At 38.9% G+C, this 59907-nt stretch overlaps 2 pseudogenes; one reads left to right on the top strand and one right to left on the bottom strand.

Moving 5' to 3' along the window:
• The first annotated feature begins 14745 nt into the window (after positions 1-14745).
• Positions 14746-25184, top strand: LOC122128355 (annotated as a pseudogene).
• Positions 25185-54039: 28855 nt separating this feature from the next.
• Positions 54040-54139, bottom strand: LOC122095199 (annotated as a pseudogene).
• Positions 54140-59907: the final 5768 nt, after the last annotated feature.

Here is a 59907-nt window from a genome sequence, read left to right as displayed (position 1 = left end):
CAATCAATCAATAAGAATATATAATGAATCACTCCAACAAACACGATACAGACTGAATATATAGATGTAAGTATAAATCACATATTTAAAATGTCTATAATGTTACATTTTTCGGGCTGGTGTTTGCATTCAGGCCTAGGGAATAGATGAGAAGTTCATGCATGATTCACATAGGAAATGATAGGCAAGACCTTTGGCACAACAATTATTTTTAATTAAGACTTCACGAAATGTGACAATAATAATTACATTCAGGAAATTGAGGCATTGGGAAAGATCCAAGAATTGGTAGTCACATGGTAGATAGGATTCCAACACAGCTTGACACATCTTCTCTATACAAATAAGTATTTATTAGCATACTAGTTTCAGCTTATGAATGGATGAATATGGTGCACAAATCCCACCCCGGAGCTCAATCTCAGGTCCTGATTAGGGCCTAGATCCTTAGTAGCTCAAAAGCTGTTGTGCTTATATGGACCCATTAGAAAGTTGGGCCTGTTAGGCCCAGAGTTCAACTCCCAGCAATACCAAAAGTTTCATCCTGATGTGAGAAACCAATCTTTATAGCTGTTTTCCTGTCTTGTGAAAGTCCTGGGCCTCATCAAGGATGGAGAATACTAGATAGGCAACTCTATAGCCATGGGAATAGGTTGTCATCCATGGCAGCACAGATATACCTGCCACCATACAAAATAAAATACACAATACATCCATGAATAAGAATCAAAATAAAAAAATAACTACATTGAAAGCAAGACGCATACTACACCTGTATAATAGAAATCCTATGTTTAAAAAAGGTAAGCTTGTTATTTTGTCCACTGCTAGGACTTCAAATCAGGCCCTGGAGCAGGCCTGACATTCTACACTTCAGGGATGATGAGCTTTCCCTTCCCCCACAGTGCAACAGGGTTACCCAGATCTGAGTTCAAATCCCAGGCCTGACAAAAGATTCATCCTGATGTTAGAACCCAGTCTTTTCACCTGTTTTCTTCTCCTATGGAAGTCCTGGGTCTCAGCTAGGATGGAGAATGAATGCAAAGGCAACCTTATAACAATGGGAACAAGTCATCATCCATGTCAGCAGAGTTATGCCTGTCACCATACTCAGTAAAATAGACAAAACCTCCATGTATTAGACACAAAATAAGGAGGACTGCATTGAATGCAAGATGCTATCCACACATATATGTCAATACATATCCTACGTTTCAATTATGAATTTATGCCTATCCTGGCCCTCACTGGGGCACAACCTCAGGTCCTGAGAATGACTTAGCTCCTTAGTTGCTCACAGGCCGGTGTCCTCACCTTGACTCTTTTGGGCGTGCTAGGCTCTCAGTTCAAATCCCAACACTGCCAAAACATGAATCCTGATGTGAGAAGCCCATTGATCCACCTGTTTTCCTGTCCCGAGAATGTCATGAGTCTCAGCTAGGATGGAGAAGGAGTAGGAAACTCTATAGAAATGGGCATAGGTTGCCATCCAAGTCAGCACAGTTATATCTATCATCATATGCAATAAAATACAAAATGCATCCTTGACTAAGACACACAATAAAAAGAACAACTACACTGAAAATATGATGCATTCCACACATGTATGTAAATAGAGATCCTATGTGTAACATAGTTGGGCATATGATTTTTCCCTGAGCTGGGGCTTCAATTCAGGCCCTGGGACCAGGCCTGACCTTGTAGTCTTCAACGATAGTGAGCTTCCCCTTCCCCCACAGTGCAAAAGAGTTACCTAGACCTGATTTCACATCCCAGCTCTGGCAGTAAAATGGCGCAAATTCTGAGCTACAGTGCTTCATTCATAATTTTTCAATTTTTAATATTTTTTGCCAGACCTGGGGTTTGAACTCAAGTTGTGGCAACTCTGCCTCAGGACCGATCATCCTAGGCTGCAGCCTCCGGACCCACAGCCCATTCTCAGATCCTAGGACTCCAGGGATTGTAGGAAAAAGTAAAAAGCCGGAGGAGAAAAAAGTGCGGGAAGTTCCCACTGGTGCTTTTAGGTTTATTTTCATTTGAATGTTGTCCATGGTAAGACCGAACCCGGTGGACTGCAGATTGAAGGTGACCTGGTGTGGCTGAAGGCCTGCTGGCTGTCGGGGGAGCCACAGGATGACCGGGCAACGGAGGCCCCGAGGTCGAATCCTGGTCAGCCATCCTACATTGAGGAAATGGCAGGAGTTCCTGAGATACTCAATTCCAGACCTAAGAAGAGCCATGAAATATGATCAATCTCTTCCTTGAATGAGTAGTTCCTGAGGATTCGAGTAGGAAATGATATTCAAGACTCATGGGGTATTGATTATTTTTAGTGAAGAGTTGATGAAGCGTGACCATAATCATCAGAGTCATTAAATGGTGGCATTGGGGAAGATCCAAGAATCAATAGTCACAGGGTAGATTGGATTCAATCACAGGTCTCCATCTCTCCTACACTATACAGATATGTACTTATTTGCTTAATACCTTCAGCTTATGAATAGATGACTATTGTGCTCCCCCTGCCTTACCCCTGGGACTCGATCTCAGGTCATGGGAATGGCCCAGCTCCTTAGTGGCTCACAGGCTGGTGTGCTTATGCGGACCCATTGGCCTAGCAGTGCCAAAATATTCATCCTTTCAGAAGCCAGACGTTTCACCTGTTTTCCTGTGTGAGTCCTGGGTTTCAGCTAGGATGGAGAATGCATGGGCCACCCTGTGGCCATGGGAAAAGGTTGTCATCCATGTTAGCCCAGTTACACCTGTCATATATACTCAAGAACATACATAATACATCCATGAATAGCATACAAAATAGAGAGGATAACTACGCTCAATGCATGAGGCAGTCCACACACGGATGTGAATATACATCCCATGTTTCAATGATGCATTGAGGACTCTTGTGGCCTCCCTCGGGCTTGATCTCAGCTCCTGGGAACAGCCCTGCTCCTTAGTGGCTCACAGGCTGGTTTGCTCATGTGGACCCATTGGGCAGTTGAGCCTCCTAGGCCCCGAGTTCGAATCACAGCACTTCCAAAAATTCACCCTGATGTGAGAAATCATTCGTTGCACCTGTTCTTCTGTGCTGTGCAAGTTCTGGGTCGCAGCTAGGATGGAAAATTCATAGGCAACTTTATACTTATGGGAATAGCTTGTCATCCAGGTCACCACAGTTATATCTGCCATCCTATACTCAAGAAAATACACAATACATCAATGAGTAAGACACCAGATAAAGACAATAACTACACTGAACCCAAGATGCTGCCCATCCATGTATGGAAATATAGATCCTCTGTTTAAATTCTGAATTTATGACTACTATAGCGCCCACCGGGGTTTGATCTCAGGTTCCAAGAAAGACCTAGATGCTTAGTGGCTCACGTGCTGGTGTGCTCACCATGACTCATCCACCACTTGAGCCCACTAGGCCTTGATTTCAAATCCCACTACCAAAAGATTCATCCTGATATGAGAAGCCAATAGTTGCACCAGTTTTCCTATGCTGTGAAAGTCCTGGGTCTCAGCTAGAATGGAGTATGCTATATAGGCAACTCTATACTTATGGGAATTGGTTGGCAGCAACGTCAGCATAGTTATAACTATTATCACACTCAGTAAAATACATATTGCATCCATGAATAAGACACGAAATCAAGAGAATAAGTAGAGTGAACGCAAGATGCCGCCCACCCATGTATGGAAATATAGCTCCTGTCTTTAAATTATGATTTCATGAGTATATTGACCCTCATGGGGCACAAGCTCAGGTCCTGTGAACGGCCTAACACCTTAGTGGCTAACAGGCTGGTGTGCTCACCTTGACTCATTCCCCAATTCTGCCTGCTAAGCTCTGAGTTTAAACCCCAGCACAGCCAAAAAATTCATCCTGATGTGAGAAACCAATGGATCCACATGATTTCCTGTCCTGTGAAGGTCCTGGGCCTCATCGAGGATGGAGAATGCTATATAGGCAACTGTATAGCCATGGGAATAGGTTGTCATCCACGGCAGCACAGCTATACCTGTCACTATACTCAATAAAATACACAATACATCCATGAATAAGACTCAAAATTTAAAAAATAACTAAATTGAAAGCAAGATGCATACCACACCTGTATGTAAATAGAGATCCTATGTTTAACAATGTAAGCTTGTTATTTTGTCCACTGCTGGCACTTCAAATCAGGTCCTGGACCAGGCCTGACATTCTAGTCTTCAGGGATGATGAGCTTCCCCTTCTCCCACAATGCAACGGGGTTACCCAGACCTGAGTTCAAATCCCAGGCCTGACAAAAGATTCAGCCTGATGTCAGAAGCCAGTCATTGTGTCTGATTTCCTCTAATGTGGAAGTCCTGGGTCTCAGCTAGGATGGAGAATGAATGCATAGGCAACCTTATAACCATGGGAACAGGTCGTCATCCATGTCAGTATAGTTACATATGTCACCATACTCAGTGAAGTTCACAATATCATCATAAATTAGACATAAATTAAGGAGAAGAAATGCACTGAACATAAGATATTGCACACACATATATGTCAATACAGATTCTATGTATCAAGTATGAATTTATGCTAATCCTGGCCCTCCCTAGGGCTCATTGTCAGGTCCTGGGAATGGCCTAGCTCCTCAGTTCACATGCTGGTGTCCTCACCTTGACTCTTTCACCAATTGGGCCTGCTAGGCTTTCAGTTCAAATCCCAACATTGCCAAAGTCTCAAGGACTTTCCTGCCTGGCTGGTTTTGAACTATGATCCTCATATTTCAGCCCCCTGAGTAGCTAAGATTATAAGCATAAGATCCCAGCACCTGGTTCTATGCCTCATTTTAGATGTCCAAGAAATGGAGTACATGATTAAGACCTGCCAGGAAAGTCCACATGACTATCTATGGGAAGTACCTGTCACAAATTATTAAGAACTTTTCATATGAGTTCAAATCCTAACCCAGAGCTGATTGGGAATAATAGAAACTCATTAGGGATGAAAATTATGGAGTTCATTGAGTGCCAGAACATGCTTCTCTATATTGAACCTGATGAGATGCATGGTGCATATTGGCCTGCTCTGTCTCCCGTAGTTGAACAATCCCTGAGATATTTGGAGCATTTTGATCAAAATGATGAGTCGCAATATTTTGAATGTGGTGTAAAAAAGGAGATTTTTTTTCAGTCACAGACAATATTCTTTAGACATAGTTGGGCTTATGTGGGACAGCTTTCCTATAACCATGATGAATATAGGAAAGACTATGGTAAGTGTCCTCTCTTTGCCCAAGAAATACTTCAGGGACAGAGGAAAACATCAGAATGCCCTGAATAAGGAAAAACATTCTACATAAGAAGTACAGTCACTACTCATCAGAAAATATTCAAAAGAGAGAATCCTTTTCAGGTAATTAATGTGAAAAACCTATCAGTAGGGAAATTCACATTGTAAAATTCCAGAGCAAATATGCAGAGGAGAACTCCAATGAGTATATAAGATGAAAAAAAATTATATATCTCGGAAGTCAGACCTCACTTTCCCACCTCAAATGCCCACAGAAGACAAGCCTTATGAATATGAGGATTGGACAGTTTCCACCCAGAAGTCAACTTTCAACATGTATCAGAGAACTCATACAGAAGAGAGAACTTATGAATGCAACAAATATGGCATGTCTTTCTGGCTAAAGTCATACCTCACTTTGCATCAGATAATACATACAGGAGAAAAACCTTATGAATGTAACAAATGTGGATAATCATTCACCAGAAGGCACTACTTACTGTCCATCAGAGAAGACATACAGGGGAAAAATCCTATGATTTTAATAGGTTTGGAGAGTCTTTTACCAAGAAGGCAGTCCTTACTGATCATCAGAGAAGACACCCAGGAGAAAGACCTTATGATTATATCATGTACGTAAAGTCTTTCATCCATAAAGAAGACCTTCACATCCATCAGAGAATCCACACTGTAGAGACACCTTATGAATGTATCGAGTATGTTACATCCTTTACCTGGAAGGAAGCTGTTACTAATCATCAGAGAAAAAACACAGGAGAGACATCTTACATATGTATCGAGAGTGCAATGTTTTTCACCTGTAAGGCAGCTTTTACTGATCATCAGAAAGACACACTTAAGAAAAACCTTATGAATGTTTCTCACCCAGAAGGCACACATTACACTCCATCAGAGAACGCACAGGAGAAAAACTTTATGAATATGAAAAATATGTAAAGTCTGTCATCCAGATGGCACCACTTACTGTCCATCAGAGATGACACACTGGACAGAAACCTTATGATTGTAACGTGTGGAAATTCTTTCACTTGGAAGTTACACCTTAACAAACATCAGAGAACACATACAGGATAGAAACCATATGAATGTATCCAGTGTGGAAAATCTTTCACCCATAAGGCAAACCTTACTTAACAAAAACAGAAGACACACAGGAGAGAAACCTTATGAATGTGTCCTGTGTGGAAAATCTTTTACTGAGAAGGCAAACCTTAACATCCATCAAAAACACACACAGGTAAGAAAATTTCTGAATGTATTAAGTGTGGAAAGTCTTTACACGGAAGCAGAACTTACTGATCATCAGAGAAGACACACAAGAGAGAAATTTTGTGAATGTAACAGGTGTGAAATATCCTTCAACCAGAGTCCAGACCTCAGTAAGCATAATGGAATTCACAGAGGTGAGAAATTTCAGGAGCGTAATAAATGTGGAAAGTCTTTCACCTGGAAGAAAACTCAGTTTGCATCAGAGCACCAACAAGCGAGAGAAGTCTCACGAATGCAGCAACTTTACAGCCTTTTACCCAGAAGGCTCAGCTGAGCATTCTTCACTGAACACTGAAATGAGAGAAATTCTATGAATGCAACAAGTGTGTTTTTTTAAAAAGAATTCATCCCTCTGTTTGCACCAGAAACACACGTTCATGTTAATTTATAGAACACACACAGGAGAGAAACCTGATGAATATTACCAGTGTGTAGAGATTTTCATCTGGGAGGCATACCTCATTGTTGATCAGAGAACTGACATATAGGAGAAACGAAACCTAATGAATGGAACAAATGTTCAATGACATTTAATCTGAAGTCAGTCCTCAGTGAAATTGAGAAAATCCACAAGACAGAAACTAAATACAACAAATAAAGAAACACATTCAGCAAAAAGTTATATCTCAACAGGTACCAAAGACTTGGAAACACGACAGCATCTCCGTAAAAGTAAGCATTAGAGGAAGTCTATCAACTGGATGTCAACTTTCAGCAAGCATTGGAACATTAACACAGAAAAGAAACCCAATGGGGGAAAATTGTTGTCACAGATCTCCGTAAATTATGAAGAGAAATCCTTCATTGAAGAGGTAACTAGGTGTAATGGGAAATCTTTTTTTATTCTTAAGCATTCACTGAACCAAGAATTCTTATCCTTTCATTGTTTTGAGTAGGATATATATACTTGAATATTATTCAAAGATTTGGACAGAAGTGATGAGCATTATTACTTTCAGGCATGCAGAGTGATTAAAAGCATAAAGTTGTTTACTGTGTCTGTATAATAAGCAATGACTTATCAAGATAATTTTATATACTCTTCTCAGAAATAAGAGTTCCAGCCCTTTGAGACTGGAGTCAGATGATCACCCACTTCTTTGGGGAACAATAGATGTGAAAAGACTGTCCTCAGTTAAGCCCAGGACATGAGAGCAAAGATTTCTCCACTGCTCCCTTAAAGTCTCCACAGTATGTGTGGTCCATTCCTCATAACACAGATGACACTATTTCCAGTTCAGTTTTTGAATGGAAGATATTGTTTATTACAAAATGTGCACGAGCCTAAAATCTGTCTGGACACCTTTTATCCCTAGATCATTCATATAACATTCAAAGAACATGGGAGGACATATATTTGGGAACACATTTTCTTTGTGTGCGGACATAAATCTTACAATTTAAACTCAGAGTCTAGGAACTGCCCTTAAACATTTTTGCTCAAAGCTATTGCTCTACCACCTGAGCCATAGATCCACTTTGGGTTTCTTTGGATGGTGAATAAAAAGAAGAGAATTCTGTATTTGGTTATGGATGAGTAACACCAAAATGATTTCAGTGCTTAATTAATCACTGGAGATGAGCCACTTGTAATTGACTCACTCTTAACTTATTCTGCTGTTTTGTTGAGTGAGTTATAATAAAATACCATTATGGATGATGGTAAGAGCCTGATTTTTCTCTCTCTTCTGGAGGATGAAATTGGAGTTGTTAGGAAGATGAGTATCTCTCTATCACCACTGCTGTCCCTTTCTCTCGCTCTCTTCAGATAACTTATCAAAACACTATTAAAATAGTTTTGGTAAAAAATCTGATAGCAATGTAAAAAATTAGAAACGTGGCAAAAGAGAAGCTTGTTAGAAGATGGTTGCAAAAATCCAAGGGAGGAGAGAAACATAGATAGAGGCAGGACTCTGCTAGATGTTTAGTAGGGTAAAATTCAAGTAAAAAGTGATCCTCATCACTCTATTACGTAGTTAAGTACATACAGCAATTTGATACAATATTATATTCCATGTTTTCTTGATGCATTGATTTTCTATCTAACACCTGGAAAACATATATTTGTTGACTTATTTGCAGTCATTTGCAATCTCATGAAAGACCATGGAAAGTAGTCCATTTAGTGAAGTAACCACGCAGAGAAAGACATTGAACAATCACAACAAAAACGGAAACTGTCAAAAATAGAACCAATTTCTTACTGGAGTTGAGAGAAGAATAAATGCTACTAGAATCATGGAGAGATTGGTCCACTTGATTCTCTGTTCAAGATTTTTGTATTCTTCATCTTTTGGTCAAATTGACCCAAGTAAGATTGTGCTTTTGAAGGGTTTCCAGTGTGGTATGCACTTATATATCACAGAGGGGTTATGTGGTCAAATGCCTTCACTTAGAGAGTTCACATAGAAAGAACAGACCAGACAGAGAGAACGGTGACAGAAATCACAAGGTTGCAACCTGATGTCTTTGATTTGAATTGAACATGGAATCTGCAATGTACTCTGTGCCAAAGATCCACGATAGACTGTGGAAATGTTACCCCTGTCTATGTTATTCACATTGGATAAACCTGGGAAAAGACAGGTGAAACTTAACTGTTCTTCCTTTATGTAGTTATGTAATTTGGAACTCATATATAATGTCTATGTTTTCCTATGCAACTTCTTTACAACTGTCAATAGAATTAATAATGCTGCAGTTATACTCAATGTGCCAATATCTATTTAGGATCTATTTACATTTCTTGTTTCCTTACTTTTTTCCATTCCTCCTTCTTTCCTGTCTCTATGTATATTAGGAATTAGATTGCTAGATAATAAGCTAGTAATGCTTTTAATTTTTAGAGTGCTTTTCATACTATTTCCCAAGGCAACTGCACTATTTTATATTTCTACCAGCAGCGAGCACAGGTTCCATTATTTTATTGGTCGTGGAGCTTGAACTCTGGGCCTGGGTGCTGTCCCTCAGTTCTTTAGCTGAAAGCTAGTGCTCTACCACTTTAGCCATAGCGGCACTTCTGGTGTTTTGGTTTTACAGACTTTCCTGCCCAGGCTGGCTTTGCTCCATGATCAGACCTCAGCCTCCTCAGCTAGGATTACAGGCGAGAGCCACCAGTGCCCAGCATCCAGTATCCTTTTATTTACTTTTATGGTAAGCATCCTAAAGAGTCATTGACATTTTACTTACATTTCCCTACTGCTTAGTAATATTGAGCATATTTTCATACATTTGTTAGCCACATACAAAGATTTATGTATCTTCTTTGTAAAAATCGGTGAATTCCAGTGTTTTTATCATTGTGTGTTCAACTAATTCTGCCATAACCAAATAGTATACAGTGAGTTAATTAAATAAAAATTTATTTCTCATAGTTCTGAAAGCTTGAAAACTCAAACCAGTACGCTAGTGTGACTGGGTTCTGATGAAGGATCTATTTTAGGTTTGTAGATGGCCTATATCTCATTGTGTATCTACATGAAATCTTGATATGTTCATGACTGGGAATGGAAGAACAGTTGAGATGGAAAGGATCTTTCTTTTCTTTTTCTGTGAAAGTTAAATCCATCTCAGGCCTCACCTCCATGATGTCATCTTACCCTAATTACCTACCAAAGGCTCCATCTCCAAATAATATTTTGAGGATTGGGAATTCAACTTATAATTTTGGAAGAATGAAATGCAATCCATAGTGCCAATTTTTAACTTTATTATTATTATCATCACCATCATCATCATCATCATCATCATCATCATCATCATCATCATCATCATCGTCAGTCCTGACAGTTGCCTTGAGTGTTGTCTCTGACTTCTTCAACTCAAGGTGAGCACTCTACCAATTGAACCACAGCACCACTTCCTATTTTCTGGTGCTTAATTGGAAATAAGAGTCTCACAAACTTACCTGGCCAGGTTGGCTTTCAGTTCTATTTGAGGTTTTATACTTTTCATTATAGAAGTCTTTTACTTCATTAGTTAAGCACAATCTTAAGCTAATTTTTTGAGACTATTGTGATTTTTCTGATTTCTTTCCCAGACTGTTCATTGTTGGCAGACAAGCTGATGATTTTTACATGTTGATCATATATTCTGGCACATTTCCAATAGCATTTATCAGATCTAGAATTTTTCTCTGGAAATTTTTAGGATCTTTAAATATAGGATCATGTTATCTGTGAACAAGCATAATTTAAATGGTTTCTTCTCTTTTGACCTATTTATTTCTTTCTCTTTGCTTATTTCTGTGGCTTGATTGCATTCAATACGGGAAAAGAGTGAAAAAATAAACATTTGTGTCATTCCTGCTATTAGCAGAAATGATTTAATTTTTCACATATACCCCTAATCCTATCGAGATATATACCCAGTATCACTAGTTTCTTCAAGGGTTTTATGATAAAAGAATGCTGACTTTAACTGGGCATTACACCTGTAATCTTGACTTCTCAGTAAGCTGAGCTCTGAGGATCACAGTTCAAAGCCAGGCCGGGCAGGAAAGTCCGTGAAGCTCTTATCTCCAATAAACGACCAGAAAACTGGAAGTAGTGCTGTGCCTCAATGATTGAATGCTTGCCTTGAGCTTAAGAGCTGAGGGATAGCAAACAGGCCCCGAGGTCAAGCCCCACCACTGACCAAAAAAAAAAAAAGAAGAATGTTTACTTTTGTCAAAGGCTTTTTCTGCATCCAGAGAAATGAGTGTGTGATTTTTGTCCTTGATCTGCTTACATGTTGCATTGCACATTAAGATTTATGTGTGTTAAACAATCCTTCATCACTGAAATAAAACTAAGTTGACCATGATGTATGCTATTTAACTAAATAATCTTTCCCTCTTGTTCCTAATTTGCTTAGTGTTTCTTGTCATCAAAAGCCAATTAAATTATAACAGATAGCTTATGAACACAGAGTGAAGCAAAGATGGGTTTTGTCTAGGTTTGAAGAAATTTAAGAAAAAGATATAGGGACAAGCCTTAATGATAATTCAGAAAACATTTTCCTAAAATAGAGTCTTTTCTCTCTGGCTGAGATTTGCTGTCAAAAATGAGAATCCACAGTTTGGAGATATTTTGTAACCAAAATCCAGATTTCTCATTACTTTTAGTCAAACTTTCTTGGATGACCTTCAGAACTGAACAGGGTAAGCGTCAGAAGATAAATGTCTCCCAAATTGTATTGATGAGTAAACTTTCTTCATGGTTCCAAGTAAGAGATGAAGCCCTAGGAACATCTGCTTCCTTTTCCTGATCTCTTCTGTTCTTATCATATTCATTCTAAGATTCAATTCATATCCACAATAATCACTACCACTTATTTTATTTTCACAATATTTTAGATTTTATTTTAAATGTCCCATGAACAAATAGACTTGAATATTACAACAACATAATGAGGCAAATAGTAAACTATAATCACTTACGTGATGAGAAAACTGAAATCTAAAAATGTATTGTGTCTGAGATCACACCTAGTGGTGGTGAAGTCTACCAATACATTTTCTCTAAAGGCACTTACAAGTTCATAAATACTTACACAGCATTATAAAGTCTTATCTATCTTAGCCATTCACACCTTCACACCATTCACTGAATGATTGTTCCAATCTTTGTTCCAATCACTCTTCATTTTGTTATAACAAATTGATAGATGCACCAATAAATCCACACTATTTGTAAGTTTTAAGGAAAGTTTAGAGACAACTAAAAAAAGTGACATAATATTTCACATAGATACATATCCTTCTGAGGCTAATTTCAAATGTCAATTCTTTGAGGAAGAGGAGGATTGGTCCCTTCTTCTGAGCTTTAGTTAGCTGATTCTGGAACTTTCCATAGTTGTTTGTTTAGCTGTAGCCTCTACATGTGAGTCTGAGTGGTTGGACAATAACTGATCTTTCTTCAGAGGTCTGAAGTCTCAACTGAACCCCCCTCAATATTTTCAGGATAAACAATAAGTTATAATCAATATATGTAATAATTAATCAGTTTTGAAATTTAAGTAAAAGTAACAGGCTCGAGAAATACTGAAGTTAACGTCTTCAAATCAATTTCAACTAATTTATTTCAACTAGAGATGTCACAGAAAGTAAATTTATATCAGGGCTCAAAAACAAATAATTAGGGGCTTGGAATGTAGCTTAATGGTTGAGTGCTTGCCTAGCATGCATGAAGGCCTCAGTTTGATTCCTTAGTACCACATAAACAGGAAAAGCAAGCTGAAAATGGTGCTGTGGCTCAAGTGGTAAAGTGCTAGTCTCAAGCCAAAGATGCTCAGGGAAAAGGCCCAGGCCGTGGACCGGAAAAAAAAAAAAAGCAGAAAGAAATGCTTAGTCCCATTGATGATGTATTTAAATAATTCACAAGATTCTTTGGTGAAATTTTTTTGGTGCTGGGCCTGAGACTTACAATCAGGACCTAATCACTGTTCCAGATCCTTCTTTTTGTGCTAGCAAGGCTAGCACTCAACAACTTGAACCACAATACCACTCCTGGCTTTTATGGTGGTTAAGTGGATATAAGTCTAACTACTGCTTGGGTTGGCTGCCATGCTTAATGCTCAGATCTCAGCCTACTGAATAACTAGGATTACAATCACGAGTCACTAGAGTCTGCCTGATGAACATTTTCTTTTTTTACCGTATCACACTTTTTTTTACCTTATCACCTCAAAAACAGACATGTATACCAATTTATACAACTATTAGATGGTACATACTTTTTCAGGCAAAATTACATAGAAAAAAGTCAAACTAATTTCAAAGTCATCTGTTATAACTAGTTGCAATTTGAATGTACTTAATTGTCCATATAGATTTCTGCCAATAATTTCTTCCTATTCTCACTGCTCTGTTATATCTTTTTCCAGCCAAGTTTTGTAATTCTCCACTTTCCCCGTGTTCTCTTTCATTAAATGTCTCCACTAGACATGTCTTCTTCCAAGCTTCATTTCCTTCATTCACAGACCTTGTTTGCTCTTCGGTTTGTATTCTCAAGTGCTCTCCCTCCCTCAGTCTAACTTATATGGATTTGAGACAAAACTGATAGGAGTTGAAAGGCTTAGGAAATAGATTCTAATTCTATATGTGACTTTCATTGAAGGGAATGCCCAAGACAACCTTAGGTAAGGAACCTAGTTTGAAGAAGTTCTCAGGAATTACAAATTTCTCAAAGTCAAGTGGATTAGAAGAGGCCTAGAAACCAGTGTTCCCTCCTGGAGAAGCAAATACACAAGGACAACACTGCAAACAAAAATTGGGTAAGAGAAAATAATTTGGGAAATTTACTAATTTTGGAAATTCTAACAAGGTTGATGAGGGTAATCTGATTATGTGAGGTGGAGTTTGGAAAGTTCAAACATTGGCTGAACTAAGCTGTGGAACTAATAATTAGGTTTCCAATGAGCAGCACATAAGAATTTGACAATGAAGTTACACACTTGGGTTATTATCCACCTGGAGGCACTTAGGCCATGACACATTTTACAATCTCCCTGAACTTCTGAATGTTAATCTGAAGAACATGGATAAAGATGCACAGACTGCTCTGGGAATGTGGCTTAGTTGTAGAGTATGTGTCTTGTATTAATGAAGCCCTTGGTTCTATTCCTTAGAACCACATGAACAGAAAAGGCCAGAGGTGGCAATGTGGCTCAAGTTATTGAGTGCTAGCCTTGAGCAAAAGAAGCACAGGGACAGTGGCCAGGCCATGAGTTCAAGCCCCAGGACTGGCAAGAAAAATGTGTACAACCTGCATGTTGTCTGAAAACGATAAGTAAAAGGTAAAATAACAGATAAACGCAAAGTATCTGATATATCTGTGACCACACATTTTCAATCCTGTATGTCCACATCTTTGCTCAATACTTAACATACACTCAACACATATTCTGAATGAATAAATTCATCAATGACCACTTTATAAGAAATTTAATGAAGTAGAAATTAAACCTGAAAATGGGAATGGCCAAAACTTAAAATTGAATTAGAAACTTGTAGTTAGTGTTATAATGAAGTCTTTGTATCTCTGAGTCAAAGGTTAATGGGGGACCGGAGTATGTGAGAAGAATAGATGATAATTTGATAATAAGAGATTTTACTTTTCTGAAGAAATAGGGACAAACATTGTTGATCCCCAACTTAACTAACCATTGTTTTTCAACTTGGACGTAGGAAAAAGGAGGTAAAAATGAGCATGTACAGCCTACAGGAAAGAAAGAGTTATGCTTATGAAGATATCCGTAAACCCCACGATGATGATTACCTGTGTAAGTAACCCTCTGTGCTTGGTCAAACAGAAGGCAAATGTGCTTTTATAATAGTTCATCAGGTCATTTTGCCCCCAATTACTGGTTTACTCTAGTAACTTCACATGAAGAACTAAGTGACAATGATATGCATTCTGTGCTCTTTCTCATGATTGTTAAATCTGGGAATGTACATATTTCTTGACTAATTTTTGCTGCTCTTGCTTCAGATTGTGAGCAATGTCAGCACTTCTTCATCACCAGCTACACTGTTCATGGACCACCTATATTTGTAAGAGACAATGTGGTGGACAAGGGGCATTATGACCATTCAGTCCTCAGTCTGCCCACTGGGCTGAGAATTCGTCAGTACAGTTTTCCTCAGGCTAGGCTTAGAGTATGGAATGAGGAATCTGATCTGCCATTGGGTTTGCACTTTAGCCCCTATGGGGGCTTGATCATAGAAGATGAAGATGCAGACAATAGGTACTCCTGGATGGTAAGAAATGCCTTCCCTTTCCCCCCTTTCTCTAACTCCATGTGAACCCCTGTGCCTCCAATGAAACATTGCTAGGACATGGACAAAATAGTTGTATGTGTTTGTGGAATCTGCATAAACATGGACATGCTGATTTAGGATCAAAGTATAGTGCATATAAACAGAGTGTGTCAGAGGCAAAGTGCATCCACGCTTAAGGAGACTCTGTTAGGACTATGACAAATCCCCTCAGATGTGTAGACGACATCTTATATGTTCACAACTGCTGAATCCATGCAGGCTCAAAGAGCATCACTGGAATCAAGTAATGTGATTTTGCCAATTATTACTCAAAAGCCTTTAGCTTGTCTTTCTGAAACTCAGATCACAAAAAGGAGAAACTTCTATGTGTAGATGCAAAAAATAAATCCCAGGCCAACTGGAGTGAGTCCAGCAGTCATTTTCATGGTTCCTAAGAGGATATTCTCCTCAGAAGACTTGCACCCTGATTATCACACCTTTCTCAATGGATTCCCATATCTCCATTTTTCTTTTGCTGTACTTGGTGCTTTCAAAATTATGAATATTTGAGGGAAAAGTAATAAAAATATAAATAGTATAGCTGGGTTCCATAGCTCAACCTTTAATTTGGACTTTTGAGATAGATATGATGTGATCTCAGTCTGATGCCAGTCCTAGCATAAAATTTTATAAGATCCCCATTACTACCAATGGCTGAGCACGTTGGTGCACATTTGGAAGTACAATGGCTGTATAAAGTGAAGTATCTCCAGCAATCCATGCAAGCACAAGCAGAATGGCAACCCAGGACAGCAGGGGAAAAAACACCTCAAAAATAAACTATGCACTGGTGGCTCAAACCTGTAAGTAGCTACTCAGAAAGCTCAGATATGAGTATCATGGTTCAAATCCAGCCCATGGAAGAAAGGCTGTGAAACTCTTATCTCCAATAAACCACCAGAAAATCAAAAGTGGCGCTGTGGCTCAAGTGGTAGAGGGCTTGCCTTGAGTTGAACAGCTGAAGGACAACATTCAGGCACAGAGTTTAAGCCCCTTGACAGACAAAAAATACCTCAACAATAAACAACACAAAAAGGGCTCATGCTTCAAGTGGTAGAGTGCTTGTATTGCAAGAGGTAAGTTTAGTTACTGCGTTCAATCATAGCTCTGCTATGTATGTAAGTATGTATGCATATATATGTGTACTGTATCAAAATAAAAATTTCCATGAGAGACAAAATTAACACATCAGAATAAAAACCAAAGGACCTAACTTCATTCATAGATCCTGCATCTATAAAGCACATACTGTATCTGAGTCAAAGAATTACCCTCAGTAGTTGAATAAATCATATTCCCTGAGAATTTGTGAAACACATGTGGAGACAGAAATAACAATTTCATTGTAGGAGTATTTAACTATAATTTTTCTTCCTAGTTTTTGCAAAGTACATAGTGCCCTAACAATCTACAAGAAAGAATTTTAGTCTATTAAGGTACACACAAACACGTTGAAGCAGAGTTGGAGCAGTGGTGAGTTTCAGAAAACAGTGGTTCTATGATATGTGCTGCAGCCCTGTGCCATGGGGAACCATTGTCTTATCATGAACCGACATCATGAATAAACAAATTTCCCTTTATTCTCTTTATAAGACAATGGGTTCTCTGAATTTCTATGGGAACATAGTGGAGACAGGTGCATGAGTGAATCCAATCTAAGGAAAATTACTTGGGCCAAATGTCAAATGATGTGTGCTAATCTAGAAACCGAGTACATGGCCCCACCCAAGTCTATGACATAAACTTGAACTCAATTTAGAGAATCTGGATATCAATCTATTTGTGACAAATCAGAATTGAGAGAAGTCTGGAACTGGGCTTTGAAAACAGTGCACTTAGAGTTCTAGAGTGGATGAGTATTAGGAGTAGATCCAAAGGGAGCAGAAACTTACCCTCTTATGTTTCCTTCCTGTGCCTGCTTCAACTTTAGGTATATGAACTGTGGCAGGTATGCTGAGAAACAGAATCTGAGGGCCTTTCAGTACCACAGGTAGATCTTCTACCAAACCTGTCATGTCATCAAGGCAGGATGTGAGCTGCTTGTCTCCTATGGGGATGAGTATTGACAGCAACTGGGCAGTAAGTGGAAGAAACAGCTCACAGCAGAAACAGGTGGACTTCACTATGGTTCCTTAAAAAGGAAGAAAAAAAATAATTCTCTTTGGTAATTTTCGAATATCAACTCTTCGGTAGAACAAAAGGCAATTTAACTTGAGAAAAATTTCATGTTAAGTACCTCTGAATTTAAAGATGCAGTTTGTGATACTTTATTAGGAAAATTAACTTATTTTTAACTATTTGTCCTGATTTTACTTTTTAAGAACTTCATATGTTTGAATGCAATACAAAATACTGTGCTAAAAGGCTTAGAGGCCAAAAAGAGTACCTACCAGCTCTCTTTCAAAGAACCAGTTACTTCTGGCCATTGCAGTTTTTCTTACTTCCCTCCATATTCACAAATGTTATGCATATGTCATTTTTCATTATTACATAGTCTACATATTCTGTGAATATATTACTAGGAAGAAAATCAGTTAGAATGAGAGTTCCCATAGAGCCTTGTGTCTTTGACAAAAATGAATCCATCTTTTCTCAGGGTGTTTTGCTCCAGCCATGGCCCTCAATTCTTGGTTCGATGGCTGCAACTAGGCCTTGCTTTTCTTCCTCACTATAAAGAACTAAAAAGTTTTTAGTAAGGATGTTCTTTCAGTAGAAAGGCCTGAAATGGAGAGAGGAAACATAGCCCTGTGAATATCTCCGAGATGGCCTGTCATTGGCATGGAGAAGTTGACTCCTGTAGTTGGAAGTGTCAGTGAGAGGACAAATAAGTTGGCAGTGATTTCAGAAACTCTAAGGAAAACATCTGTTATCTGCTACTGGAAAAAGAGTGTCAGTTCATGTTCTAAGAAAATGTAACAGTAAAAATAACTAAGAAATCAGACAGCCCTGATCTGTCCAGGAATCTCAGACTGCCCTGACCGATTATCTCCGAACTCTATCAGGAAGCAATTTAGGCCAGGAAATAATCCAGGAATAGCGCCCTCAGCATTCCTGTGATTGGTCCCACCTACCCCAACTTATAATATGCTTGCTATGTATCATTCAACCTATCCTGTAACTGCTAAGCTAGAAAGTCCCTGCCCTTACTGGAAATGATCATACCCCAACCAATAAACTTAAGACTAGATTCACTCCGAACCACTGACCTATCACAAAATCAGTGTTGTAATGATCCTTCCACCTGCTTCATACACAATACAAAACCCTGCTGAACAAGAGATTGGGACTCACAATTTCTGACCTGCTGTGTCAGGGAAGGTTTGTGAGTCCAGCTCGAGCTGTAATAAACGACCCTTCTGCATTTACATTGGCAACAGCTCCCTCCTGGCCTTTGGGCGGTCTATTGCCTGGTACTTCAGCAGGAAGCAGGAGAACAGCGAGAGTCCAGAAGACAGGAGAGGCACAGGAGTGAATGCACCTTTCCGTGGAGATGCCTGGGCCATGCTTATGAAGTTCCCAACATGCACGTGGTGGCCACCACGCAAGTCGCTGGAAGCCCCACTGGTCTGGGGCACAGTGCCTGTTCCAGATCTACAGTCCAAACATCCACGGTGGCCCTGGGCCTGTCTGGGCTGGAGCTGCACCCACTAGCCATGCTTCCTCCACCCTGCTGGGCATAGCCTCCCAGCCACTGCCTGGTCTTCAGCATTTATGCCAGTCTGGCTCTATGGGGCAGGCTGAGGCTGAAGTGACCATTCCGGGTGCCCGTTCAAGTCGAGTGAGGTCACACCTGTGGTGAAGCCAGCCCTCACACACTTCCAGGTATGTCCAGAAAGGATTGAACGCCACTGTCCCAGTGCTGCCGTCCTCCCCATCCTCAGAGTTTACCTCCATGTCCCCACCTTTGTTGTTGAAATTGTTCAGCCACTGTGATCTTAATTTTCATTGTCTGCCTTTGCAGTACTTGAGATTCCTTTCTCTTCTCACCAGGCCACCAGGCCCCATGGAATCCGCCCCAACAACCCCACCTCACAGACACTTTCCAGAACCAGGCAGCCTTTGGGCATGCTGCTTCCTGAGCCTCTGATTCTCTGCCTCTTTCCTCACTTCACCAGCTTTTGCCAGGGCCTCCTCTCCCCTCCCCACCTCCCCAAGCCCCAACTCCAGTGTGGCCTCCCATGTGGCCTACACTCATCTCCCTATCACGCCCAATCCAACCCCAGTGTGGCCACTGCACTGGAGAAGACAACTAAGGTCCAGCAGCAGCAAAGATGCCACAGTGTACAGCTGGCTGAGAACTGGAGGCAGCATAGGTCTCTCTGATCAGTGTCTCTCATCTTTCTCTTCACTTACTCAGGTATCAATTGAATTTAGTATTTAATTTTTGGGTCTCATAAGTATCTTCTTATTAAGTCTTTGCAGAATAGCTGGTAGAAATGCAGTCCCAAAATTCGGATTGTTTGTTGTTTAATTTTTTTGAGATTCAGAGATGTTTTAAGTAGTTATAATCATCATGAACTCTCACTTTCATAGCAGAGTGCTATTCAGAAAATATTACTTATGCATCTATTATCAATTATGTACAAGACTTGAAACTTAAAGTTTCAAATATTACAGGAAGATCTTTGATTCATGTTGAGTGGATGTGAGTAGGTTGAGCTGTTGCATACATTCATTTTGTGTGTGTGTGTGTGTGTGTGTGTGTGTGTGTGTATGCGCGCGCGTGTGTGTGTGTGTAGGGGGTGTATATGTATTATTGAAATCAGGGATAAGGATGAGCACGGTCTGAACTTGTTTCCTTTTTCTGAGATATATGTTGTTGCTCTATTGGTGGTAGGCTCTGACTGCTTGCCTTTGCCTGATGTGCACTTTGCAGTTTTTTTTCAAATAAGCTTCTTATTTCTTATTGAGCAGATAGGGCTTTGATATTGCTTTGCCTTTAATCTGCCATCTAGGATCTTATTTTCCTCTTTAAAAATTAACATACAATATAAATTTTATCTCCTGTCTGATTTTCCCTTTAATTTGCATTTTGAAATAAGTAGTATAAGAAATTTGAGCTCTGTATTTATGAACTTTGAATTCTCTGTTTAATGTAATAACTGGACACATTTGTTAGCACCAAGATCTTAAATTTCTTTTGCAGTTTTAGTTTACAATACCCTCCTCCATGTTTTTAGCATAGGAAAACAAACAATTCCTAGTAAAAATGATAACAATTTATCCGTTAACTATCAGATAATTCATAAATAATGTCTAGTGGCAAATGAACACATTTGCTGAATAGGATTCCCTCATAGACCCATGCACTAAAATACCCCTCATAGGGGCTGAGAAGGAAGATCAGTGGTAGACAGATTACGTTGCATGTATGAGGCCCTGGGTTTTATTCCTCAGCACCACGTAAGCAGAAAAAGCCAGAAGTGGTACTGTGGCTCGAGTGGTAGAGCACTAGCCTTGAGCTGAAGAGCTGAGGGCAGCGACCAGGCCCAGAATTCACCACCATCGACATAAATAAATAAATAAACAAATATTTAAATGAATAAAGAAATAAAACAAACTCATACGCAAGTAAATTAGTTTCAAAGGTTGATTACCATTTTAGTTAGGGGCAGGGTGCTAAGATATAGCAGACCTCTGTCCCAAAGCTTCAAGAAGGATTTCAACTGTTGACTAATATTGAAAACAAAAAGTAAAAATATAGCTCTGCCAATAACATACAGAATCTCCATTCAAACAGAAAGAAGTACTACGAATGAAATACTTTTTATAACATTTGTTAAAAGATTCTGGCTGTATAATAATTATCATATCAATTGACCTTCGAAAACTCTATAGGTAGGCCTCAGTCTCAAGGGCCTCTAAAACTGGAGGAGAGAATCATCAACCTGGACTTTTAAAAATTGTTATTGTTAATGCAGTGGACATATGGGTCACCATTTTGTAATTCAGATAATGAGTTCATTTTGTGTTCGAAAATCTCATCACTTCTTTTCTCTATGTTTTTCCCTCCTTTCCCTGCCCTCAAGTGGTATAGTTGATTGTCAACATAATATCTACAGAGTACCACTGCTGCATTTGTTTCCTTGTTCTCTTTGAATTTCTGTGGCTCCCTCACTGCCCAGAAATGGATAAACAAAAAAAGAAAAATCCCTCATTTCCAATTCCTTTAATTCATTTCAATATAAACATCAGTAGTTTTATGAGATTGTCAGGCTCTGTCTGCACATCCGGAACACTTATACTTCCTGTACCCAGTCATAAGTCCCACCAGATTCTAAGATCCACAAAATAATTCTGTCCACTTTCCACACAAGAAGAAGCTGAGATTCAGAAAGATTAAGTAACTTATGGAAATACTGAATACTGGGCTGAGCATAGTGGCTCACTCTTATAGCCTTACCTACTCCAGAGAGTGAGATCTGAAGATCATAATTTGAAACCAATCAAGGTTGACAAATCCCTTACATGTTTATCTCGTTAACCAACAGAAGTCAAGAATTGTGTGATTCAAGTGATACAGCTAGAATGCCACCAGACTTGAAAGGGAAACCTAAAGATAGTGCCAATAAGATGATTTTTAAGAACCAATGCTGCCCCATACAAAATCTCAGACACCAGACACACATCTTTAAAAAGATGTTAGTACTGAAATCCAAGTAGTTTTTTTTTTAATTTTTATGTTTAGTTATTACCTTTAGTGAGGTATGATGATAGTCTTTACTGATGAGCCACAATTTAGAACTTTGTTGTAATTATATCCATGTCTGTGCCAAAGAAACATTCTCCTAGTTGTCTTCCCCCGTTTCCAGCAACTATAAGTTGTCTCGTCTTGGCCCAGTTTCAAGTTCATTGTTCCAGTAGATCACAGCCATCCTAATAACAAGGATTATAGGTGGTAACTACCATACTGGACAATACCTGCCTTGGGAAAATTGTTCAAATTTCTCCATTCAGTGGAGGTTGTTAGGATACACCCATGATCACTTTGTGCTCAGAGTTGGGAACTTATAGGTCCAGGAATTCAGGGCAAGCACTGTGTGCTACTTCATACTTGTACACTTTAATGGCAGCTTCCTATTGTCTACTTTAAGCATTGTGTGAAGAGAAAAACTGCCCCTAGTAGACAGAAACACTGTACTAACTGTTGTTCTCAAAGCACAGGAGGAGGGAAAGAAGTTCTGAAAGAGGCATATAGCCTAGACACTGAGTTCTTAGAAACTTGGGCCGCCTGTTAATCTGAACTTCAACATAGAAAGTCAGAGCCTGCAGTGGTTTGTAAGCTCCATTTATATTCCTGAGCATGGGGCTCCCTTCCCCTCAGCCCTTCTGATGCTTTACATCAGCGTTTCTTAGTGTGTCTTAATGTTTTCCTGTTAGTTCAGTGCACAGGCTAAAAAATTAAGCATGTCCAACCATGGGTTTCCATTGCCCTAGTAGATGTTTTGCATTTTAGGACATTCCTTCCAGGGAACTCTCTTCTTGGGCCCTCATGTGCACATGATCACAGAAGCGAATGTCTCACAAACCATGGAACGCAGTTGCTAAATGATGATTAAGTCACACAGAGGCTCAGACAGTTTGGGCTAGTAGCCTTTGTGAGAGGCCTTGGACTAGGCACTGTGGAAACATTGACAGTAATTCCTCAGAGCAATACCACTGATTAGCGGGATATGGAGTGGTAAAAGAAGAGTGAATTTAACCAAGTTCTTATCTCAGAGAGGGAAATGGATTGGACAGAATGATAGGAGAGAGATTTAAAAGAAAAGAAGAAAAATGGAAATAAAAATTTAAATTTAAACAATGAAACACTTAAAAATTATGTAAGTTTAAAGAAATTATATTGAGAGAAGGATAGAATGAGAGGAGGGGAGGGATAGGAGACATGAAAAACTAACAAATAAAAGTGCTTAAAATTACTTATTAAAAAATTAGGGCTGGGAAAGTGGCTCAGTAGTAGAGTGCTTGCCTTGCATGCATGAGACCCTGGGTTCTATTCCTCAGCACCACATAAGCAGAAAAAACTGGAAGTGGAGCTGTGGCTCAAAGTGGTAGGGCACTAGCCTGGAACTGAAGAACTGAGGGACAGTGCCCAGGCCCAGAGTTCAGGCCGCATGACCAGCAAAACAAACAAACAAACAAACAAACAAGAAATTATATAGGTACAAAGATATAATATTGCTACTAAAGAATTTAAGCCTAAGAGCTTATGAATTGAGTAATAAATTTCTGGATTAAGTGTGTATACCATGGGGTATAAGGTCTAATAATTGACAACGGTTATATATATGGGGATGAGCAGAATAGCAATTAAGTCACTCAAAAAAGAAAGAAAGAGAAAAAAAAAAGAAAAGAAAAAAGTACCAAAAAATTAGAAGAGATAAAAAAGCACACATACACATATACACCTAAAATAAAAATTATGAGAGGAAAAAAAGATTAATAGAAAACAATTAAAAAATAAAATTAAAAAAGTTACAGAGTTCTTTTTTGGAGGGGGGATGTGAAGATCATTTATCTCCACTGTGTCCATAACCAGTCTCTTGGTGGAGTCTCTGGTCTGCTTGTGGTGATTGGTTTTCCTGTGGCTTGATTGGATTCTTTTTTTTTTTTTTTTTTTTTTTTTTGTTTTTGTTTTTTTTTTTTTTTTAATTTAATTTTATTTGTGAACATACTGTACAGAGGAGTTACAGTTACATGGGCAGGATAATGTGTACATTTCTTACCAAGCATTGCAGCCTCCTCCTTTGTTTATCCTTCACATCCCTTCCCAGCCTCCCCCCTCCCCCCCTAATCCCAATCCTTCTCCTTCCTCCCTCCCCCCAGCCCCCCCCCCCCCACCAACATTGTAAAGTTCGTTTTGGACATGACAACTTGTACTTCTCATTGTTGCAACAGGTCCACCTGTATCCTTAAACAACTGGTTTTTCCCCATCTCCTCCACAAGTTATACTGACATCAAATATAGTGAAAGCAAGGGTTATACTGTGGGGGAGGGACATACAATTCTTAAGTCAGTTTGTTTGAGCAGGCAGAAAAATTCTCTGCTTTACCCAGGATTTTGTGATCCTCTTCCCAGGCTAGTTCAATGGGAGGGAGATCTGCTTTGAATATCACAAAAGAGGGAGATGGCTGTTTCCTCTAGTTTGGAGATGCTGTGGTGAGGCTAGGTTCTGGGTAGGGTTGAGGCCTTTCAGCAAACTAGCTTTTCCCTGAGGGGCTTGCTCCAGAGACACTAACAGGGCCCAGCCTGGATCAATTCTCAGGGTTTGTGTTTACTGAATTTTAATTGATTTTCTAGGCTGCTGTAGGGAGGGGCAGCCTCTGGTTCTGTTTACACAGTGAAGAAAGTCCTGAGGTGGGAGGCGGATCTTCCTCTATCTGGGCTGGGTGATTTTCCCCTGGATGGAGCTGAGCATGGAAGGTTAGGTCAGGTTCTTGTGACCTGCTAAATGACTCTTTTCTTTTCTTCCATGGCCTGACTTGGAGCTAGTTGCTCAGGGGGGCCTTTATCAGTATGGAAGATGGAGATCTCTGGTGGTTGGGGAGGGATGGCTTTCCCTCTTCTTCTCCCTGAGAAGGAGTGAGGATGTAAGTGTTCTACACATGCTAGAGTGTCTACACATCCTGAGTCGTCTCTGGTGTGTGATCTGCAAGATGAAGATATCTGCTCCTTGTCAGTTCTTGCTGGTGATGAGTAGAATCTGCTCACCCGCTTTGTCTGGTGCTGTTTTCCCGATCTCTCTCTGTTATAGCTATGGCCGCTATGTCCAGTGTCACTGCCGCCGCATCCGTTGCAGCCTTGGCTACTAGCAAGTGTTCAGTTCTGCCTCCTTGCCTGGATTTTCCCTCTCTGGCCAAACTCTCTGTACTGTGATGGCACACTTGGGGTGATTCTCTAGCCTACGACTGTTCACTAAACAGTGTTTAGGAACACTAAAACTGCTTTCTATGCTGGAGCTTGTTTAGCCTCCAGCTTCTCCTCTGCCATCTGCCTCTGAACCTCTCTAATGAGATTCTTATCTCCAGTTAGCAATCAGAAAACCATAAGTGGACTCTGGTGGAGTGCTTCACTTCAGCTGAAGAGCTCAGGGACAGCACCCAGAATTCAAGTCCCATGACTGATAAAAAATAGAAAGAAAGAAAACAAGTGAGTGCTCAGAGCCAGTGGTTCATACCTGTAAGTCTAGCTTAGTCAGAAGGCTGAGTTCTAAGGATCAAGGTTCAACACCAGCTTGGTCAGGAAAATCTATGAGATTCTTATTTTCATTTAACCACTGAAACCCACAAGTGACCATGTAATTCAATGTGGTAGAGCACTAGATTTGAGCACAAAAGCTCAGGGGCAGGATCCAGGACCTGAGTTCAAGCCCCACAACAGACCGAAAAAAAAGAAAAAGGAATGAGAAGCCACCTTAATGAAATAACTAGGCAAGTACAATATACAGAATAATTCTTTCCTTCCTTCTTTTCTTCCTTCCATATATCCACATCCTTCCCTCGTTTTTATCCTATAACTTAAACTCAGGGCCTCATGCACTTTACGTAGGTGCTCTACCAGTTGAGCCATACACCTGCTTTTTTGCATTAGTCATTTTTGTTTTTGTTGGTCATGTGGCTTAAACTCTGTGCCTGGGCGCTATCCCTGAGCTCTTCAGCTCAAGGTGAATGCTTTACTGCTTGAGCCACAGCACCACTTCTGGTTTTCTAATGGTTTATTGGACATGAGTCTCATGGACTTTCCTGCCTGAGATAGCTTTGAACTATGATCTACAGATCTCAGCCTCCTGAGTAGCTAAGACTACAGGCATGAATCACCTGCACCCAGCTCTGCTTGAGATATTTTTGTGGTAGGGTTTTGTGTTTATGACCAGGCCATCATGGACCACAATCCTTCTTTTTATCCTTTCTGAGTAGATGAAATAAAAAGCACAATGCATTGGTTTCAGATATTGACTGAGATCCAATATTGTGAATGTTTTGCCTGGGCTAACATCAAATCATAGTCCTCTCTGCATTAGTCAAGTCCCAGCAGATAGCATTACAAGTGTGAGTTCCCATGCTTGGCTCAAATTTCTGACGACTGAAACATATGAATGAAGTTTTAATAATTTTAAATGATGAATTTAGGGACAATGGGTGCTCTTACTTGCCTAGTTTCAAATTTCAGCAAAAGTCCCAAATATTAACTTTTGATTTCCTCGAGTAAATTAAATAAGCAGATAATCTTTTAAAAGCAATTAACTGAAGAAAAAAGTTAAACAGAAAACATCCTTACCACTGCAACTTTGGATTCAACACATTGTCAAACATTGCTTATATCATAGTTGTTTTTTTCTGGGCAGTATATTCCATACACGGATCATGCCATTATCAAGTCAAGAGCTAAACAGCCTATAGGCTGTAGGCAAACATACCAAGGGAAGGCATGGTCCAGCAGCATTGTAGGTGGCAATGTCCCAACATAGGACGTGAAGGGTTAGGGAAGCTTAAGTAGAGCCTTTTCCTTAGGAATAATACTCTATTAAGCCATACCTCTTTTTCTGGGTTTATCACTGATTAATTGGAGACATGTCTCATGGACTTTCCTGCTTGGACTGGCCTGAAATCAGGCTCCTCAGATCTCAGCCTCCTAAGCTGTGAGGATTAAAGGCATGAGCCACCAATGTCTAAATAAATTATTCCTTTAATAAAAATCATAATGGCTACAGTATGGTTTAACAGAGAGATTGAATCCTTATCAGTTTTGTTCCTGACCTGCTATTCTGATAGGACCCACAAAACTTACATTCAATTCTCCACTGAAGTAGAGGGTATCCATTGCATGCTCTGTAGCATCATAAATCACTTGCTGGTGAGGAAAAATACCTCTTTTCCATAGGAAATGCTCAGTAAATTCTGATTATTGAATAATCATAAACCTAGAAGATGGAAAATACTGCTAATCAATCATATTTTTTTTGTTCATTGTGGTACTTGAACTCAGGGTCTGGGTGCACTCCCTGATCCATTTTCTAGCACTCTACCACTTGAGCTACAGCCCCACTTCTGTGTTGGTTTGTTGTTGTTGTTGTTGTTGTTGTTCATGGGGCCTGATATCTGGGTCTTGGCTCTGTCTCTCAGCTCTTCAGCTTATGGCTAGCACTCCACTTGAGCCTTAGCACCACTTCCAGCTTTTTCTGCTTATGTGGTGCTGAGCAATCAAACCCATGTCCTCATGCTTGCAAGGCAAGCACTCTACCACTAAGCCAACTTCCTAGCCGCCCACTTCGAGTTTTTGAGTGATTCACTGGACCTAAGTATCTCATAGGGACTTTTCTGCCCGGGCTGGCTTTGAAACATAATCTTTCCATCTCAACCTTCTGAGTAGGATTATAGGTATGAGCCATCTGTCCATGGATACATCCACATTTTTATACAAGTGAATAAAGCTCAGTGATATAGTGTCTTCCTCTTTAACCAAAAGCAGGCAAATAACCAAAATTGAATTTGAAATTCAGTTGAATCTGAGTCTATATTCTTAACAACTGGGTTGTAAGTTATTTGATCTTTGCACAAGTTTGTTAGTAGATACAGCACACATGTCAGGAATTTTCTATTTCAAATGGCCCATGACACATAGTTGGGTGTGGTATGGTAAGCCTGTAATTCCATCACTTGGGAGGCTTAAGCAGAAGCCTGGTAAGTTCAAGGCCATTTTAGCTATGTAGTAAATGCCATCTCAGAAGGGCAGAAAGTAAATGGCTTCTGTGTCTACAATGAGAAGCCTAAGACTCTCCAAGGCCAAACAGAAAGCATGACCCAAAAGACTAACCCAAAACACCTGGATACCAGCTGTGTCGACTCATTCTTGGGCCAATATAGTGTCACCCAAAGGCGCTATTGAATAGTTGGGTCCATGTCTCCTCTTCTTCTCTTCAGAAGGGCCATTTCAAATAATCATTCCTAAAAATGAAAAGACAGCAGTGATAGTAGGATTTCCATTCCAGCATATTTACAAGTCAGTGAGCACTTAGACATTGGCAACTATAATATTAATTGACTAGCAAGTGGCTGGCAGTACCTGAAGAAACTCATAGATCATAGTATATGTTCTGTGAATTAGAATTAATTAAGTTGCTACCATAGCTGCAGCAGGTGCAGTACCAGTTGGGGGAGAGTGGCAGCATCCTTAGCTCCAGACCCTTGACATCTGGAGTGCATCATGAAACCCACCCGCCCTTCACAAAGGCCGAAAGAGAAGGGGGCCACCATAGAATGCTAGGCTCTTCTGGTGTGGCATGAGACCATCACCTCACTTCTCTTTCCTGGCTGGATAAGTTGGGGCTGCGTGCCTGTGTCACTTCACTCCTGATTCCGGTCTGGGTGGGTAGGTGCTGTGTGCCTGTACCACCTCACTCTCGCTTCTGGTCTGGCTGCGGTGGGGGCCGTGTGCCCGTGTCACCTCACTCCTACTTCCAGTCTAGGTGGGTGGGGGGTCATGTGCCTGTATCACCTCACTCCTGCTTCTGGTGTGTGTGAGTAGGGGAGTAGGGGCCATGGTGCCTGTGTCACCTCACTGCTGATTCCGGTCTGGGTGGGTAGGAGCCATGTGCCTGCACCACCTCACTACTGCTTCCTGGCTGGATAAGATGGGGCTAAGCCACTTTTCGCCTCACTCACGCTTAATTTCTGGGTGAGTGGGGGCCATGTGCCTATGTTTCCTCACTCCTGCTTCAGGTCTGGGTGAGTGGGGGTTGCGTGTCTGTGTCACCATACTCCTGCTTTTGGTCTGGGTGAATAGGGGAGTAGGGGCCATGTTCCTGCACCACCTCACTCGTACTTCCAGTCTGGGTCGGTCCGACTGGCTCTGAGGTAATTACTCTCTCCAGATGCTGTTTACCAGCATGCACTTCAGCCCATGCCAGAGGTTAGACTTTTCCAATTCTCATAGTAAAGCATGACATTAAGGGATTAATATGGCACCTTGCTAGGTTTGAGAACTCTGTTATAAAATTGTGCACTTGTGTGCGCCTGTGCACTGGTCTAGGGCTTTGAACTCAGGGTCTGAGGTGTCTCTGAGATATTTGATTAAGGGAGAGCTCTACTGCTTCAGCCACAGCTCAACATATGGCACTTTTGTGGTTAATTGAGACTAAAATTCTCCCAGATTTTCCTGTCTGGACTGGCTTTGAACACTATCCTCGGATCTCAGCCTTTTTAGTAGCTAGGATTTACAGGTGTGAACTATGGGCACCTCTGTATTTGCTTGATTGCCATTCAGAGAGAACTGTGCTTGTTAAGTATTCTGGAGTAAAAAGATTTGAACTCTTCTAATGAGCAGTGGTGAAAATACTCAGGTTCTAGCCTGGCATTGGTGGATCAGGCCTGTAATTCTACCGATTCAGGAATGTGAAATCTGAAAATTGCAGTTTGAAATCAGTGTGTGGAGGACAAATTCTTTGAGATTCTTTATCTCCAACGAACTACCACAAAACCAGAAAGTGGCACTGTAGCTAAGTGGTAGAGCACCAACCTTGAACAAAAATGCTCAGAGACAGCACTTAGGCCATGAGATCAAGTCCAATAAGCACAAAAACGAAACAAAACAAGAAAAAAACCTGGGTTCTTCAGTAGGAGTTTATCATTATAAATATGTTTCCCATTATATTTAGCTCTGTCATAGGTACATGAATCTTAGGGTATTAAGAAACTTAGCTAAAAATATAGGCAGCATTGTGTGTGTGTGTGTGTGTGTGTGTGTGTGTGTGTGTGTGTGTGTGTTTGCCAGTCCTGAGGCTTGAACCTGGGGCCTTAATCTCTTGATTGGATTTTTTCCATTAAGGCTGGTACTCTGCCACTTGGTCCACAGCTCTACTCCCAGATTTTTTTAAATTCTTATTTGGAAATAACAGTTTTACTCACTTTTCTGCCTGTGGAAGCCGATTCTGGAATGTGATTATTTGAATCCTAATATAAAATATGTGTGTGCAGATAGCTCTACTATAAAGCTGACTTACATTTCTTCAGCTGTATATGTAGGATTTCTTGGGTGGAACTTCCACACTGGTTTCTGTTGGGGCTGCACTGATTCATTTAATTGCCAACATTGTGTAAGGTATCTTTCCCTACTTCCTTGTGAGTATTTTTGTTTTCTTTTTTAATAGGCATTCTGCTTAGGCAGACATGAAACTTCAACATAGATTTGATTTACATTTCCTTGATTACTAAAGATGTTGAATATTTTCATGTATTCCTTAGACACCTATATATGTTTTGGGGAATGATCTAGTCAATTTACTTGCCTATTTATTGATAAGATTGTTCTTAGTGTATTTCATTTTTTGAGTCTATACATCTAGATATTGGGATTTCTTCTGTTACTCAAAAGGCAGGAGTTCAGGCTTATTTTACTAAATCTTAGCAAAAGATGACTTGTGAGCTTCAAATTATTTAATAGATGATTAATTAAAAATGATCAGAAGGTGTGGCTCACACAGGAGAGTGCCTGCCAACAAGTATAAGTTCTGACTCAGACTTCAGTGTCTACAAAAAAAGAGATATATTTTATTATTTTACAACAATAAGATTTTATCAGTTATATACTCTCAAAATATGTAATTCTAAATATTTCACTATTCTTCATGGTAAAACTTTTGCAAATTTTAGCATAAACTAACAATTTTAGTTTCTATTTTTTCCTTGGTATTCATTCAAGCCAGCAAAACTGGTAAAATACAACTTTGGCCAGGTTCTGGCTCATGTCTGTATTTCTAGCTATTCAGGAGGCTGAGATCTGAGGATTGCAGTTCAAAGTCAGCCTGAGCAGCAAGCTCTGTGAGGCTCATGTCTAAATAACCACCAGAAAAATAGAAGTAGTGCTGTGGCTCAAGTGGTAGAGTGCTTTCCTTGAGCTGAATAGCTGAGGGACTGCCCCCAGGCCCCGAGATCAAGCCCCACTTCGAACCAAAAACAAAACAAAACAAAACCAAAATCCAACTTTATATAAAGAGAAAGAATCTCCAAGTTTTTATTCAAGATTTTTAATGCTTGTGACAAATGATTTATCCAGTAGAAAGTGGAGATCTTATATCTGTCATTGTGATAAACTTGCTACTATGTGGTTGATTCATTTCATTCATCTAACATTGTTGAAGATGAAAAATCCATCAAGGACATGACATATATTTGGCAAAACTGGTAAGTTGAAATGACAATTTTTTTTCTAGTTTGGCAAAGAAGCTCTGGTTTTCCTTCCCTCACCAGGATTTGAACAATGAAAAAAATTGCCTTGATTTTTCCCAAAAGTGAGGAAGACAGCTCATATTCAAATAATTAGAAGATAATGAAAAGAATGTTTAAGACACATAATATATTTAATTTTGAACCTTCCTCTCAAGAAACTTCCAAGAAACTAGCAAAAATTGGTTATAGCTATTTATATAAAAGAGCTCATTGCAGGTGCCTCATACCTATAATTTGCTACTCAGAAGGATGAGATCTGGGATTGAGATTGGAGCCAGCATGGAAAAGCAATAATTGCATGGATGATGTCCCCTGCTGTTAGATCATATGTGCCTTCCTCCCATCCTCAATGTGAAGCTGTTTCCCCACATTACCATCCTTTTGAAATATTGACATTATCATTGTAATTTCTGGTTTTCTCCTTCAACATGAAAGGTTCATGGAGCAGGCCACTTGCAGCTGTATTCACATCTGTTTCTCCAGTTGCCTACAACATTGCCTGGCCCTTAGTGCTTAGTAGCCATGTGTAGATGAAACTGCCCTGCTCATGTAATCTCAGAATTCAGTCAGGAAAGCTCATCAAGCTGTGATCTTGTGGTTAATAGTTAATTCTTCTAATTATTTTTTTTTCTACTTTGTGTATCTAAAGTCCACGTAAGGGTAGATCAGTGGCTGACACCTATCTGTTGTAATGGCAAAGTTGACTGTGACATCATAGAAGATTATTATGAAGCTGCATGAAAACTCATCCACCAAAGCACTGCAAATCACAGCCTCCCACATCCAGGAATAGATTTAACAGCTCTTCAATCAAACCATCATTCACTCTCTGCTGGATTCAGACTCAGCATTTCCCTTTCCTATTTAAAATAAAGAAAAATTCAAGACATGCTTTTTTATATGTCATTGAATTATGGAAATGTCCTTCCAAACAAAAAAATAAGAATGTCATTAGTGGAATGTAAATATAAGGCAAGGAATAAAACAAGCATAAAATTTCCTAGGGAAAAAATCAAAAATGGCACCTGCTACAAAAGTTGGTCCTTAAAACTAGGACTGGATTCTGACACACACCAGTAATCCTAATATAATATAAGGTAATGAAAGTTTTATTTTTGTGCCAGTCCAGGGTTTGAACTTGCACTCAGAGCCCTGAGTTCTCTTGCTCAAGGCCAACAATTTACTACTTGAGTCATAGCTCCACTTCTTGTATATTTGGTAGTGTAGTGGAAATAAGAATTTCCCAGACTTTTCTGCCTGTGCTGGCTTCAAACTGTGATCCTCGATGTCAGCCTCCTGAGTAGGATTACAGGCATGAGCCACCAGTACCAAGCTAAAAGTTACTTTTGTGAGATATAAAAATAAGATATACAAAGCAACATAAACAAACGAAACTTTAGGACAACAAAACTGAAACAAGTTATATAAAAGATATAAAAAGACAAACACGAAGGCCCCGAGTTCAAGCTTCAGGAACAGCACAAAAGAAATAAAGAAGTGTAGAAAAAGAGAAGAAATAGTGAGTGACAGAGTTTTAAATTAATCAATCATTGGTGGCCTACACATGTTGTATTAACTACATAGGAGGATAAAGTCAGAAAGTAACATTTAAAGGTAAGCCCAAGCAGGAAATTCCATTGGCCATTTTTCTGTGTGTGCTAGTCATGGGGGTTGAATTTTTTCTACTTTACTCTAGGCTGAGTTTTATCAATCTCATTAGTGGAATCATTATCATCTAATTGGAGATAAAGAGTATCATGGAATTTCCTATGCAGGCTGGCTTCAAACTTTGATCCTCAGATTTCAGCTCCCTGAATCATTCTGTTATTTCCATTAGACATTATCTCCAATGAACCCCCCAAAAGAAGAAAAAAAAAAAACAGCTGGAGCTTGACGTGTGGCTCCAATGGCAGAAATGAGACAATGATTTCTGGGACATTACCAACACCTTTATATCAGTCTCCAGGAACAGTATACACAAGAATAAAATAAATAAATGAAAAGAAAGGTGGAAGAAGAAAAAGGAGAGCCAATTTCAGAGGTTAAAATGAGCAAAACTGAAATAGATTACAATTGTTCTTGTAGTTACTCAAGGGTCTCACATTTGAGGATCAGTGTTCAAGGCCAGCCAAGGCAGGGGAGTCCATGGACTCAACTCTAATTAGGCAAATACAGTTTAAAAACAAAGCCCCAAATTGTGCTATGACTTACATATTAGAGGTCTAGCATTAAAAATATAGTGGGACTGAACTGGGAAACTGACTCATTGGTCGAGTGCTTGCCTTGCATGCATGATGCCCTGGGTTCAATTCCTCAGCAACACATAGCAGAAAAAGCCAGAAGTGGCACTGTAGCACAAATGGTAGGGCTCTAGCCTCAAGCTGGAGAGCTGAAGGACAGTGCCCAGGACCAGAGTTCAGGCCCCATGATGGGCAAAAAATAAATAGGGATACAGGTGGACCCATTGCAACAATGAGATGTACAAGATGTTATGTTGAAAAACAAATTTACAACTTTGGTGCAGGGAGGTGGTTTTCAGGGCGATGAGGTTGTGGTGGGGAGATGGCTAGGGATGGGAAGGGGAAACAAAGGAGGAGGCAACAATGCTTGATAAGAAATGTACTCATTACCTTGCTCATGTAATTGTAAGCCCTCTATACGGCATTTTCACAATAAAAAGAAAAATAAATAAATAAAAAAGATAGACCAGAAAAAAATTACTGGGACAATACGTAGACTCTGATTTATATCCCCAAGCCCAGCATTCATGTGGAAATAAAAAAGATAGAAATTAAAATATGTGTTGGAAAATCCAACTAAATTTTCAAAATGAGCATGAATTTTTGTTTCATGTGTGTAATCCTAGATACAAAGATAGATGAAATCTGAGGGTTATGGTGTCTTATCATCAAATCACCAGCAAAACAAACAAACAAGAAAACAGAAGTGAAGCTGTGACTGGAGTTGTAAAGCACCAGTCTTGAGTGAGAAAGCTATGAAACAGTGCCCTGGCACAGAGATCCAGCCTCAGGATCATAAAAATAGTCATAAGAAGAGAAGGTGGTGCTGGTGACTCATGCCTGTAATTCTAAAACCTCAGGAGGCAGAAATATGGGAATCCAGTATAAAGGCCAATCCAAGCAGGAAAGTCCAAAAGACAGTTTTTTGTGGGCCATCCTGGGGATAGTACTGTACTACTCCCAAGTTTCTGGAAGTTAATTGGGGGTTAGGATCTTAGACTTTCCTGCTCAACATGGCTTTGAACCATGAAGGTCAGACCACAGCCTCCTGAAACAGTCCAGGAATTGCATGAGTTTCTGCTCCAGGAGCAACACACCCAAAATAATGAAATTAATAAATGTAAAGAAGGGTAGAAGAAGAGAAGAACCAATAACCGAGGCTTCAATGAGCCAATCAGCCAATCATTGATAGCTCATAACTCTAATTCTAGTTACAAAGGAAGCTAAAATCTGAGGATAATATTTAAAGGCCAGACCACGTAGGAAAGTTCATAAGATGTGTTTGTGTGTGTGTGTGTGTGTGTGTGTGTGTGTGTGTGTGTGTGTGTGTGTGTCTGTGTGTGAGACCTGTTGCTTGAACTTGTACTGTTTTGCATTTTAGTGGTTATAATTGGTGATATCATGGACTTTCCTGCCCATGCTGGTAGAAAATTTGATCCTCCGATTGAATCCTCATGAATTAGGTCTGGCTCTACATGATAATCATTTCTAATTAACCATCAAAACAGAAAAATAAACTGGAATTGAGCTGTGGTTCTCCTGGCAAAACTGGGAAAATGTTTCCGGGACAGCACCCAGACCCTGAGTTCAAGCCACAGGACAAACCCAGAAGAAATAAAAGGAGAACAGAAGTACAAAAGGAAGAGTCAGTGACAGTAGTTGAAGTGAATCAAACATTTGTTGTTCACACATGTTATACGAGGTAGTCAGGAGGATGAAATCTAAGGATCACAGTTCATGACCAGCCCAGTCAGGAGAGTCCATGAGACTCATATATCTAATTTGCACCAAAAATAAGTTACAAGCTGTGCTTTGGTTCATGCGGTTGGGTGGTAGTCTTAAACAGAAAGCTTGGAACAGCACCTAAGCCCTAAGTTGAAAATCTAGGCACACATTTAAAAAAACAAACAAAAAAGCAGAAACTTAAAATGATGGGTAAAGAGAAACATAAAGTTTCAAAATGAGTATGGGCTTTGGTTCATGTTTATTCCTTGTTATTCACTTACAAAAAAAAAAGAAAAAAGACCACAAATTATAAAATATGGGAGAAAGCAAAAATTATAATTTCAAAATGAGCCATGTGTTTTTGGTTTATGTGTGTATTCCTAGCTACTAAGAATGTTGAAATATGAGGATTATAGCTCAAAGCCAGCCTGGGCACAGCAGTGACTGAAATTTTTATGTCTAAGTACCCAGGAAAATCTGGAAATGAAGGTGTGATAGTAGTTGTAAAGTACTGAAATTCCATGAAAAACCTGGGAAACAATTCCCAATTCAGCCCTAAGTCAACCAAAAGCAAAACTGAAAGAAGAGAAGACATTACCATTTGAAATTTAAGTCTGGGACTGGTGGTTCTTGCTTATTATTTTAGCTATTCAGGAGGCTGAAGTCTGAATATACTAGTTAAAAGCCAGTCCAAACAGGAAAGTCTATGGAGCTTTTTATCTGTGTGTGCCAACCTTGTGCTTGAATTCATGTAGGAGCACTACCACTCCCAGAGTCTTGGTAGTTAGTTGATGAAAATAGTCTCATGGATTTTCCTGCCAAGGATGGCTTCAACTACAATCCTCAGATTTCAGCCTCCTATGTCTTTCTGGGCTTTACATGAGATTCTTATCTCCAATTAACCACCAAAAGGAAGAAAAATAAAACCTGGTGATTGAACTGTAGCTCCAATGGCAGAAATGAGAAAATGATTTCTGGGAAAGCATCCAGACCTTGATATACACAAACACACACACAAAGTACAAAATAAATAAATGTAGAGAAGGTAGGATAAGAAACAGACAATTTCAGAGATGAAAATGAGCTAAGCTTAAGTGGCACACACCTCTGATGGTAGCCACTTGGGAGATTCAAATCTGAGGATCACATTTGAAAGCTAGCCCTGGTAGGAGAATTCATGGACTCAAGTCTAAGTAGCTACTTAAAACAAAACAAAAAGTAATAACCACAAGTTATGCAGTGGTTCGTGTCTTAGTGTTCTAATCTTGAATAAAAATTTCTGGGACTGCCCTTGATTTTTTGACCCAGGACCAGCATACACAAGGAAATAGAAATACAAATAAAAAGGTCTAAGAATGGCGGGGAATGTGGCTTAGTAACAGACTGCTTGCCTACCATGTTTGAATCCCTAGGTTTGTTTCCTCAGTACCTCATAAATGAAAAAGACTGAAAGCGGCACTGTGGCGCAAGTAGTAGAGTTCTCACCTTGAGTAGCAGAAGTTCAGGGACAGTGCTCAAGCCCTGAGTTCAAGCCTCAGGATTATGAAAAAGAATAAAAATGTTGTGAGAAAATCCAGTTGAAGTTTCAAAATGAGCAATGCATGAAATTTTGGTCAATATGTGTAATCCTAGTGTCAGAAGGCTGAAATCTGAAGGTTGTTGTTCATAGCCAGCCTGTACAGGGAAGTGCATAAGTCTGCAACTAACCAGCAAAAACCGCCAGAAATAAAACTGTGGTTGTAGTTGTAAAGCAACAGCCTTGAATGAAAAACCAATTGAAACAATGCCCTGACTCAGAGATCTAGCCTCAGCATCACAATAAGAAAATTAAATGGTTGGAAGTAGAGAACCCAGAACTGTTGGTTCATGTCTGTAATTCTAGAAAAGCAGGAGGCTGAAATATAAGATCTTATGTAAATGCAAACCCAATCAAGAAATTCCAGGAGACTGTTTTGTTTGTGGTGGCCACACTGGGGATAGGTTTTTGTTGATTGATTGGAGATAAGAATTTCATTGATTTTCCTGCCCAGGCTGCTTTCAAACCATGATGGCCAAATTTCAGCCTCCTGAGTCAGGCCAATACTTGCATGAGTTCGAGCTCCAGGACCAACACAAACAAAAACAATGAAATAAATGAAAAGAAGGGTAGAAGAAGACAAGAAAGACCAAGTAACAGAAGTTTCATTGGGGACTAATGTTTGTAATTCTTGCTACTTAGGCTAAAATTTGAGGATACTGTTTAAAGCTCAGCTCAAGTATAGGTGTTCATAAGACATGTGTGTTTGTGTGTGTGTGTGTGTGTGTGTGTGTGTGTGTGTGTGTGTGTGTGTGTGTGTGTGTGTACCAGTCCTGGTGCTTGAACTTGCACTATTTTGCTCAATAATCTACAACTCTCAGATTTTAGTGGTTCATTGGAGAAAAGAGTGTCATGGACTCTCCTCAATTTTTAGCCTCCTGAATCTGGCTTAGCTAGACATGATTCTTTTCTCTCCAATTAACCAACCCACAAAAGCCAAATGTTATGGTTGGTCCCATGTATGCCCTGAGACAACATCTGACCTTCAATTTCCACTCCCAGAACAAGTAAAAAAGAAAAAAAAGAAAAACAGGTGGAAGCAAGCACATATTAAAGTTTTAAAATGACCCAAATGTTGATGATTATATGTGTAATCCTTTTTACACAAGATGCTGACAACTGACAATTGCAGAGTCAAGTTAGTCTAGGAAAGAACATGCTTGAGATTCTTATCTCCAGCTACACAGCACAAAGCCTTGAGCTATGGCTGAGGTGGTAAAGCACCAATCTTGAGTGTAAAAGCTAAGATATAGGCCCCAGAGTCAGAGGTCAAGCCACAGGACCCATAAAATTTTCAAAGGAGAGCGAATGAAGACAGGCTGAAATCTGAGAATCGTTGTTCAAAACTACCCCATGCAAGAAAGTCCATGAGGCTTTCTCTGTGTGTGCATCTGTGTGCTATGTTTGGCTTGAATTTATGCTGTTTTGTTCAAGGATAGAGCTTTACCACTCCCAGTTTTTCAGTGATTAATTGGAGCTGAGAGTCTCATGGGATTTCCTGCCTTTGTTGGCTTTGAACCCTGATCCTCAGATTTCAGCCAACTGATTCATGCTGGGCTTTGCATAAGACTCATCTCCTATTAACTAACAAGAGTTAAAAAAAAACCTGGAATTGAGCTGTGGCCCAAGATGCAAACTGGGCAGTCACATTCTAGTACAGCACCCAAGGCTTTAGTTCAAGCACAAAGACAAAACAAGTATTGCCACAAGCTATACTTTGGCTTATGTGCGAAGCCACTAGTCTTGAAGAAAAAAGCTCTGGCATTGCATCCGGGCCCTCATATATAGCCCCAGAACTAGAACATATACAAAAGTTAAAAAAAAACAAGGAAAATTATAACAAGATAAAGTGGAAAAAAACATATTAATATTTTTAAATGACCAGTGAGTTTGTGGTTCATGTGTGTAATCGGAGCACCTCAGAAAGCTGAAATCTGAGGATCATGGTTTGAAGCCAGACTACCCAGAAAAGTACATTAGAAACATGTCAAATAAAAAAAGCTAGAAGTGAAGCTGTGGTTGAATTTGTAAAACATCGTCCTTGAGTCAAAAAGCTAAGAAACAGAAGGGCACTGCTGGCTCTACACTGTAATCTCAGGAGGCTGAGATATAAAGACCATGGTTCAAATCCAGCCTGGTCAGGAAAGCTCATGAGACTCCTGTACTCCAATTAACCACCAGATAACCTGAAGTGGCTCTGTAGGTCAACTGGTAGAGCATTTGCCTTGAGTTGAAGAACACAAAGACAGTGTGTTCAACCCCTACCTCCCTTCAAAATAACTAAGAAACAGCAATGTGGCCCAAAGATCAGATCTATTGGACAAAATAAAAAAGTACTGAGTTTGAAGGCAAGAAAGAGCTAGTTAAAAATATTAAAATAAGATGGGCACCAGTGGCTCATGCTTGTAATCCTAGCTACTCAGGAGGCTGAGATCTGAGGAGCACAGTTCCAAGCCAGCCCAGGCAGGAAATTCTGTGAGACCCTTATCTCTAATAAAGCAGCAGAAAACTGGAAGTGGTTCTATGGCTCAAGACTGTTTGCCTTGAGCTGAAGAGCACAGAGACAGCACCTAACCCAGAATTTAAGCCCCACGAATGACCAAAAAAAAAAAAAAATTAAAATGTCTGCGGTTGATTGCTCATGCCTTTAAATCCTAACTATCCAGGAGGCTGAAATCTAAGGGTTGTAGTTCAAATCCAACCCAAGCAAGAAAGTCCATGAGACTTGTTAATGTAATTACAATACTAGGGCTTGAACTTGCCCTGTTTTACACAAGGCTAGATAGAGTTCTACTACCCACAGCTTTTTGGTGATTAATTGGAGGTAAGAATTTCAGACTTTGCTGCTCAGACTGGCTTCAGACCAAGATTTCAGCCTCCTTAGTTGTGCTGGGCTTTGCATGAGATTTTTCAAAAGAATGAAGCTGGAAGTTTATCTGTGGCTCAATTGGCAGAACTGAGAAAAATCTCTGAGACAGTGGCCAGTCCTTACATGCAGGAAAAAAAAACATAAAAATTTTCTTTTTTTAAATTTTTATTTTTTATTGTGAACATACTGTTCAGAGTGGTTACAATTACATGGGCAAGATAATGAGTACATTTCTTATCAAGCATTGTAGTCTCCTCTTTTGTTTCTCCTTCCCATCCCTTCCAATCCTCCCCCACTCCCTCACCCAATCCTCCCCGCTACCCCCCTTCTCCCGCACCAAAGTTGTAAAGTTCATTTTTCGACATAACGACTTGTACATCTCATTGTTTCAATGGGTCCACCTGTACCCCTATTTAAACGATTTGTTTTTCCCCTTCCTCTCCACAAATTATGCAGACATCAAATACAGTGAAAGCAGGAGTTATACTGTGGGGAAGGGACATACAAAGCAACAAAGAAATCATTTTATAAATGTGTTAGAAACAATCGCATGAAAAAAAAAAACATTTGAATACATATCTTCGGGTTCATTTCCCTAACATTTTCAAAAGTAAATAATAGTAGTTTTATAATATAGAAAAAAATCAAAAACTATGTTTAATAGGATACAAGGGAAAACTATGTTTCTTTTTAAATGTAGCAAATGAGAACATAGTATAAAGTTTCAAAATGGAATGATGAGAGTAAGGGAAAAGGGAAAAATTTAAAAATTCATGTAAATATTAAATACAAGCTGACATGACCAAAATATAATGTGATCAGAAACTTATCTATCACTTGCAATTACTTACAAATTATTGTCCCTCCAGTTTCAGCAGGTACCATGGAAATTTAGACATGACCTCTCTATGCAGCCTAGACTGTGTAAGGGTCTTCCTGTTTTAGCCTCTTGAGTTAGATCTGCAGGCATTGCCCTCATTTTAATATATGAGGTTTCCTTTAAAATTCAAAATTAATATTAAAATAATGGATTATCTGTAAAGCATGACTAAACATCAGAGATCCACCAGAGATCTTCTAAGGAATACAATCAAAACATTAGAAAAGCACCTACCACTCAAGGTAGGTAACAGAAAGAAAATTTAGCATTTTTTGGATGTGCTGGTGATGAACGCAGGGCCTCATGCTTGCTAGGCATGTATAAAATTCAGTGACATTAATTATATCCACACCATTACCTCTATTTGTGAACTATCTTTTTGATACTGATGAAATCCACACAATCATTGAGTAATAATCACCCCAATGACCTGCCCCAGAAATTTTAATCTTCCATTTTCTCTTATAAAATGGTTTAGTCAATGTTTCACATAAATAGTAGATTACTTTTTGTGTCCATCCGTGACAGACATATATTAATTGCAGCATTTTTGTGGATGTCATAATCCATTAATGCATACCTCATATTCTGTAAACCTGTTTATCTGATAGACTCTCCAGGAATTTCTAACTTCTGACTATTGTGAACTTTGCTGTTATTATTGGCATAGGAGCTATTAGTTTTTTCTTTTCAGCTCTTTTGGTTATGCAATGAGCAATGGAATTGCTGGGTAATGTGGTAATGCTCTGTTATGTTAGAAGAATGTGTCATATTGTACCATAATTACTATATCACTTTTCATCAGCACAGAAATGTACAAATGGTCAATAAAATGTATTTCAAACGTATTTCAAATCTTCCACAGATGTGCCCTAAAGAATCTTTTTTTTTTTTTTTTACTTTTTACTTGCTTTTATTTAGGCCATGCAGGCCTGGAGCTATGTAGCATTTTCTAGAGCTGAAGTGAGAACAATACCAAATACCACTGACCTAGACTCCAAAAACATTTAATCTAGTAGCCATTTTTTCTAGAGATAAAATTTAGTGATTATATGCATTTTTACTCTTCTAAAATAAGGTTTTGAATTTTAAAATGAATTATATAAATGTAACACCTCTGTGTACCTTCTTTTTTTAAGAAGAAAAATTATATTTACAAAAAATATTAAAGGACAAAAGAGCTTCTCAGCAGGGAAATACATTACAAACATAGTCTGATTCTGACCAAAGCACATACAATACAATACAAAAAATAATACAATAAGAGCTAATCTAAAGTAAAATGAAGAGTAAGGCCAGGGGCAGGGGTCAAGTGGTAGAGCTTTAGGTTGCCCAGCACCAGCTCTGAATCAAAACCGCAGTACTGCCAAGGGATAAAATAAAGTATTGAAAGTTAAGGAAGCATGCAGATAAAATATGACGGACAACAAAGAGAGACACAGCTGTAATCACAACACTTGGGAGACTAAGCAGTAGAATTATGAAGTTAAGATCAGACTTGGCTACATAATGAGACTGTATCTTAAATAACATAGAATAAAATAAATCAAACAAAAATTTTAATGACTAGGGTGTAGTTTAAGTGTAATTAAAGTAGTTTCTGTATGCACAAAAATTACATGCTTTGATAACTACAACATTCAGTTTACACTGCAGTACAAGGTGCCCCGTGGATGCAATCCCTCCTGAGGAAATCTAAGGCAGTTGATGCAATTGTATTCTTGGCTGGACTGAGGGTTTTGCTAGGCAAACAGTGTTTTGATCTCAATTCGTGGATCCCACTTACAACTCTTTTTTTTTAGTACACCACCTACAAATCTCTCCCATCTCAATAACAGGGCCTTCTACCTTTCAAGTGAAGTTATCTTTGATATCTCTTAGGGTTCTTCTCCCCTTTGTCTGGAACTGCTCTGTTCCTGGGCCCACATTCAGCAGCTTATTCTGAGAAGATTTGTAACTATTTGCTAGCCATCTCTATCCACTGCCATCTCCACCTCAAATAAGTCTTTGGTATCAGTATGAGTCTGGTCAGATGATAGAGCCAGCCTGGGCTGGCTTTGAACCATGATCCTCAGACCTCAACCTCTTGAATAGCTAGGATCATAGGAGTGAGCCACTGGCACCCGGCCATCATTTCTTTCCTGCAGGAAAATTTAAGGGGGTGGAATAGCACAGCAGCACACACATTTGATAGCAACTGCCCCAGGGTGACCCAGATGCTCAGATAAAACCACTGACTTTGATATTGCCTTTGGTATCCAACAGGATATTGTTGGAATTAAGGTCTCAGTGTGTGATTCTGTTCTGGTGTGGGTAGTGAACAGCATTTACAATTTGTGTGAAGAGCCTCTTGGTTTCATCCTCATATAGGCGGCAGGATTTTGAGATCCACCCCAGAAGGTATCTCCTACTGGCCAGTTCCATTGATGAGATATACATACTCTTCCTTCTCCATCACCTGGTACAACCTGATGGTGAGTTTGTGCCATACCTTCTTAAAAATGTCCACCTCATTCTTTAACTGATGACTGGAGGACTCTCGCTGTTAGGCCATGGTTGCAAGATTCCCCCCCCCCCCCACACCCCGCAAGAAGACCACCGAGAGTCAGACTCTACAGCTTTTTTATTTAAACGGGCTGCAGCTTGGGCCTCGTCCTACACTCTGACACAGCTGAGCCTAGGAGGAGAGCCCAGAGCTAAGGATTTGCAGGTCTTATAAAGGCACACAATCAACCAGGTGTTTGGATTACCACCGCGTGTTTCTTTGCTAGACAGAAACAAGCAACAAGTGGTCACTGTCTCAAACTTTAACCTTTCATTCCCCCCCCCCTTGATTTATGGTCCTGAGCCACAATCTTGTGGCTCTGGCCCCAAACTAAACTTCAACAGCTCTTGATCTTGAATGAGTATACCAATAACAATCAGCCCATTTTTCTTTTCTTGTGGCGTATGCGGAGTGGTTGGGTAGGATGCTTGGAGACTTCCCATGTTTCCCCATGGTCATCCAGGGCAAAGAGGTCAGCTGGTCTGGCATGGGAACAGTGGATCCAAGCAGCAACGCCGTCCACCTTAAGGGCAGTGGTTGTAGCCAGTAGCACCATGTAAGGTCCCTTCAATCGTGGTTCCTGAGATCGCAAGTTGTGCCTTCGAACAAACACCTAGTCCCCTGGTTTAAACAAATGTGGGGTAGGAATAGAAGCAGAATCATATAATGCTCTAAGCTGGGGCCACATACTCTTATGCACCAGCTGTAAATAGTCAAGCTTACACAGAAATTTAGTATCATCCAAATTAGCAAGCAATTAAAGACAAGCCAATAGGGTGAATTTCTTATTCTAAACAAGGCAAAAGGAAGGAGCGATACCCAGTCTGCACCAGTCTCCAAGGCCAATTTAATTAAGGTCTCTTTTAGAGTCCGATTCTTACCTGCCCTGAACTCTGGGATCTATAAGAACAGTGCAATTTCCAATCCATCCCAAATGCCACGGCTATTCGCTGACTTACTTTTGAGATAAAGGCCGGTCCATTGTCTGATCCATTGGGGGATGGGAAGCCATACCTGGGTAGAATTTCTTCCAGGATCTCCTTAGCCACGACGTTTGTGGTCTCATGCTTTGTTGGGTAGGCTTCAACCCATACTGAAAAGGTGTCTACAAAAACTAGCAAATTTTTATATCCAAATTTTCCAGTTTTAATTTCTGTGAAGTCTACTTCCCAATACACACCTGGCCTAACTCCATGGAGGCGAGCTCCTTTTGTAACCGGCTGCTTGGGGCCATTGGTGAGCTGACAGGCTTTACAATTTTTAACAATGTCCTCAATGAGTTGGTTCCCTTGCCTAATTTTTACTTCTGAGTGTCGGAACAAGTCCTGCATTCTTCAGGTTCCCATGTGAGAGACCCGATGGATTCTCTTAAGAATCCCCTTGGCCAATCTTTGTGGCAAGGTAAGTTTCCCCTCACCAGTTTTCCACCAGTCATTATTTCCTTCTCTGCCCGGGGGTTTATAGGCCTTGAGAATTTTCTTTATCCACTCCAAGTCTTCTTGGGAATACTGAGGCTCAGGAAGCAAAGCTCGTGGCCCTGGGTCTACTAGAGTCAGTACTTCCGCTCTGGGCTGGAGGGCTGCCTCCTTAGCTGCCTGATCAGCCAAGTTATTTCCTTTGGTTATTGAATCAGTTCCCTTTTGATAGCCAAGGCAGTGCATAATGGCAATATTTGCTGTTTCCCATAAGGCCCAGATGAGGCTTAAAATTTCTTGTTTGTTTTAATAGTCTTTCCCTCAGCTGTCAGCAGCCCCCTCTCTTGGTAAATGGCTCCATGGACATGCACGGTGGCAAAATCATACCGACTGTCTGTGTAAATGTTTAGTCTCTTCCTTTTTCCCATTTGTAGGGCTTTTTTTTTTTTTTTTTAAATTTTATTTTATTTTATTTGAGAACATACTGTACAGAGGGGTTACAATTACATGGGCAGGATAATGCATACATTTCTTACCAAGCATTGCAGCCTCCTCCTTTGTTTACCCTTCACCTCCCTTCCCAGCCTCCCCCCACCCCCCCCACCCCCACCGACATTGTAATGCTGGTTTTGACATGACATTTTGTACTTCTCATTGTTGCAACAGGTCCACCTGAATCCTTAAACGACTTGTTTGTCCCCATCTCCTCCACATGTTATACTGACATCAAATATAGTGAAAGCGGGGGTTACACTGTGGAGGAGGGACGTACAAAGCAACAAATAAATAATCTTATAAATGCGTTAGAAACACATGCATGAAAGAAACAAAAACTTGTTCAACCACTTTGGAAAGCAGTATGGAGGTTCCTCAAAAGACTCCACATAGAGCTCCCCAATGACCCAGCAATCCCACTTTTGGGCATTTACCCAAATGATCACAAACAAGGCCACACTAAAGCTACCAGCACAACTATGTTTATTGCAGCATTATTTACCATAGCTAAGACATGGAACCAACCCAGATGCCCCTCAGTAGATGAATGGATCAAGAAGATGTGGTATATATACACAATGGAATTCTATGCCTCCATCAGAAAGAATGACATTTCCCCATTTGTTAGGAAATGGAAAGGCTTGGAAAAAATTATATTAAGTGAAGTAAGCCAGGCCCAAAGAAACATAGGTCCCATGGTTTCCCTTATTGCAATATCTAGTATAGGTATGAGTCAAGCGGAAAAAGTCAGATAATGTGATGTTAGGAAAACGAAACCTCAAATATGTATTTTAATGTTTTTGTAGGGCTTTTTTTTACTGCCACTAGCTCTGCTCTTTGTGCAGATGTTCCCTGGTGGAGTACTTCTACCCACAGTATCACAGTGTCCGTGGTGACTTTTGGGCCCTCATACCTTTTTCCATCTCGAATGAAACTGCTGCCATCTGTGAAACTGGTATGCTCAGCATGCAATAGTGGCGAGTCCAACAAATCTGTCATGTTTTCCTTGGCCTGGTTACTCTTTTCATGCTCCATTTTATGTTCTCTGTCCTTCCTTTCCTGACTTGCTCCTCTGTTTCTCTTATTGTAAACCTTGTCTGCCACGTCTACTAGATCCCTAATAGACTTTTCACCAAGGCTGTCTAGAGCCTGCAACTTTATGTCTGGTGCAGTTTGATTTATATAGGCAAACATAATCATCTGTGTCGACTCCTGGGTCTCAAGTTCATATGGGGTATATTGATTAAAAGCTTCCATGAGACGCTCAAGATATGCTGTTGGACTTTCATTTATTCCCTGTCTTACATCATAATCCTTGGCCATATTAGTAGGTCAGCAAGCCGCCGCTTTGAGACCTGCCAACAGAGCCTGGTGGTAGAAGAGGAGTGGCTCCCTACCTTCAACTATATTTTAGTCCCATTTTGGTCGGATCTCAGGAAAATAGGCAGTGATCAGGGCAGGATCGGTGATGGGCGCTCCTGTGGGGCCACGGATATGTTTCTGGCCCGTCTCTCAGATACAGTCTCTCTCTTCAGTGGTAAAAAGAACCTGTAAAAGCTGACTGCAATCATCCCAAATGGGCTGATGAGTAAAGAGAATAGTTTCAAGCAAATGAATTAAATCCTGGGGTTTCTCAGAAAAGGGGGCATTTTGGATGTGCCAATTTTACAGATGACTGGTAGAAAATGGACACTATTGGGTTGCTGTTGACCATCCACATCCACAGTACCTACGGCGTGTAAGGAAAAAACAGCTGCATTAGATGGGGGGTTGATCCTACTGCGGCGTCGAGTGACTGGCCCCTCAGAAACTTTAAGGGCAGTTGCCAAGTGTTCTATAGCTCCCTCCTCCTCTTGGTCATTCTCAGGTTCTGCAAAAGGAACCTGGGAAGGGGAGCATGGGTGAGGAAACATTTCTTCTTCCAAGTTATCTCCCTGAAAAAACAGTGGGTACACTTTCTTTTCCTCTTTCTTAGTTTCTTTTTGTAAGTTGAGGAGGCTAGATGGAGTGTTGCCCATGGTTTCCAGTCCTGTCAGTCATAAATTACAAAAGACAATAAACAGTACAAACAAAACACATGCAAGCCTGACAGTTACAAAAAAAAAAGCTTACAAAGTGGAGATCTCCCAAGATGGTCTGCTGACTCCTGTCATGGAGGGGTTCCATACCCATGCCCCACAGCAGAAGGAGTAGAACCACAGTGGGCGAGTTGGGCCTCGGTTAGGAGGGTCTCTTGGTCAGTTCAGGCCCCAAACCAAACCAACTATTGCCCCACAATTCACACGCCGAGGTTCCAAGGACCCCCCCCCCCGCCCCACAACGGGGTTCCAAGGACCCCACCCCACACGGGGGGTTCCAAGGACCCCTGCTCCACACAGCAGGGTTCCCCCTCCCCACAAGAGGATCTGCGATGTCTCTCAGTTCCTCCAGGGTTGTCGTGCAAGTGGGTCCACTTTGAAAGCCCTTTACAAATTTGAGGGGATATCCTCACAAGGGAAAATGAAAGTAAAACAGACAAACGAGAGGACAAGACAAATTAACAAAGACAATGCTGTTTTACCTTTGGAGTATGAGGTCTCGGGGGTCTTTGGGGGGTATCTCAGACGAACCCCACTAATATGTTATGCCATGGTTGCAGGACCCCCTCCCAGCAAAAAGACCACCGAGAGTCAGACTCCACAGCTTTTTTATTTAAACGGGCTGCAGCTTGGGCCTCGTCCTACACTCTGACACAGTGGAGCCTAGGAGGAGAGCCCCGACCAAAGGATTTGCAGGTCTTATAAAGGCACACAATCAACCAGGTATTTGGATTACCACCACGTGTTGCTTTGCTAGACAGAAACAAGCAACAAGTGGTCACTGCCTCAAACTTTAACCTTTCATCCCTTCAGGAGTATTTTAACTGCCACTTCCATGTGTGTGAGGTGTGGATGGCCAGCTTCACTTGTCCATTGGTATCATGGTCGATGAGCTCTTTCATCTGGTATTGATTGATGATCTCTTCAAGAATATGGAGGATGATTCTTTGTATTCTTCCATCCTTCTGCTATGATGGCAGGTAGCAAGTCTACCTAAAATTAACTAAATAAAATAATGGAAACCCAGAAAAAATAAAAAGAAATACCAAAACCAAACGACAACTCACCCCCCCAAAATCAGAAAAATAATGAATTTTGTTTGAGTCAGTCCAGCGTGTCACCAATCAAGAGCTCCTAGATGTGTAAACTGACATAGGTTGGAGCACAGTGGCTTCCTATATACACTGCATGACCTCTCAAAACGGAGCTATCACAGCCCATCATAGTGACATATATGACTTAGGCTTGTGATTACCTCAGGATAAGAATATAAGAGCAGTGAAGCATAGAGGACAGACAGAATTTTAACTAGCTACTCATAGGCTGAATCAGCTTAGGTAGTTACTCAAGAGGCTGAGATCTGAAGGCCACTGTTCAAAGCTAGTCAAATCATGAAAATACATGCGATTATCTCCAAAAAACCAGAAGTGGAACAGTGGCTCAAGTGGTAGACCACTACCTTTGGGCACAGAAGCTTAGGAATAATGCCTACACAATATCAAGCCTCAAGAATAATGAATGTATGCATGAGCACATGCACATGTGTGTGCGCGTACTCGCACGAGCGTGCACACACACACAAATGAATATTTCAATGTGAAGTTCTTTAATTTTAACCTTGCTGTACTTTATTTCCCTGTATTAGTTTACAAATTAACAAAATCAGCTAAGCACCTACTTACATACAACTCATGTTTCTCTAAAGTCTACTCTAGCTTTGGAAGCCTGCTTTTATTTGACCCAAAAGTAAATTATTCAGGAAGTCAATTCATCTCTCTCAAGTCTGTTGTATTAGATGATTTTTAGGTTCCTCCTAGGAATATGATTTTGTGTAATCCTGCATCAAGCAGCATATTTCTTTCACGAGAAGGGAAGACCCTGTCAAACAATAATAGGTTTTTCTCCTCCTGGCGAGCATCTGTAGTTTTACTAACTTCATAAAATTCATGATCTGTCTGTGTATGCCAAAGACTGCTGTGCAAATAAAAAGACCCTTCTCAAAACTTAGCATTTGTATACTATTCATAGGTATGAGGTGTTTAAATATTACTGAAATTTCTTTGGAATAAATAATATTCATCTTGACTATCTTGAGAAAGAAGAATTGGTTTCTCAGCACTTTAGGTAAGAACATGAGTGAAAGAAACAAAAGGAAAAGTGAAGAACAATAATCCATATATTCAAATGAAACAAAACAACCCAAGAAAACATAAATTAATTCAGTACTGAAGAACCTGCAGAAAATGCAAATATAAAAAAAAAAACTATGACAAGCTTATGAATATCCTGACTACATGGGAGTGAACTGTTGTAAGGATAGTGCTTAAAGCCCAGACTGGACAGAAAGATCTGTACACAATGCCATGCACCTGTTATTTTGAATTCCAGGAAGAATAACATAAAGTGTACTGAGCCCAAAATCAGATACAAGTAGGAAGCCAGATTCTATCTGAAAAATAATCAGAATAATTTAAGTCTGAGGACATGACAAAGTGGTAAGAACAACCATTTTGGGGGCACAAGACACTCAATTCAAACTCTAATATTATGGGTATTAAAGAAAAAACTATGATTTTAAATAATTGTAAGATTTGAGTATTTGAGTGGAGAAAAATCCATGAGAGAGATAGAATGAACCCACATTGCAATACTTTCTACTTAAGTGATAATGTTTTGTGGTACTTCAGACAAAACAGTTACCTTGCAAATGAGTATGGATGTGCACTTGGGTGATGGAAATACTCTACTTACACAAGGGTAAATTAAATAGATTTTTTGGGGTAGATTTTACTTCTTGAACTAAGAGGCTAGGTGATGTCCCTGAGCTTTTTCTCTCAAGGCTACCACTCTACCACTTTCATCCACAGTTCCAATTCTGATTTTCTGTTGGTTGTTTGGAGATAAGAGGATCATGGACTTTCCTGCCCAGGATGGTTTCAAACCACAATCGTCAGATCTCAGCCTCCTGAGTAACCAGGATTCCAGCCATGAGCCATCAATGATTTTAATAATTTAGTAAATTGTGCAGTTACAGAAGTTATAAATTATCTTTATAACCTGTGTAATATATGTGTGTATGTATATATCAATGCATACGGATAGAAATATTTTAGCATATTTTTGTATCTACAATAGATTTGTGAAATCATCCTACATTATAAAATAAAATGGTAACTGGGTGCCGTTGGCTCATGCCTGTAATCCTAGCTACTCAGGAGGCTGAGATCAGAAGATTGCAAGTCAAAGCAGACAGAAAAGGAAGTCTGAGAGATTCTTATCTCCAATAAACCACTCAAAAACCGGTAGTGGCACCGTGGCCCAAGTGGTAGAGTGCTCGCCTTGAGCTGAAGAGCTGAGGGAAAGCACCCAGATCCAAGTTCAAGCCCCACGACAGATGAAAAATAAATAAATAAAAATAAAATAAAATGAAAACAAAAGTTAATAATGAGCAAAACAAAGGGAATTGTCACACGTTTCTTGTTGTTGAATGTAATATGAATTGTGAGAATCAGTTTGGCAAAATCATCTGTATTTGAAGAAAATGGATAATAGCTATTAAATCCAATTAATCTATTTACCCATATTGTGCATCCTCAAACATGAGTGTCAAAATCAAACCACAGTTTCTGCCTTTGTATTTAACTCACCTGTTATAAGTTAGAGGATAGATGAAGTAATCAAATAAAGATTAAAATAATAGTAAGTGAGGCTATGAGTTAGAGCTGAAAATGATTTTAAATATGATAATAGCTAATTAAATTGCATATTTCTTACCTTTACACTATTGTCATGTCCCTCATTCCCACATTAGAAAAGTACATAGAAGTTTCTCACTAAATAATATGTACAATTATGAAAAAAAGTATTGAAAAAATATGGGCACCGTGTGGTTTTAGCTTATTGTGACCTGTAGGGGGTAGTGTGTTTTTGAGGATTTGCAATACGTTCTAATGGAGATGAAGAGAGGGATGTGCTTATTCTGGAAAACTGGCTAGAAGATTGTTCCCAGAAAGATAGTGATGAATTCTTCCAAAAGGTTACAGTAAAATCACTTTCACGACCATGTTCACTGCTGCACTATTCACCGTAGAAAACTTATGGAAACAGCCCATATGCCCTTTGGCAGAAGGATGGTTAGAGAAAGTGTGGCACATATACACAATTGTATTGCACCCATCCATTATGAAGATTGTTACATTATTTGCAAAGAAATGGATAGATCTAAAAATATGTTAAGTAAACTAAGTCAGAGACACACACACAAAGGACCCATGCTCTGTCTCATATTTGGAAGATAGAACTTTATACAAGTTTTCACAGCAATATTAACCAAAGCATGCTATTTGCAGAGGAGAATTTAAAAGGTGTATTTTCTTATAAAATTGAATTTTTAATCCAACAAAATGAATACCAGGAAACTATCACTTAAGTTATGAGGAAAATTCAAAGGGAAGGATTAAAAGGAGTTATGGAGTAAGAGAGTGAAGGCATAATATTCAATACAGATAGTATGAAAGTAGAAAAAATTAAACTGGGGTGAGATTTGGAAGGGTGTGGGGAAGTTATGTAAAGATCCATTGTACATAAAAACTGATTTGTGGAATGGAAATTCCCTTGTACAATTATTTAAGATAATAAAAATATAATTAAAAACAATGGAGACACTTTTTCTTAAACTGTGTTCTCTTAAACAATGAGTCAATATAATAGTTTCCTCCTCAGAAATGTTCTTTGCAGGTATTTTCCTCACAGTAACAGAAAAGTGATCAATGCAATGTATATCAATACATAACTTTGCACATCATAAAGAGACACATTATAAATTCTATTTCCATCTCTTTTAAAAATAAAATTGTTTGCTCTATAAATTGATCAGAGGCATGGATATTGTGGCTAGTTAGTGCATTACACATGTCTCTCTCTTCCTCTCTCTCTTTCAAGGTTCTCATAGATAATATGATTGCTCCATAATTATCCTAATTTATTTTACTTTTATATTTTTGGTTGCATCATTTCACTTTCTGCTCTGCCATTTCTCAAATCATTTACATAGAAGGTATTATTTCCTATTTTCTCATTCCTAGAATAAGCTGCACATGAAGACACCACTGGTCCTCATTTTCAGTCTGTACCTTTTAATACAGAGGAAAATCTTTCCTCCGCTTTCTACCAATTCTCTACTCTCCAGTTAGAATATTTAGAATAGTAAAAATGGAAAAAGAGAAAACAAATCATGGTGAAAAAAAAGATGCAGAAAATTCACCAGTTTTTTCTGACTAGTTCAACCAATGTGAACTATTGGGGAAATACATGGACACCTCATTCCAACTGGTACTCAAAGTCTCTGGTTAGGCAATTCTGATGAAGACAAGGAACAAGATGAAAAAGTAAGGAATGGTATCATTTGCAAAAAAAAAAAAAAATGGAGAAGGATCCAAGCAAATTTCTTCTTTGGGCTGCCTAATTAATCGGCTTGCTACAGTGTGGAGAAATCTTTCCAAAAAGGCCACTCGTGTGAATACTAGGAAAGAAGATGAGTATACCGCTCTTCATCAGGAAGCCTACAGTTGACACTGAGACATTGTCCATGAGTTGGTGGCTCGAGGCAGATATTCATGCAATAACTGTGAATGGCTGGACACACCTGCACAGTGCTTATACGTGGAATAATACCAGTGTGGCTTCTTTATTACTTCATCATGATGCAGATACCAGTGTCTAAACTAAAGGCCTCTTGACCCCCTTGCATCTTGCTGCTGGGAATAGAAACAGCAAAGATACGTTTGATCTCCTTCTGTTGAACCATTATATTAAACCAGGTCTGAAGAACAGCTTGGAAGAAACTGCATTTGATACTGCCAAAAGATAAGTATGTATGACTACCTCTTTGAAGTTGTGAAAGGCTGTACAAATTGTTCTCCTACGTCTTAATGATTTGGTTAAGTTACTTAAATTTCAAAAATGCCAGTCCATCCTTTGTCTCTGTACAAAATATTTTCACAATACAAAGCAATAGCAATATCTTACTTTAAAAATTCATGGATTCCATGGTATTCTTCCAAATGAATTGCCTGACTTTGATTTCAAAATATATTCAAGAGTTGTTTGTGTACATCTATAATGATTTCTGTAGAGCTTGTGATTTTTTAAATCAGAAATAATTTTAACGTATCTGTTGAAGTGAGTAGTACAGAAACCAAAGATATTTCTGGTGCTTGTCTGAAGAAAGTATATTTTAACATATTCTGTATTTTGTTTGTAAGATGTCCATAATCTATTTCATTCTTTCCTAGATATAATACTTTGAATACTACATTGTTATATATTATATATATTCATTAATAAATGTGTCCTTACAGATTGCATTCCATATAAAAACAGTTTAAGATTCTTTTTTCTCCTAGGTCCTTATAGTATTTTATTTCTTTGGGATAAAATTAAAATGTTATCTAATTTCAAAGTTTTGTAAAGTTATGCTATGTAAAGACCTTTCTAAGGTGAAGATGTAATACACTGATGCCAAACTAACTTTTAATTATATGAATCGCATGTCTTGTTACACTTGTATTTTTGTAATCAACTTTTTAATAACTGTTTTTCATTTCTTGCATCTGAAGAATGAAAAATATGGAATACTTCGCATATTTTCAGATCATCCCTGTCCAAGTGGCATGTTAATCTCTATATTGTTGTAATTTATGTATACGTGCTGCCGAAGCATGTAGTATCCTGTGAATTTAAGTAGTTAATGATGCAATCTTTATACAGGCATATATCCTTGGTTGCCTATTTGTAACAAGGAAACCTTATTGTTACTAACAATGCTATTGATCTTATTTCTCTGAAATTCTGTGTATAGTGGAAAAATATATTGTTCGGTAGATTGCTCACACTTGCAATTATTTTGCCAATGACTATTTTAAGTCTTTTTCATTTTAAATTTCGTCATACTTTGAAGCCTTTATAGCTAGATTCAAAGATATGGCTTTTCAAGTACTTATTTATCAACTGAGTTAGCTTTGTGGAGCTAATGGATTCAAAGTAAGCCTTGCTGAAGAGCTACTTCTAAAATTTTGCAGCTTAAAATTTCCCAAATGAGGTCTTACTGGCACAAATATCTACTGGCCCTTTACCCTTCTTCCATGTAGTAACAGACCAACCAGAATATCTTACCCTGACAGCAAAGATTATCTTACTGGAAAAAAACTAATCTTAGTTACAAGGGATCATGGAGAAATAAACAGTTCTGACTAGAAAGTATTTTATCAAAATATAATTGTTTATTATACATACCATTTCAAAAGTAGCTAAAGCCAAAAAGGTGAAAAAATTGTTCTTATGCATGATTACCTAATGTCCTGACCTGTCTACCATCCAACCAGGCAGGAACTTGCACTACTGAATTTCTATCACCAAATATTTCCATAGCTCCAGGAGAAGTCCATATTTTTTCCTTGATATTAGGCCTTAAATTGGTAACGTTTTAATCTCAGTGTTTCCTCTTGCCTCTAGGCTGTAAATCTACAAATGGTAAAGCTTTAGGTCTAACTCTACCAAAGTCTGAGGTAGAGATAATGGAATAATACTGTAAAACAGAGTTGCCTTTGATACCCTAACCACAACAGAACAATGAAAAACATTCCTTATATTACATATAGTTATATATTTTATATTTATATATGCTAATTTTATGTTTCACACAATGAAACTTACTAGAATTAATCGATAATTTGACAAATAAATTGATATTTATTACAATAAATAGATTGGAATATAAATAATTAAGTTTAGAATATATGTTAGAATATAAGAAGTATCAATGCAATGTCTTCGATATAAACTTGTGATACCTTCTAAGTGTTCTTAGACTCCTGAATTCACATGGCAAAAAAAAATGTTTTCCTTTAATATGTAAGGGATTTTACTCTGCTGCTCTGTATATTATTTTAACTCAGTGGACCCAGAATGGTTTTCTCCATATTTCTGATCATACCCAAATTTTGCTGATATGATGTCCAAAAGGTATTATTCTTCTACAGGACCCACGCGTCCTAGGATCCCAGGTCCCAGTTATCTGTATCATCAGATAACAAGAGCAAGTCCTCATACCTAGGCCCATGCCACATGCCAACAGAAAGTAATTGAAGACTCATCTCAACTTCTCATTTCCTATAATAATGCAGGGCCCCAATTACATAGGATTTAGCAGTAAGCAATTGTGAAATGCAAGGCAACTTAAAATGAAAGATGAGATCACAAAATCTGAGAGAAACTTCTGTAATTCACACTTTCAATTTACATATGACCAGCCCATATTAGTGAACAAGATCACAAATGTCACAAGAATATTTTTAATACCCCTCTCCTAATGATTAATGAAAGATTTCAGTCCAGTATAAGTAGGACAAAAAATAGTTCCTGGAAGGATAGATCCATAATTTTTCTACCAAGGCTGGGAAAACTTGACTTAGAAGTCAAATATAATTCAGAAAAACATTGAGAAGATCCTTAGTGCTTCAAAACACTGGTACTTCAGTAAAACTTGGTTATGTAGTATAAAAAGGTTGTCATTCTCAAACCAATGGTAACCTATATTTAATCTCCTGAAAATATATTCCTATTCAAATAATTTTTTAGGGGGTCCGGGCGTGGGGCCTGATCTCTGAGCCTGGGCGCTGTCCCTCAGCTCTTCAGCTTAAGACTAGCACTCTACCACTTGAGCCACAGCACACTTCCAGATTTTTTTCTTTTTGGTCATGTGATGCTGGGGAATTGAACACAGGACCTCATGCATGCAAGCAAGTGCTTTACCACAGAGCCACCTTCCCAGCACCTCAAATAAACTTTTTAAAGGCACATTCGCCAAAATAACATTTGACGATTAGATGATACTTAGTAACATTACAAGTTTTTCAAGTGGAAGGAGCAAGTTAAAATAGAGTTGATTTATTATCCAGCACTAACACCAAACAGGTTCAACTATTCCTTAAATTATAGAAATAGTAGCCCCCACCATTTGTGTTGTTCAGTAGATGCCTTCCAGAAATGTGTTATATAGATCAGCCTTCCATATTTCAAGCCTAAACTTTAGCTAATAAAGTAAATTTCATCAAATAATAAGGTACATTTTAAAAGATCACGAATAGTTGCCTTATGTTGTTTGATGTTTTCCTTAAGAAATATGACTTTAAGTCTTGAATATGGGTACTCATCAGAGATGTGACAAACATAAAATCTGTCTTCTATTTCTATCATATTCCTCCACAGTAATAAATTTTAGTTTTCTTCTTTTCCCAAAAGTTATACATAGTAGAGAATATTATCTCATGTAAAAAATAAATAAATAATCACAAACCATTGTACAAAGCCATTTATAAAAACTGGTAGTTAGGAAAACATTCTAAGCCATTTTTAAACTTTCTTGTTGACTAAATATTAATCTTCCAAATGGATGAGAATAAAATCATGTATAGGTGCTTCACGACTTCAGTCTTGCAAATTGTTATTGCAGATGAATTAATTATGGAAATATAAGCTGATATCAGTTCAAGTATATGCAGGATAGAAATGCCATAGAATGTATATAAACCTGTCGAAGTATGAACAGACAGCTAAACAGAATGACTATCAAAAAGTTGAGACCAGAGAAGAATATTAGTAAAAACATAGAATGAATGAAAACTGAAAAAGTGGCAAGTACAACTAGAATACTCAATGTACACATGTGATAAAGGAAGTGGTAAATCTGAAATAAATCTTGGAGAAGGGATTGGTTGAGAATGATAGAAGGAGTGACTCTGATCCAGGAGCATTGGACAATTACATGGACATATTTAATTGTAACACAATTGCACAAACTTTTGAAATTTAGTTAAAAACACAACAAAAACCAAACACACAAAAATCCCAACCAAACAGCAACCTCTAGAGAGTGTGAATATGACCTCTCAAAATTTTAAATAGTTAATCAAGGGCAGTATGGGAAAAGCAAACCAACTGTTCAAAGAGGGCAGTTTGGGGTAGGGGAGAATTTTGAACAGATTTAGATTGTCTAAGGTTATAAATCACTTACATCTGCAGCAAATATTTTCTAATGGGAGATCTCTTTGTCTGAACTGGATATTCCAGTCCTGAGATACATTTGATAGCTGGTGAATATAGAATGGAAGAAACAAGATCAAAACTCATTACTCAGTTGGAGAGAAAACAGTCCTCTATGTTTTCTCTCTTCTCTCTTTACTACTCTTTTTCATACTTTTCAGTCAAGTGATTTTGAATTATATCTTTCCTTCTTTGTTCTGGCAAAGTAATCGGTCAAAGTAATTCACTAAAGATTATTTGCCATTTTTTCTATTACGCTGTTTACTTGTCCAAGCGAATCCATTAAACTTCCCTCTTGCATTTGGTTGCCACGAAAACCCAACATCTATGATAATGAGGACAAACTCTCATGTAAAACGTTGTCTCCAAAGAACCAGTCCAAGAAGCTGTGATCACAAATATTTAGCTATACTTTTTTTTCTTTTATCTTGAAAGTATTCTTATGTCTAAAGTGCCCACAAAAATAAGTACTCCACCACTTTTTGGTTCAATTACTTCTAACCTCAAAGATATAGTTTGCTAACAAGATGCTTAGAGGAAACCGAAGAATACTCCACTTTTATCTTCTCACTTAAGACTCTCGTTAGATACCATATCAGGAACAGTGAAGTTATTCTTTGCAAATTTACTTCAATAGATTATTTTTCTCTTGGTCTTGCATTTGCTTAACAAGATGTATGGAGAAGAATAGAGTTAAATCACCGATACCTTGGATGACAGTGTCTGTTACAAAGGACAATACTTCTATGTCCTATTTCTATGTCCTCCTCTTAGCTCTTACCTGATTTCCAATTAATCACAGCTTCTTGGGTTAAAGTCTAGTGAAGTGGAAGGACTATAAGGCCTCCCCCACTGCTATGTCTTCATGGTTTCTCTTTTAAAACTATTTTATTTAGATGTGGAACTTATTTTTATGTCTTCATTCGATCTAGTGTGCATTGAAGTGAGCCACATAGGCTCTGTAAAACCACTTTATGTAGCAAAAATATTAGGACAATCTATTTTAAAAAGTTTTGGCCTCCCTCCACTGCTGAAGCTAATATGCTTAGCTAGGGCTTCTAAGAACACTGTTTTCTTACGTTTTCCATTTGCTCTTCTTTTCTGATCCCAAAACTTTTTGGCTTATGTAATAAGAGAAGTCTTCACAGTCTCTTGTTAATAATGATATTATATTTTTGAGCCACTTAGAAATGTGAAATCATTCGTTTGAAGTATCCAATCAGATTTTTTCTGTGTTTCAGTGCTTTACGTGCAAAGACATTGTGGAAAGTATTATAAGCAGAAAAGTGTAAATCCAATATCTTCTTTCATTGTGGAGGGCACTTTCGCCCTAAATAGTTTGACCCCAATTATCTTTTTCAGAGAATTACTGTTTAGTAAGTAAAGGTCAAATCACAATTTTGATATCTTTTTTTTAAAGAACTTTGAATTTAAATTCCACTACAACTTTGTTTCACACAGTAAGAGTATACTTTTTGGGTAAGGACAATTCTCAAGGTAACCTACAGGATTTATAGCAAGGTTTGTGAGGTTTGTTTTTTTTAGTGTGAAAAAGAGCCATCTTCACCCACATTGCTCCCTCTCAGCTAAGTCTCCATGGATTTCTTTGCATGAAAGGCTATTCTCCCAGGCAATTTAAATTTTTTTTAAATAGGCTAAGTTTTTAAAAAGATTGAACAATTAAAATTTACCTGTCATAACTTTAAAACTCTTTTGAAATTCCTTTAACAGAATCACGAATTCACCAATCCTAATTCCATCTTTACCATATTAAACAGTTAACATGTTGTTTTCATGATATCGTGTCCATGCAACTATTATTTTCCAGGGCCTTTGTTATGTTATATATATGACCATATATGCTGATGCTAAGCAAAATGAAATCCAAGATATGGAAACAGAGATTTTTATTTGCGGTTGTTGTTTTTAATGTACTATGTGATTTCTATTTTCTTTTGACATTTTTCCCTATGGTTTATTCCCTGCTGTATTTGATTTTGATACCCTGTGTATTTGTATACATTTACCTTAATTAGGGAAGGGAATAGGAAGAACAAAATGGTGAGAAACAGGACAAAGGGCAAACCAATGCAATAGCAATGCTCACAAGACAATATGATGAAAATGTACATTACAACTTGCGAGGGGTATTGTGGTGAAGGAAAACTGTGAGAAAAATAAGAAAGGGGATAACAAGTTTGAAACATTATGTATTCACTACCTTACAATTACTGTAACTCCACTGTACATAGCTTTGACAAGAAAATTAAATTAAATAAATAAGCTACATGAAATAAAATTTCACTGTATTGGCATAGTAAATATTATTATTTTTTAGTAACTTTTAAAAATCAATACTATTTGGCATTCAATTTGAATTAATTACCC

This window comes from Dipodomys spectabilis, unplaced genomic scaffold, assembly GCF_019054845.1.
Source record: "Dipodomys spectabilis isolate Male_0828 unplaced genomic scaffold, ASM1905484v1 ptg000012l, whole genome shotgun sequence".
NCBI lineage: Eukaryota > Metazoa > Chordata > Mammalia > Rodentia > Heteromyidae > Dipodomys > Dipodomys spectabilis.
The sequence above is the reverse complement of the archived record's forward strand: the minus strand, read 5'-3'. Positions and strand labels throughout refer to the sequence as shown.